The sequence below is a fragment of the Coffea arabica genome, chromosome 1e (genome assembly GCF_036785885.1).
Source record: "Coffea arabica cultivar ET-39 chromosome 1e, Coffea Arabica ET-39 HiFi, whole genome shotgun sequence".
In the NCBI taxonomy this organism is placed as follows: Eukaryota; Viridiplantae; Streptophyta; class Magnoliopsida; order Gentianales; family Rubiaceae; genus Coffea; species Coffea arabica.
In genome coordinates this window covers 30,145,921-30,218,009 of record NC_092311.1, presented here as the reverse complement: position 1 = coordinate 30,218,009, position 72,089 = coordinate 30,145,921, and the positions used below count along the sequence as shown (strand labels likewise).

Sequence of the window (72,089 nt, the reverse complement as noted above, 5' to 3'; positions counted from 1 at the left end):
AACATGAAAGTTTTAGGGAATGATATTTTATAGATGCCTGAAAAATTTCAGGCTAATCGGAGTAACGTAGCCTATGAAAAGACTGAAATACCCCTGCTGCCCTGTTTCTGTCCGAACCTGGTAATCAGCTTTGGTAATTGGTTAGTTTGACCAGGAATACTACTGATTTGGTTGTTGATGTCTTCTTAAGAAATATAGCCTGGTATCTTAGCTTTCGGATGGCTTTAGAATCACTTGAATTGGACTTTGGTAGCCTGAATTATGGTTATTTAACCAGAATGCAGTTCGTTAACCTGTTTATACGGTTCTGGTTTGGTACATTGAACTTTTGACCTAGTTTCACTACAAACTGGACTGAGTGGCCTTCTTCAACATTGTAGCCCTTTCTGTTAGCTTCTAAATGGTGTATATTGTACATCTATCCGATGATCGTAGTGCCGGTTGTGTCCAATACGCTTAATGACATCAAAACTGTTTTTAGGTCTTAGAGCTTAACTTTCATTTCCGGACTTTCCCTAACTTACTTTAGTACTCATACGTTCTAATAGAGCCTTATTTTTGGTAGTATGTGGAATTGGTTTATGACTTGTAATCAAGTCATATTGTGCTTGTTTGAACCTTTTAGGGCGTGACGGTGATTCAAGACGCTCTTTGGGCGGAAGTGCATGAAATTTCACTTGCTTGCTTGGTGAGTGTACTACTTACTTGCTTGTTACTATGTGGCTTTGTTACATTTGAACTTGATATCTTGAATGTTTATTTGCACCATTGAAACTGGTTAAAGTGAGGGTGTACTTGATCGCCCTCACCCCTTTTGTATTATATATGACTGTCTACTGTGGTACTTGAATGGTACATGAAATACTGGATTTGGTGTCGTTTGGACGAGTATCCAACGGCCATTACTGTCACTACTGAGCTCAACCCCATTGGTAGTCGATTGAATCGAACCAGCGAGGGCTTGGTCGTGAAAATTAACGAGCCATGGGGACTGTTATATGGAATCGTGTAGTATGAGACTTCTGATTCCGGTATACTCGAGTATTACCAAATTTATACTGTATGGAGTTCGGGCCCGGTAGGGGTATGTTGGGTGGAAGGAATGGAAATAAAGTGGAGCCTACGGTTGGTTACTTGTAAACATTGACGGAGGGTCAATGAAATCCGATCAAGAATACAAGCGAGGAAAGGGGCTCTTGAGAGCCGTCCGTATCCTTTTTTCAATTTTATTGATGTGTGCTCTTGTCTTACTTCCTCGTAGATAAATTGGAGTGAAAAGCTTTATGCTTATATGAACTTTGTTGCTTGAGTGATAGTATCTCACTGGGCGTAAGCTCACTCTATTCCTTTTGTTTTCCTCACAGGAATGTGAATACTTTTGGAATGGCTTTGATAGTTGGTTGACGAGTTGAACTAGTTGTAAATACATTTTGTATAGCTCCTCAACAAATGAAACCTTAAATGTATTTTGGATCCGTTCCCTCTTTTGGAATTTGAAAGAACTGAACATGTGTAAATTTGTTGGATGATTTTATGCGTTATTTTGGATTGTAAATGTTGAATTTCAAGTTGTCTATGCTTGGTTGTGAGTCGACTGGATTTTTTGACAGATTCGGATTCTGACGTGTCAGGCACTATTCCTGCCGGCTTCGATTTCCGTTTTTTTTATTTTGAGATTTTGATTTGTTTAAGCGCGCTTATATATTCCGAACCGTTTTAGACCGCATTAAACTGTCTCGTTAGTCCTGGCGAGAGCTGGACAGGCAGTCCGCTAGCCCCTTTGATTCGCCTTAGGGGAAGGTGGAGCTGTCACACATGGCCTCCACTTACTTTCTTTTTATTAATTTTTTGTTTTTCAAAACCAATTTAGGGTAAACACAAATGTTAATTCCTAATTGAGATTGCCTTACAAAAAATTCATTTTATTTGGAAGAAATTGAGTTTGAAAAGATTAAAAACAAATTTTTGTTGAGAGTTTTCTTTTTTTTTTTTTTCAGAAATTTAATGCAAAAATGTTCTAAAAAAGAGAAATGATGAATCTAATTTAATACAATAAATAAAATAAATACTAACTATCATTTTGCAAACTTAGTCAACTAAAATAAAATAAAAACAAGCATAAATAATAATAAAGCTAAAATTGAATTCAATAAAATTAAAATTTTGGTGTCTACACGTAGTTCAAGTTTTCGCGTGATTCACAAGGAATGCTTTGGTTGCTTTTGGCGGATTGCTTACTACTAGGTTGGATCGGACGTCAACTTGTGGAGGCACCATTTGTTACTATTGGACAATTTTTCCTTTTGTTTTCTTTGGCTCATAGGTATGCTATACTATGTTTTAGTAATCCTTCCTTGGTTGTTTAGTTAGGGAAGTGGATTCAATCTATATCAATTGGCCCTATTCCTAGGGCTAGTTCTTTCCAAAGTCCAAGGTAATTTCAAAGAGTGTAGGGCCAAAGGAAACATGGTAGAGAAATTCCTAATTCAAGTCTGAGAGGAATGGCAGCTACTAGAAGAGAGGGGATGCTACATCATTATCCTTGTCAGTTTTTCTACTTTGTAGTAGAGGACTGGGGACCGATGAAGAGGTAAGTGGGTTCTCCAAGGAACGGAACCTATCTCGTCGAAGCTATTACTGATCCATTGAGACTAAACATAGACCAAACTCACAAAGAGGGATATGGAAGAATGCGGCTTAGATTAAGGGGAGGTTTGAAAACGCTCGACCAACGAAAGAGGAAGGAAGCCCTCACAGATTGCATATACCTTTAGCAATCCCGTCACAATAGAAACAATGTTCATTGAGACCAGCCCACGATTGGGCCATGGATATACTTCGGTTAACCCCTATGGATAGGAGCTGTAGTTTGCTTCGCCTTATCTATTCAACTCTTTTTTTGAATGGATATTTGAAAGCCCAGATAGATGAGCAAGAAGTTTCAAACTTGAAGGCTTGTTTCATATGCACAACAACCTAGGCTATCTAGTTGTATTATAGCCCATGTAGTAACGTTCAAGGAGTAGTAATTGGTTAGTATAAATATGTGATATTTCATTCACAAGTGTGTTGACACGAGAAGGACAGTGAGCAGATGGATAATAGGTTCCAACACAAAAGCAGTAAAGTCTTTATATCTAATAATGGAAAAGATTAACTAAATGTAGCTATTTGTGCAAGTATTTTACAATTGAGAAGCAATTGTCTCTATTGCAGATCTTATATTAATCTACTATGGTGCTTGTTTTGCTCATGCTTTTCACAAAAACCTAGGCTAACGAAATTATTCACCCTCAAGGAACCAACTCCAACTTGAGACTTGAAGTTTTTTTCATAATCCTTAGGATACTCAGCTATGCATGTTGGCTTAGACTAGGGACTTCCTTTCTCACTACCTAACACCACACCACAAACGGGTTTTTTCAAAACTCCTTAGTAGTGCTATCGCTACTTGAAGTGAACAATAGACATTGAGGTTGGGGGGAGGAAAGGAAGGCAAAAAGAAGATTGGCCAACATTATTGAAAGAGCGTCTGACAATGTCGAAATAAAAGCTCTTCCCCGAGCTCAAAAAGTTGATTTTACTTCATTGAAAAACTAGGCTAAAAAAACATCATTCTAGAAGAGTTTTTCAAAAAGTGAGTAGAAAAAAACAATTCCCTTCTGGGGGTTTTCCAAAGGAGTAACCTAGGCAACAAAAAAGACTAGAGGAGCGACCAGTTGGTTCACCAAACCTTGGTAACGGATTGCCGCAAAATGTAGACAACATAGATTGATTGAAATGATGTAATTTAAGCTTCAATGCCAACATTAACGCCCTCTTTCTCGACGAATAAACAAAGGGTTCAAGCATGACTCTAATGCTTGACAAATGAAAGCAATGTTCCCTACTCAGGACTGGACGACTTGAGCACTGAATCCTATTTATATAATAGATTTTCCTTCTTGGGGAGAGGAAAGGGTAAATGAGAAGACGAAAGAAAGGATTCGGGAGGCATGGCTTTTCCCAAAAGATGAAAAGAGCTTAGCTATCTAGAAGCAATTCCAATACCTTTAAACCGTCAAGCAATAACACAAGGAGTGACTCCTCAACTTGGTCAGTGAGTGTACTGCCTCAGATCAATGACATAGAATAGAAAAAAATGCATATATTTATAATAGATCCCTGGTTCTCACTCTCACCGTCTAGATTCTGTCTTTTGATAGGCGATCCCTTTTCGGGATTTTGGTATAGAGGAGAGCAGCAAAGAAGATTCTTAGCCCCAAGACAAAGGGTGGGATCCACTTTTTGGGGAATATAAGTCGAAGTAATAACAAAAACATTTCTAGTGGAATATCTTTCACAATCCCTAGAGAGATAATTCACTAATTGACCAAGAGATAAGTAATTTGACTCATTCACATTCAGATCATGAATGTTTGGAATCCATCGGCCACAATGATCTGGAAGTCCAATGTGGAAGGACTCTTGCTCAATGGATCTAAGGTAGACTGGGAATAATAGATTGATAACTCCCAAGAGTTGGGGTGGGCACAGGTCAGGTACCCGTCCCGAACGACAAATGGTTGATCCGATCCTAATATATCGGATCACTATTTTTTGACCCTAATCCGCTCCACTTGTCCTCTTGTACCCGAAAAAAAGGGATGGGTCATAAGGTACCCTCCCTAACCTTGATAGCAGGATATGTTGAATCATCAAGAACTTGAATTACGATTCGATTAGTCGGCCATGATAAGCCGCAAGCAGTATCAATTGACACCTGATACACCTAAACGTAAAACAAATGATGCACCACTCAAGGATATGAGCATTAAAAACATGTCTGATAAATAACGCATCAAAATTGCTAATATAGCATTCACGAAGTCGTATAATAAGAAAAAGAGAAAAAGAGCAGTACCTCTTGCACTAAAACCATGTGGTAACCTAAATTTCCCATCTACAAATCTTTCTTCATTGGCTCCCATTTGTACTTCTTCTCAGGTTTCCACCTGAATATCTTTATCAAAACTATGACAATTCCCATATAAACTCTTTCCACGAATAACAGATAGCAATGAAAAAAATGATAGCTTACTAAGAAACATAGCATTAAATCTAAACATAACATTATTTTTCAAGCACAACAAAATTTCAAGAAAAGCTACAATCCCAAAACTGTTTCAACAACCTCAAAAGGATTTCAAGAACAAAATTTTCAACTGAAAACACAAATTAAAACATTTTATATCAATAGCAAAGGTTCATCCTTCCACAACACATTAAGGATCACAAGTAACTCTTCAAATTTTCAATCTTCAATATTAATAATAAAATGCCCATCTATCAAACCTAAAAAAAATTTCCAAAAACAAAAGCAACCAAGAAAGATATTAACACAAGTTGAAGCTCAAATGAATAAGAAAATTATCAATGCAATGATAACAGGATATGAAAAGTATTACCCATTTCCATTTCTTCAAGTTTAGCTATACTTTCTTCTAAATCAATTGGTTGATTACCCTTGCGAAGCCAATCTTGTCCAAAAATTATAGCCTCCACCATTCTTGGAGTTAAAGAGTTTTGAAAAGAATCTAACACACGGCCTCCAATACTAAAAGTAGACTCTGAGGCAACAATAGACACTGGAATAGCTAATACATCTCTAGCAATTGCAGCAAGAACTTGGAACCTATGAGCATTATCTCTCTACCAATCCAATATGTGAAAGTTTGGACTGTGAAGATCTTCCTTCATTTCCATCAAATAGATGTCCAATTCCATTTTATTATGAGTGCTATCCAATGTATCAGCTTTTTGAGAATATTTGGCATGCGTGTAATCTGATGCCCCTTTAACTGTAATTGTATCAATACCCATTTTATCCATTTCCCTATATTGAGTTTGACTTATTACATCCCTATGAGGTGATTTTCCAGCAGAATAAAAGTCAAATAGGGAATGTAACACCTTTTCCACCTTAACTTTTAACATTTCAGCATTCTTAGGATCATATGCCTCATCAATTGCCCATTGAACATAACTTAGTTTAGGCTGGGGATCTAGAACAACAGTAATTAGAATCAATATGTTAATCCTTTCAACATTACCCCAATATTTGTCACATTTTTTCTTCATATTCCCAGCCATAGTTGATAAACCAAAGTCATCACTTTCTTGAAATGAATTAAGAAGACCACCAATGCCAAAAATTTCATTCATATATACATTTGCGGTCACATAACGTGAGCCTGACATTTTCACAGTAGAATCATAAAAAATTTTAAGAAAAGGCAACAAATCTTTTGCATGCTTCCAATCCATTTCAATTGGCACATCCCTCACTTAGAACTCTTACGAGTATCATTCTCACTTTGTGGAGTTAACCCTTTCACATACTTGCTATCCCCAGTTTCTAACAACTCAAATGCCTTTTGAGTAGCCTCTACCATTAAAAAGGTGGAATTTCACTGACGAGCGCGGGGTATACATATGACATTTAGCTCATTCACAATCAAGTTTTACATTTAGAAATTCCAAACAAGCGATTTATCGCAAGTATACGAATCGTGAGCGAGTATAGGGTATTAAGGGTTGATCCCACAGGGAAGAGTGACAATTACTAGTGTTTTTCAAACTCCTTTATTATCTAGACTACCATAAAAATAAAATTAATGAAAATAACATTAGAAAACTCATAGAGATATGGAATTCCTTACTACTCTTGCAAATGAAATTACCGGTTAAGTGAATGCTATTATCTTGACTAGTTATGGCATAATTTTCTAATGTATGTGAAACCTACTCTCGTAGTAAATCAACTATACTTGTAGCTAAACCATACTTACTCTCGTGGTTATGAAATTAACTACAAGTTCATTTCTTCTATGAAATTACATGAAACAAGTCACTTAAGTCACAAAGGTGCACCTCTACTCTCGTGAGTATACTCCCTAGGTTTATCACTTCCTTGAACAAGTATTAAATTCCAATTCTCATTGCAAACTTAGCACCTTTAGAAAATCACAACTAATGGCCGGTTAATCATGATTAGAAAAGCAAAAGTGATAAATAACTTGCTCGAAATAATATCATCAAATAACCAAATAAATATCACTAACAAGATATAGCAAGTTCAACCATAACTCTAGGCATAAACTTTAGAAACACATATTGAAACACAAATGTAAAACTTGCATATTAACCATACTTAAGAATCCAATACAAAAGATAAAGAGTTGGAGAAGAGATAACCCTTATCAGATGAGCTTCAACCTCTCCTTCTTCATCTCCATCTTCATCCTAATCTAGCTAATATACAAGAGTGGATAAACTATACTACTCTATACTAAACTACTAAACTAATGAACTAAGAAAAACTAGTGAAGACTACATTTTTGGTGAGTTTCCCTAGCCTTCCAAAAATTTTAAAATATCCTCCAAAGGCTTCTATATATAGAGAAACTTCTTGCAAGAGACAAAGTGTTAAATCATGTCTTAAACCCATAAACAAGTGGAGGCGGGATTGGGGCAATACTGATGCAGGAAGGCCACCCTATAGTCTTTTTGAGCAAGGCATTGTCTCCTAAAAATCTGGGACTATCAGCCTATGAGAAGGAACTGCTGGCATTGGTTATGGCAGTAACTAAGTGGAGGCATTACCTGGTGGGATACCATTTTGTTATCAAGACTAATCACTAGTCATTGAAGTATTTGTTGTACCAGAAACTTACAACTGCATTACAACACAAATGGTTAACCAAGCTGTTGGGTCTCGACTACGAAATTCAGTACAAGAGAGGGGTGGAAAACAAGGTGGCAGATGCCTTGTCCAGATTGCATGAAGGGGGGGCAAGATGATTCTACTGTTACAGGATCATGTCTGGCACTGTTGATAGTCAAACCAAATTGGATGCAGGAACTTCAGGAGAGCTATTCATCAGATGACCAATGCAAGGTCATCATTGCACAGTTAGTACTGGACCCCACTTCTCAGCCAAGGTATGAGTGGAATAATGACCTACTCAAATATAATGGTAAAATCTATGTAGGATCAACTACTGGTCTAAGGGAAAAGGTCATCCAGGCCTTACACTCTTCTGCCGTGGGAGGACACTCAGGACAAAGCGGTTGTTGGCAAAGGATTAAATCCCTTTTCTATTGGCCTACCATGAGACAGGATGTTATCTAGTTCATACAGGCCTGTGACACCTGTCAAAGGTACAAAGCTGAGCATATACATGCTCCTGGTCTATTGCAACCATTGCCTGTCCCTCGTTTGGCATGGACACATCTGACCATGGATTTTATCGAGAGTTTGCCAAACTCACAAGGTTATAATACCATAATGGTGATCATTGACAGGCTCACCAAGGTTGGACACTTCATAGCCTTAGCTCACCCATTTACTGCCAGACAGGTGGCTCAACTTTTCTTAAACAATATTTTCAGACTGCATGGTCTACCAGAGTCCATTGTCACTGATAGAGACAGGATCTTCACCAGCACATTTTGGAAGGAATTGTTCAAATTAATGGGGACTGACTTGCATTATAGTTCAGCTTATCACCCTCAGTCTGACGAACAAAGTGAAAGATTGAATCAGTGTGTTGAATCCTACCTCAGATGTATGACTGGAGAATTCCCAAAGCTTTGAAGTAGGTGGCTGGCAATGCCTGAATGGTAGTACAATTCATCTTACCACTCGGGTCTGCAGTTAACCCCATTTGAGGCTTTATATGGCTACAAACCTATTCCCCTATGTCACGGCCCCACCTCCCCCTGAGGCGAACCAGAGGGTTCGGCGGGCCGCCTGCCCAACTCTCGCCGGGACTCAGTCGTTCACTACAATCCTCAAATGAATTACAATATAAATCTCAAATATACATCACATGGTCCACAAATATACATCCAAGTCTCCAATAATTACATGTCACAAAAGCAGCGGAAACAATTCTCAACTATACATAAAATGATTCCAAATCAAAACTGTACAAAACATAGGCCATCCAATCACGTGGATAAGCACTCCAAGTTTTCTTCGCCTGAGCCCTGGGGGGGAAATAAAACATTTTTTTGGGGTGAGCTAGAAGCTCAGCGAGTAACCAGCAAAATCATTAAACAAATATATTTCACAATAATGCATTTCGATGATGTCATGATTCCAAGATCAAATATACGTATTGTTGCTCTCGTGAGCCGGTGAAATCATAGCACTTGAACACCCAACGCTCAAATAGAGCATAACACACAAACAGAGAGAGGAAGCCCCTTTTTGAGCTCCAGATAACATGAACATGAACCACAAACAGAGTGGAGACGTTGGTGTCCAGCACAAGACTTTCCCAGAACTCATTGAAGCCAAAATCATATCATGAATTCACATGCAAGCACGCATGAGATGCAATCGAGTAAATAATGCAAGAAACATTTCATAAGAAGCTTTAACAATAGTTTGGGGTCACTCACCTCCACGGCTCAGAAACCATCCATCATGTATCATTGCCTTGCTCAACTCCAAGCCTTAGATCACAAACCCAATGCAAACAAGTCCCTTCAAAGTTCGGACAGCACTTCCCCTACATTTCTTACTTTTCCAGCCATTAAGGCTTCATTATTACTCCAGCCAGTCCCAAAGTCACACAAATAAGTTCATCTAATATCCATTCAGCAAGCTCCAAGTAGTACAAAGACAAGTCAAGCTAGGAAAAAGTCTGGAAATGAAAGTTAAGTTCAAAACCAGAAAAACAGGTTTTGACGTCATTTTGCGGTAATGGCACCAAAGGCGCTACGATTGTCGGATGAAGGTGTAAGATACACCGTTTCGAAGCTAAGAACCAGGGCTACAACAATGTAGAAGGTCACTCAGTCCAGTTCCTAGCACAACTAGGTCAAATATGCCAAAAATACCAAACCAGAACCACTAAAACAGTTTCACAAATCACACAATGCTGTAATTACTATAACTCAGCCTATACAGGTCCAAATGCCGAAATTCCAAAGGCATATGTTAGCTAAGACATCCAGCTACATTTCATCAGAAGACACCAACTTCAAAAACCAAACCAATTCCAGTGAAAACAAACGATTACAAGCGCAGATTTCACATTCTGAACAACCCAGACCAGCAACAGTAAAATCGACATAACTCACTCTACACAAATCCAAATGACCTGAAATTTTGCAGGAACTTCAAACTCATCAATACCTACAACTTTCATGTTTTGAGCCAAGGCCAATTCGGCCTCTATCTAGGACCAAAAATTTCGGACAGAATGAAGAACCAAGAACCCTAATTTTCCAGATTTCCTTCCAAATCCAAAATTGATTGCAATTTTCTATCATATGCACCTACTAGAGCCAAAGCCCCTTATTACCAACCATCAAAAACAATCACACCATCAAGATCATATGAAACCAGAAAATTCCTCAAAAAATAAAAAACTCAACCAAATCACTTCAAACCAAGAAATAATCCACAAATTTCAGCACTCTAATCACTACTAATCATATCTTAAGCATCAATAGGTGTAGGTGGAAGTTTAAGCTTCACTTACCAAGAAACAAGAGAGAGAGAGATGTTGGCCACCTTAGACCTTCAAACAAACTTCACTACAACACTTACTAGCACTAGAAGAAAGGTTTTTATGGAGTAGAATCTAATCTAGGCTTTTGTTTGTGGGAGATTGAAGCAAATGGAGCTCGAAAGTTGAAGAAATGCACTTCCTTCTTGAGATCCGGCCACCAAGAGAAGAAAATGGTGATTTTTGTGCATTTTTTTGATATTTAATCCTTTGGTCAAAAAAGTCAAGAAAGTGAATAGTAATTCTTAAAGTCCAACCAATGGGAATGTGACACTTGTCACCTCATTAAATGCATTCCTATCCTTTCTTTCTTCTCTCACATCAATCATTTCACACACTCTACTTGTCTATTAACACCCGATAAATTTTACACAGTATCCGGAATTTAACCTAATTGGCCGAATTTTTCCGAACTTTTCACACTAGTGGGTCCCACGTCCGTTATATATTCTTAATTTTCTAAAAACTCTCCAATACTAGGAAAATCATTTTAAAACTATTTTTGCTCATAAACTTTATCTGGGGAATTTTTCTAATCAAGAAAATGCAGAAAAGGCGGGCGATTTTAAAAAAAATATAAACCCTAGAAAATTAGAAAATTTCCGGGTTCTCAAACTCTTTTTTTTTTCGGGGCGTCACAATCTCCCCTCCTTAAAAGAATGTCGTCCTCGACATTCCCTCTTGTACCAATCAAGTCAAGACATCCCGCACAAATCTCTCAAGAGTCAAATCAAACCCACAGTCCGGCATCCTAAACTTCAAGCCTAGGATACACTACAGAGATCTGAAGCCTAATCTCTGATACCAACTGTCACGGCCCCACCTCCCCCTGAGGCGAACCAGAGGGTTCGGCGGGCCGCCTGCCCAGCTCTCGCCGGGACTCAGTCGTTCACTACAATCCTCAAATGAATTACAATATAAATCTCAAATATACATCACATGGTCCACAAATATACATCCAAGTCTCCAATAATTACATGTCACAAAAGCAGCGGAAACAATTCTCAACTATACATAAAATGATTCCAAATCAAAACTGTACAAAACATAGGCCATCCAATCACGTGGATAAGCACTCCAAGTTTTCTTCGCCTGAGCCCTGGGGGGGAAATAAAACATTTTTTTGGGGTGAGCTAGAAGCTCAGCGAGTAACCAGCAAAATCATTAAACAAATATATTTCACAATAATGCATTTCGATGATGTCATGATTCCAAGATCAAATATACGTATTGTTGCTCTCGTGAGCCGGTGAAATCATAGCACTTGAACACCCAACGCTCAAATAGAGCATAACACACAAACAGAGAGAGGAAGCCCCTTTTTGAGCTCCAGATAACATGAACATGAACCACAAACAGAGTGGAGACGTTGGTGTCCAGCACAAGACTTTCCCAGAACTCATTGAAGCCAAAATCATATCATGAATTCACATGCAAGCACGCATGAGATGCAATCGAGTAAATAATGCAAGAAACATTTCATAAGAAGCTTTAACAATAGTTTGGGGTCACTCACCTCCACGGCTCAGAAACCATCCATCATGTATCATTGCCTTGCTCAACTCCAAGCCTTAGATCACAAACCCAATGCAAACAAGTCCCTTCAAAGTTCGGACAGCACTTCCCCTACATTTCTTACTTTTCCAGCCATTAAGGCTTCATTATTACTCCAGCCAGTCCCAAAGTCACACAAATAAGTTCATCTAATATCCATTCAGCAAGCTCCAAGTAGTACAAAGACAAGTCAAGCTAGGAAAAAGTCTGGAAATGAAAGTTAAGTTCAAAACCAGAAAAACAGGTTTTGACGTCATTTTGCGGTAATGGCACCAAAGGCGCTACGATTGTCGGATGAAGGTGCAAGATACATCGTTTCGAAGCTAAGAACCAGGGCTACAACAATGTAGAAGGTCACTCAGTCCAGTTCCTAGCACAACTAGGTCAAATATGCCAAAAATACCAAACCAGAACCACTAAAACAGGTTCACAAATCACACAATGCTGTAATTACTATAACTCAGCCTATACAGGTCCAAATGCCGAAATTCCAAAGGCATATGTTAGCTAAGACATCCAGCTACATTTCATCAGAAGACACCAACTTCAAAAACCAAACCAATTCCAGTGAAAACAAACGATTACAAGCGCAGATTTCACATTCTGAACAACCCAGACCAGCAACAGTAAAATCGACATAACTCACTCTACACAAATCCAAATGACCTGAAATTTTGCAGGAACTTCAAACTCATCAATACCTACAACGTTCATGTTTTGAGCCAAGGCCAATTCGGCCTCTATCTAGGACCAAAAATTTCGGACAGAATGAAGAACCAAGAACCCTAATTTTCCAGATTTCCTTCCAAATCCAAAATTGATTGCAATTTTCTATCATATGCACCTACTAGAGCCAAAGCCCCTTATTACCAACCATCAAAAACAATCACACCATCAAGATCATATGAAACCAGAAAATTCCTCAAAAAATAAAAAACTCAACCAAATCACTTCAAACCAAGAAATAATCCACAAATTTCAGCACTCTAATCACTACTAATCATATCTTAAGCATCAATAGGTGTAGGTGGAAGTTTAAGCTTCACTTACCAAGAAACAAGAGAGAGAGAGATGTTGGCCACCTTAGACCTTCAAACAAACTTCACTACAACACTTACTAGTACTAGAAGAAAGGTTTTTATGGAGTAAAATCTAATCTAGGCTTTTGTTTGTGGGAGATTGAAGCAAATGGAGCTCGAAAGTTGAAGAAATGCACTTCCTTCTTGAGCTAGGGAGATCCGGCCACCAAGAGAAGAAAATGGTGATTTTTGTGCATTTTTTTGATATTTAATCCTTTGGTCAAAAAAGTCAAGAAAGTGAATAGTAATTCTTAAAGTCCAACCAATGAGAATGTGACACTTGTCACCTCATTAAATGCATTCCTATCCTTTCTTTCTTCTCTCACATCAATCATTTCACACACTCTACTTGTCTATTAACACCCGATAAATTTTACACAGTATCCGGAATTTAACCTAATTGGCCGAATTTTTCCGAACTTTTCACACTAGTGGGTCCCACGTCCGTTATATATTCTTAATTTTCTAAAAACTCTCCAATACTAGGAAAATCATTTTAAAACTATTTTTGCTCATAAACTTTATCTGGGGAATTTTTCTAATCAAGAAAATGCAGAAAAGGCGGGCGATTTTAAAAAAAATATAAACCCTAGAAAATTAGAAAATTTCCGGGTTCTCAAACTCTTTTTTTTTTCGGGGCGTCACACCCTACCACTTGGTCCCTACTTGGATACCATTATACCTGCAGCAGCTCAACTTCTTTAGGACAAGAAACGAATTTCTAGCAGTATTCGAGACCACCTGATTAAAGCTCAGCAAAGGATGAAGTTCTTTGCTGATCAACAGCGCACGAAACATTCTTTTGAAGTAGGTGACTGGGTTTTCCTCAAATTGCTGCCCTACAGGCAACAGTCAGTTGCTATCAGGAAATGCCTTAAATTGGCTGCCAGGCTCTATGGACCTTTTCAGGTGGAAACTAAGGTAGGACCAGTGGCATACCACCTCAAGTTACCTGCAGGGGCTAGAATTCACCTCATGTTCCATGTTTCATTGTTGAAGAAAAAGATTGGGCCAGTACAACAAGTGTCAAATACCTTGCCTGAGTTTGATAGTGCTGATCAATGTCCCTTACAACCAGAGACTATCTTGGAAAGGAGAGTTGTTATGCGCAATGGACAGCTAGTCATTCAGTTTTTAATCAAATGGTGCCAACTGGGAGCTGAGGAAGCAGCTTGGGAAGATAAGGATTTCATCCTATCTCAGTTCCCTCATTTCCAGTCTTGAGGACAAGACTTTCCTTTTGCTGGAGGCAATGTCAGGACAACAAGAATTAAGCCAAAAATAGTAGGGGAACTCCAGTATACAACGATGACATTTTGGGCAATGTAGTAGTGCACGGACATAAGTAGAACGGTGTCCTTTAGTCAATTGGGTTAGTTGGTGTAGGGGCACGTGATTTGTAATAGAATTAGTTAGTGGAGGTTAATTCATCGGACTAGGGGCCAGGACGGTTGTCAGTCAACTGTCCAGAAACTTTTCATGGCCAAGATGTGATGGGCCCATCATCAACGGCCAAAAATTTGGAGAACAAAATGGAGATGAGTGTAGAGGATTGTAGCTTTAATAGAAACTTGACTTTTAACTCCGTTTGGTTTGGCCGTTAAGGGTTTGAAAAATTCAAAATCAAAATTTGAAAATAAACTTTTGGTATGATCGGCGGGCTTTAAAACTCTTTCAACTTAAAAGAGGTGGGAAGAAAATGGCGGTAGTGGGTTTTTTCTAAACACAATACATTGTCACTGTAGCTCCTTCTGTTATTCTCGTTGCAACAAATTATTTCGCATAACATAGGCATAAATCTTTGTTTTCTTCTCTTCCAACTCTTAAATAAACCCTATCAAAACGGGCATCTTGTCTGAGTGTGCACAAGATAATTGTGAAGATCCGTTGCAGCAACAATACACGTCGATTTAACTTGTGGATGACTGAGATAGATATTCATTGAGTAACAAATGCATAGCCAAGACTTGTGAGCGGCCCATCTAAAATCCACTGCATGGTGAACTCTGTCCAAGGTAAATGCTAATATTATATGTAATTTGATTGTAATAAATGTGTTATCTAGTGAATCATGATTTGAAAATTATAAGAAGTATGTCATTATCCTTTTATAGAGAATGGTTAACTTGTACAATAAAGATCCCGTACAGAATTTCAAAATATAAATGAGGAGGTATACAAATAAAATAACATAAGCGTAAAAACAACTTAACAATGTGACCAACTTAAATAACTACACAAACGGTATAAATGACATTGTACAGATTTTGAGAACTCTGTCAAATCTTACACTATGTAAAATTGTATTTTACATACATGCATTTGTTATGTTACAAGTTGGTATAAAGGGTGTACACATTATTATAAAGTGTGTACATATGATTGTAAAGTATGTAAATACTGATATTATACACAAACTGGTTATAAATATTTGTTTGAAATGTATATATTATATAGTGAAATATGCTATGCAAATTATTAGAATTATGTGATTATCTATTACAGAGAAGATACATATCCAGAAAAATTATTTTACAAAATGTTGTAAAGTGTGTACACGTCGTTATAAAGTATGTACATATGTGAATACAAATAATTAAGTGCTTATGATGTGAATAAGGAAATAAAAAATAAATATAATAGTTTGTCTTGAAAAACAATAGCAAAAAATGCTTTTGTCGAATACAGCACAATGGAGAAAGCATTGTGTCCTAAGATCGGCATGAAGTTTCAGTTAGAAGATAAGACATACAACTTCTACAATAGATACGGATTAGTTGTTAGGTTCAGTGTTCGGAAAGATTACTTGAACAAGGATAAAGACGGTGTAGTTACATCGAGAAGGTACACATGTTGCAAAGAAGGTTTCAAACGACGGTACGAAGGAGATGTAAAACCAAAGAAAACTCGAGCTGAAACAAAAACCGGATGTGAAGCTAAAATGGGGATAATTTTGAACAGAGAAACAATGAAGTATCAGGTTCGAGATCTGGTAATCGAGCATAATCACACACTACACATTTCAGAATGTGCTCATATGATGCGTTCGCAAAGAAAAGTAAGTATTTCTCAAGGAACCCAAACTGAGATTGCAAATGATGCAGGAATATCCTTGAAACAATCTCATGAACTCATAGGAAAAGAGGCAGGTGGATTAGGCAATATTGGCTATACTCGTAATGACTTAAAACGCTATCTACAAACAAAAAGAGAGAGGGGATTAAAGTATGGTGAAGCTGGTACAATGCTACGATACTTTAAAGAACAAAAATTAGAAAATCCTTCATTTTTCCACGCAGAGCAGCTTGATTGTGAAGAACAAATTACAAATATATTTTGGGCTGATGCATTAATGCTAATGGATTATACCTATTTTGGAGATATGGTTACATTTGACACCACATATAAAGCTAACAAGGAGTACAGACCATTGGGCGTATTTGTGGGATTCAATCAATTTAGACAATTGGTTATTTTTGGAGCAACTCTATTGTATGATGAGACCGTTGAATCATTCAAGTGGGTGTTCAGTACATTTGTAGAGGCAGTTTGTGGAATGCACCCAAAAACCATCTTCATAGATCAGGATACAGCCATGGCCGCTGCAATTTCAGCTATTGTGCCTTTAACATACCATGGTCTGTGTACTTTTCATATTAGAGTCAATTTCATGAAATATCTTGGGAATTATTACAAGGATGGCAGTAATCTCTCATATAGATTTGCTGAATGTATGTATGAGATACAAGATGAGAATGAGTTTATCATGGCTTGGGATGCAATGCTAAAAGAACACAAGCTCGAAACAAATGAATGGTTGCGTGGCATTTATCCATATCGAAAGAAATGGGCAAAATGCTTCATGAAAGGCCCTTGGACTGTAGGTATACGTAGCACCCAACTAAGTGAGAGTCTAAATGCTTCCATAAAAAAATATCTGAAAATTGATCATGATCTGGTTCAATTCTTCAAACATTTTAACCGAGTTGTGGATGAAAAAAGATATAATGAACTAAGAACTGAGTATCACAGTCGACAGAAGCTGCCAATGTTGGGATTGCAACAGACTCCCATACTGATCCAGACAGCTTCTATATACTCTCTATGCATGTTTGTTGCATTCCAGAATGAATATGATGAATCCACTACAATGGTGATCTTGGACCAAAAGCATACTACAATGCATGTGGAATACAGTGTCAGTCAGTATGATGGAGGAAGGGAGAGAAGAGTGACATTGAACCCAATAACTAAAGACATTACTTGTAGTTGTAATCTTTTTGAGCAGGAAGGAATCCTATGCTCACATGCTTTAAAGATGTATGATATGGTTGGAACAAAGTTTATTCCTAATCAATATGTGACAAAGAGGTGGACAAAGAAGGCAAGGTCCGGAGGCAGCGTCGATTGCAAGGATAGAGAAATATCATCAAATCCGTCTCTTTCTATTTTCCATCGATATAGGCTATTAGCATCCGAAATGGTAAGACTTGCTACTAGGGCTGCCATGTCAGAAGCCGCTACAAAGTTAGACAGTAGTGTAATGTCTGAATTGTCAAAGAGAGTCAAAATGCTATTTTGTGGAGAAATAGATGAAATAACACAGAATAGTGCATCAATGGATCTATGTAAGGAAATACAGGTGCAGAATGTAGCTGGCCACTTTGTGACTCCAACGGGTTTGAAGAAATGAAGTGGCAAAAAAATTAAGAAAATATTGCGTAGTTGGGTGGACAGGTTTCTTAGGCAAAAGAAGAACTCTAGATTGTCTAAGGCAATCACTCCTGAGATGGTTAGTATTGAATCTTATTTTTGGACTTACATAACTATATCATTTCAATTGACTCTACTATCATAAGCCGACTTAGTTGTTGTATATTCTTCTCTTGTTAGTCATCAGAATCCTATCAACCTATCCAAAGCCAAACATCAAGCCAATGTTTGTCATCGAATAATTTTGTGGCAGTAAGTAGCTATTTTTATACTTTACATAATGTGCATTATAGTTCACTGTTAGTTATTTAGTTATTACAAATTAATGTTTTACTTGTACACATTGGTTATTAAGGTGTACATATTAGTGATAGGATGTTCGTCACATGCTATTTATTTTTGACATAGTAATATCACATTTTGTACATATTAGTTGGTACAAATTACGACGATCTCTTGATTTAATAGCATTTACATGTTGTTGTTTTATGTGTACAAACAGATATATATGTTGTACGCATTGATTGATACCATGTACCGCTGGTTATTTTGTTTTGAAATATCGTTATTGCATTTGGATACATGATTACACCTTTGGATAAATTTTTTTATAGATTATTAATTTATTTGCTCGCATTTATTTTTTAAATGGTATAAGTTACAATTATTTATCACCCATTGTTTAGTTTTGACATCATGTTATTATTCTGGTACACGGTGTATTTTAGTTAGTACACATTACGGCGATCTCTTGGTTTAATAGTATTTACATGTTGTTGTTTTAAGTGTACAAACTGATATATATGTTGTACGCATTGATTGATACCATGTACCACTGGTTACTTTGTTTTGAAATATCGTTATTGCATTTGGACACATGATTACACCTTTGGATAAAATTTTTTACAGATTATTAATTTATTTGCTCCCATTTATTTTTTAAATCGTACAAGTTACAATTATTTATCACCCGTTGTTTAGTTTTGATATCGTGTTATTATTCTGGTACACGGTGTATTTTAGTTGGTACACATTACGACGATCTCTTGATTTAATAGCATTTACCATGTACCGCTGGTTACTTTATTTTGAAATAACTATATCATTTGGATACATGATTACACTTTTGGACAAAATTTTTTACAGATTATTAATTTATTTGCTCACATTTACTTTATAAAATCGTACAAATTACAATTATTTATCACCCGTTATTTAGTTTTGACATCATGTTATTATTCTGGTACACGATATATTTTAGTTGGTACACATTACGGCGATCTCTTGATTTAATAGTATTTACATGTTGTTGTTTTATGTGTACAAACTGATATATATGTTGCACGCATTGATTGATACCATGTACCACTGGTTACTTTATTTTGAAATAACTATATCATTTTGACACATGATTACACCTTTGGACAAAATTTTTTACAGATTATTAATTTATTTACTCACATTTATTTTTTAAATCGCACAAGTTACAATTATTTATCACCCGTTGTTTAGTTTTGACATCATGTTATTATTCTGGTACACGGTGTAATTTAGTTGGTACACACTACAAAAAGACCTTTTCAAATCTGTTGCATAGTTTCTTCAATTTAATGCATTGGTTATGTGTTATATTCATAGTAACCCATAAGTTTGTAGTATAACTTTATAATGTATTCATTTATGGTCACGTATGTACTGAATTTTGATTTTTATTTAGATTACTTTCGGTTGATTTTTGTTTACATATTGTTAATTCAGTTGAACACGTTGTTATACATTATGTACACATTTGCATCATAATTTTCGTACATCATAGCATCTTAAATTTTGGACACAATGTGTATTTAATTTTTACAAATTAGTTATTTTGCTGTCATACACAGTATTAGCATGACTTTGCAACTAATGTAATGTGCTACTTGTAATAACAGTCATTCAGTTAATCAAATTTTGGATCATCCCCTGTTATTCACTGAGATATGCAGTCTTGTAGGATGGTAAGTGAGATATTGCACTTGTGTGGATAATCAAGATTTTGGACAAATTTACAGTATCTTATTCAGTACAATACTGAAATCTAGCCCAGTGAACCTGGAATCACTCCTCAAATACTGGCTGCTCATAATATCTGTATTCAAGATCATAACAATCTCTCATTTTTAATTCCTAATGATCCTGTGAGCAAGACAAAGTACAGCTCATTCACCGAATTCTTAATGGTTAGTAATTCTTTAAAAAAATTTATTTAAAGTTATTATTTAGAATTATTCATACCTTGTTACAAGACTATTGTAGGGCATGCTTTTATGAATACTGAATATTTGATTTAAATAATTTATTGCTTGTTTCAATGATTGTCAGACCCCTATTGTGGCTTCTGTAGAAAGGTCAAAGAGTAGTACTCCCATACATATAAGCGACGAAGAAGTGCAACTACCTATGATATAAATGGGTAGAAGCTAATTGCATTCCATGAATATGTATGCTAAGAAGTCAAATCTTGTGACCCTTTTGGAACTGGATTGGATCAATGTAATACTAAAATGATTGTTTTCTTTTTATTAGATAGTAGTTTGACAATTGCAATCAATGCAGAATAGTTTTAGACCATTTACATCTCTTTAATTGAGTACAAGAAGTTATATATTAATTGTGGTGTGCCAACCCTGTCTACCGCAAACAAAAAATTCTACATGTACCAACAGTAATGAACTTTGCTCCCAACAAAAAATTCTACATGTCCCACTAGTAGTAAAAACTTCATAACTAATGAACTTTACTCCCAATAGTAATCTCAAAAGGAGATAATTCTACATAACAGAAGTACAAAATTCTACGCAAGACAACTATAAATTACTATATATTTGTCAATCATTTATTACAACTGGTTTTTTCATCGGGGAGGGATATTTAACAACTCAAGGATGGATTCGACCCATTCGTTATGCTCAGTTGCAACCATCATAGACACATATTGCACTCGATACTTCCATTTGTTGTTCTATCCAAACATTGAAATAATCAGCACCACATGTTATACATAAGTCATCATAAAAATACTTGCTTCCAAAAAATTTCTATAAATCAAAATAATATATATACCTCCGTAATGCGTATGCCTAATCTTCCATTCTAGTGCTCCAAAAATTTCATTATGAACACACCACAATCATAGCTGAAACACGAGGTATACATTGTCGTGAGAACCAGATAATTGGACATACAAGTTTTACCTTACTATCCTAATAATATAACTTAGTATTTAGTTATATTCCAAAATAGAATATAAATAAACTCTTATTTACAGTATATATATACCTATTATGTGGAGACTGTTGAGGCATATCTGCGACTTGCAATACAAATTCCTTGAAATCCACCGACTTATCAAATTGTTTTGCTATTATTAATCCCAAGGTTCGCTTCTGCAACATACAAATATAATTTTACTGATTACACTTTCACACTAGTTATATAATTTAAAGCCATGGAACAGATGCATTAAAAATGCAAGTTATAAATAGTATTTTGTGACAGCCCCACCTTCCCCTAAGGCGTACCAAAGGGGTTAGCGGACTGCCTGCCCAACTCTCGTCAGGACTACTAAGACGGTTATATACAATCGAAAACGTTCCGGAAGATATTAGCGCTCTCAAACGATTCAAAACTCGCCAAACGGAAAACGAAAAATCGGAGCCGCACATGAATAATGCCGGCCACGTCACAATCCGGCCGGATTTTCGATCGGATTCTTGGCCGGATTGGAGGTAGTGACCAACTGCCCGGATTCAAAAATTTCCCCTGTGCCTTCCCGCCAAATTTTTTTTTTTCTTTTGTCGTTCAAAATCCGATCCTGTCTGAAATCCAACCGATTACTAACAAATCAGATAAACCTTGAAATTGAACCTTTACAAACCAAAATAACACATGAACATTACCAAACACGTTTATACATGTATAGTTGCAAATTTACAACTCAAAAGGAAGTGTTGAATCAAGATACACTTAAGGTTTTCCAACCATCGAGGAGCTATACAAAAGAATATTAATCTAGCTCAATTCGGCTTCAAAATCACAGTTTCCCAAAAGGTATTCATCCCCCTGTAAGGAAAACAAAAGCAATAGAGTGAGCTTTCGCCCAATGAGGTACCATCACCCACGTAACGAAGTTCATATAAGCACAAAGCTACTCAAAACCAATACATTCAATGAGTGAGTCAACTAACACCACATTTCAATAAAGATTGTTAAAAAGGATATGGATGGCTCTCAAGAGCCCTTTTTCTCGTTTGCCGTACTTGATCTTGCCCCGTTGACCCTCCGTCAACGCCTAAGAAGTAACCAATACCGTAGACTCCACTTTCTCCAATTTCCTTCCACCTCACATACCCCTACTGGGTTCGAACTCCAACCAGTTCGAAATGGTAATACTCAAGTATACCGGAATCAAGAGTCTCATACCCAATGATTCCATAGAAATAGTCCCCATGGCTTGTCAATCTCCTCGACCATGCCCTTGCTGGCTCGAGTCAATCGACCGCCGATGGGGTTGAGCTCAGAGTCAACAGTAGAAGTCGTTGGATACACGTCCAAACGACACCAGTTCAAGTATATTCAAGAGACATTCAATCGAAACAGTAAACAGTCACATAAGCCAAAGAGTGCGAGAGTGATAAAGTACACTCCCGTCTCAACCAAACTTAGTAGTATACACAAGCATTCAAATCATAGATTTCAAGTATAACAAAGCCCGAAAGTAACAATCATGTGAGTAGTACACTCACCAATCAAACAAAAGGGATTTCACAAATTTCTGTCCAACGAGCGCCTTGAGTCACCGGCACGCCCTAAAACATTCAAGGAAACACAATGAGACTCGAATACGAGTCATAAATCCAAACCACACATCACTAATGTAAAGTCAAAATAACTTGAAAGAATTATAAGGAACACTTGGTTCTAAAGGTTTAGATAACCCCAAAGTCACTAACTAACACTCCAAGCAACCCAATTCCAAGGAATCATATGGATCTAAAATTTGGACAGCATTTCCCCTTCAAATTTCAGATTTTCATCCTACAATTCATCCTTCATTTTCAACCAACACAAGTACAAGTTCTATGCCATTCAATACACCTTATTAGGGTTACAATACCCTTTAAACAAAGCCAATTCAAGAGTTCCATAATAACCCTAGAAAAGCCCCAATTCGAAACCCTAAATCTGAAATTTGCCACACAAAGCGGAAATTTTCCGCAATTAACTATAATTCACACACCAAAGCACCACTTTAGACCATACCAAGCCATCATTCATGGCTACCCAACACTTAACATATAAAATCAGAAAAATCATGAATAAAATAAAAAATTCATCAATCTCTACTAAAAGTCATGAAATCTTCCGCAAAACCACCTCTTTAACTATCACAAATCACTAATTTGACATTATCAAGAACAAAGGAAGAATTTATTGGCCACTCACCTTGTAAACTCAAGAAAAGAAGCAACTTAGCACCTCCTCTTTCCAAACCATTCCACCAGCTTCCTCAATCCTACCTAGCTAAGGGTTTTTATGGAGTAATTTCAAGTTTTGATGGTTGGATTACAAGATTTGTGCAAGAAATGGAAGATGAAAGTTGAAGCTCTCTTTCTTTTCTCCCCCTAAGAAAGTCAGCCAAGAAGATGGAAATGGAGATGAATTTTGAGTCAGTTTTCATATATGGTAAAGGTAAAGTTAAATGGTCAAAGTCCAAGATGGCATCACAAGGTGACACTTGTCACCTTTTTGGTTCAAAGCTATCATTTTGTCTCTCCAATGTTAATCTATCTATGTAACCTCTAATTACCTCATATCACCTAGTAAATTAATCCCTGTATACAAAACTTAACCTAATTGGCCGAATTTTATCGCACTTACCGCACTAGTGGGTCTCACGCCCGGTATACACTCCTAATTTCTCATGAACTAATTTATACAAAAAAATGATTTTAAAACTATATTTACTCATAAAAATTATCTAGAAATTTTTTCTAATAAAGAAAATATAGAAAAGGCGTGCAATTAAATAAAATAAAGCCTAGAAAATAAGAAAATTTGCGGGTTCTCACATATTTAGATTTCACCAGTAGTCGTAAGATGTTAGTCTCTCGAACCCGTGACGAATCAACTCGTGAGTCAAGGAGATGAACAATGCCTTGTGCAATATCAAATGAGTATACAAACCTGTGACATTTGTTCACCACTGGAACCAGTATCTGAAAATATAATGTGTTAGACTTTACAACTGCAACACATTTGATATAAAGTAAAAGATATTGATCCAGGAGTTATAAGAGATTGATCACGATATCGGCATTTGCTAGACTTGAAGCATTATCTGCTCTTATTTTGCACCACTTGTTCAATTGCGAATATAGGTCATCATCAGACATTTTCTCAAATCGATCTACACGTTGAATGGCAGCCTGCCCAACAAATCAATGAAATTGGATCGAAAGTCATAGGATAGTTAGAAATTGCACGAGTAATTCATACTATTTATTAAATATTGGAATCAAATTTTCTAACTAAACTAACAATGAGTGAAACTGTATATGCATGGTGTTAGTTGGTGGTAAAAAAAAAGTTGACCATTATACTTACAACAACACATGGCTCGACAATGTACCGCTTAACCTTCATCAGTCTTTTACTCATATCCATATTCAATAACCTTGCATACATATCAACGACCTAAAAGAGGAGTGAGTATAAGTGCAAAATTTTTTAGCATTCTAAAAGGTGAAACTATCTCCATAACTACAGTAAGTAAATTAGTCAAATAAAAATTTTTTGGTTTTTTTCGTGACTTACCCTATTTGATACCCAATCTTCTCCCGCAAGGATTGCATATCTTTCCGATTAAGGCTAAATTCGAATATAGACACTAATATCTCACTACATTGAACATTTGAGTCAATAATGTTAAGTTGAATTATCAATGAATATGAATAAAAATAGCATATAACTCCGAACATTATCACATAAAAATGATTTTACCTCTCATCTCCCTTGTCTTACCATGTGAAATTCGCAATCTTCCTTTGACATTGTGTCAAAGTAGCCTGGATTTGGAGCTGATAATCAGTAGACCTAATGAGAGTGTTGTGCCTTGTCGTCCGCAATGTCTTGTGCATTCGGTCATCTTCCGCATCTATATTAAGTCAAGAATAGCAAATTTTTTTTGTAATGATCAATTTTTATATCATTTACAAAGTGCAATAACAAATGAAAGCTGAATTTTAACTACAACATATATAACTTGCCTTCGCACTCTCTTTTTTTATATCTAGACCGACCCTTCCATTGTGTTGTAGCACATAGCAAATGTTGCTCTACTGCAGCTCCTGATGGGGAAGTTATACCTACATCCAAGCAATGAACTTCTGTAATTCTGTTATCCCAAGCATCTTTGTTGACACTGGGCTGCTGCAACTGATGTAATGCTGTCGCAATTGCCTTGGCATCATCTTTTCCTTCTATATCTTCGGGCTCATTTGCCTCATTTTCACCAAAATCATCATTCCTATCCCCAACACATGTCTCGTCTTGGTTGTTTTCATATTTAGATTTGTCCGTATCAGACTCTATAACAACCTTTGCCTTATCATCATGGATCATTCGCTTTTTTGCCTATTTTCTTGTGGATCTAACGGCTGGCTGGGAAGATGATGCCATGGCACTACGTTGCGAGTAAAGGATACTTGCTATATTCATTACACTATGTTGACACTCGATTCCTATCCACTCGACATTTGCAGCTTTGGTATATAGAGTGGCTAGATGAAGCTGAATATAAAAAATATAAATACAATTAATCCTCATATTGGTATAACTTGGGACATATTTGCATTCGTATTAAATTTAATTTGTTATCTTACAGCAATTTCTCCATATCCATTATTCACCATCTGGCTAATCACATCCGGTGAAAGCTCAATAGGTTCCTCTTTCTCATCTTCTTCTCTGTCCGTTTTGTTTGACCCTACCTTTGTGGACAAAAAAGTATATTGTAAGTTTGACAAAATAGTTAGCTGTATAATATAATGTCTTACTAACTCAAATTATAAAAATATCATTGTTTCAGCAATACTTACTAGTTTTTCCTTGCCAAATTTTCCAAGACCACCCAATTCTAGTGTTTCTCTTTCCATTATATTGGCATCAGTCCATGCTTTTGCTATAGGGCAGGTCCTACGAACACAATGATTGAGTATACTTACTCGATCATAATAATGTAGCTGCAAAATAATAACAACTTATCCTTGTTAGATATAATGAACAAATATAAGGTAAGATCATCCAATAGTTGAGATTTCTTAACTTACCAGCAAAAATAGGATGCAACCTCCAACATTTTTATGGGCATTGCTTTGCATATTCAACAATTTTTTGCATAAATCAGCTCTGACGAATTCAGCCCAATTAAATTTTGTTATTTCTGAAGTTGATTGTAAACTCTCCCATAAATTGGCTTTAATTTCAACTCGTGATGTTGGAGCAAGCAAGCACCCACATGCAAAAATAACAAATAATCTCTTGAATTCATCCCTGACCTCCATGGATATTAGCTCATCTTCTATATCATGCCAATTATACTTTTTCCTTCTTCTTCCTAGAATAATGTGGCTCACTATCAATTTCATCATCTCTAGTATCTTCAACCGACACTGGCCCCTCACCAGGAATTCCAAGAGCCTTTGCTATATCCTCTGATGTTACAGGTAGTACGCGTCCACCTACAAGTTGTATATATGAGTGAGTTTGATTGAAATTATTCACCAACCACATGCATATAATACTTGGAAGGATGTGGCATTGGATCTCCAGTAATCCACCAAAACCTATTTCTTTTATTGCAGCTATTTTTGCCCCATCAATACGACCCACAAACTTTAAAAATTTAGCTGGTGTGCACCTAAACTTGTATGCCTATAAAAATAATATAACAATGTTGATAAAAATTAACAAATAACAGTCCAATATTTGCACTTGCGCTTTGAAACTTCTAAATCATTTAATTTAAAAATAATAAAATTTGATGCTATGTCCTTACTTGTTTCGCGACATCACTCTTTATGCTTTCTCCCCTGTCCGCTATAGACTCATAGTAGATTTTCATCAGCTCCTTATATTTCTTCATATCTGTTTCATTCTTCCATACAAGCTTCTCCTCATCACTCAGTTTGCTCCATGCATTTCTAGCAGCTATGTTTAGCTCCTGAATTGTTAATGCCTTTCCCTTTGCTTTTTGCTTGCGTGCGAAGTCAATCCTACCATGATTTAATATGATTATATCCATCACATAGACTTTTGATTTTATCATGAGTTTTTTTAACTAATTCAAAGCCCCAAATGTAGACAATAATCCTTCTATAAAGCCATATATACCTGTATGCAATGAAATTAGTTGGTGGCCTCACCGGCTTTATTGGATTATTATCATGATGTTCCTCAACTTGCTTGCCTTTATCTTTTGTAAGATTTATCTTCTTGGTTCCCCGACGTCCCATAGTGTATTATTTCAAACTGCACCAAAATAAATGACATGACAAAAACATAAGGGATAATTTCAAAATCCTATCCCCTGAGATTTCTTCACAGAAGTGTATTATCACACTTCTATTGTTACAAATGTACAAGAGGTTTACATAAAGTTACAAAATGTTCAAAAATTGTTACACTATTTATGGACGGTTGATCTAACAACTGTTCCTACCTCACTCCCTAATATTAAACAGTCATGGAGTTTCCAATGATGTTAACAGCAACAATGTACATTATGCCATTGTCAAAATTGCAATTCCTAAGTAAACAATCAATTACCATCAATTGAATAATGAATATTATGCCATTACCTAATGAAAGGAACTCCTAAATAACCAGAAAATCAACAATTGAACAATCATACTTACAGTTTGTTCTTTACCATATACACTATACACAGGTGAAAGAACACTCTGTTTTTTTACCATGTTATGGGTTTGTAAACTATAATAAGTAATATGTACAAGAAAAATATCAATTCATACAAACAACATAACAATATGTCATGCCTACTTTATTTGACTAAACTCTCAATCCAAAATCATATAACAAATTAATAGCAATAACAGAAGAATTGCTGCTTAACTGTGAATATTGACAGTTATTGCATTCTTAGAATAGGTACAGAAAAAAAGCAAGCAACTAATAAAAACTCTTTTGTCACCTTTCACATGATATTCTTATACTCCCTACAACAATTTCTTTTATATGCATTGAAATTTCTATTGTCCAAACAAATCAACAAATTGTAAGTCCAATTGCACAAGTTGTAACTTAACCTTAACTATCAATCAATTTTGTGATTTCAAATAAGAGACTGTCGTGCCCCACTTTTCGAATGATGAGTGATGTGTGTGTAGTGTGGTGTGAGATGTGAGTGTGTAGTGTGTGTGAACGTGTGCAAAATGAAAATAAAGGCCATGGGACTTGATAATGCGACGGTTTGGCCATATAAAGTTCAAAAAGGGTTTTTTGTATAAAAAATGGAGTCGCCACTTGGTATAGAGTTAGGGTGTACCAAGTCACCCAAAAATGATTTTTGTTTTTGAATGAAAAAGTAAATAAACCCTTTTAGAGAACTTTTGGGTCTACGTAACCAAAAGAGGGATCGGGGGTCACATTTGACGAAGGGGAAGGCAAGGATAAAAATCCAAGGCACCCCCTCGACCTAGCCAAGGCTAGTTGCGTGACTTAAACCAATTTTTCCTAATTTTTCTACCCAAGGTATGTATAGCGTGTTGGATATGACTATATGAATGCAAGAACCTAGACCTAGGGGGACATGGGGGAAATTTCTCTTCAAAGGGTGAGTGGTGCCAATCACATTAATTGTGAAGCCCAATAATGATCCTTTGGAGAGGTCACACGTAATCCTAAATGACATAAAAATGAATGGAGTGCATGTCATGTGAAAATGTAAGTTTATGTGAAGTGAGAAAAATGATAAAATAATAGGATATAAGTGGAGGTGTGCAAATGTAAGTGTAAAGTGTGAGTAGTGAAGTGAAAACGTCCAAAAGTAGTGTGAAGTGAGAATGTAGAAAAAGAGATAGAATATAAAGTAAGTGTATGTGATAGTGAATGAAAAATGCATGAATCCTATAGGAATGCATCAAGATGGGAACGGGGAGTCCTAACTTTGTGACTTAATTTTCCCTTTGATTAGAAGGGGGAACTAGCGTGCTAAGGCTATCGAGTAGCCACACTCGCTCGTTTCCCTTATCGAAAGGGGACTCTTCAGGCAAATGTACCCTATAACTAGCATGAGATGCAAAAATCCTAAAATGAGGGGAAAAGGGGCTCGAGGAGCATGCCAAATGATAAAACTAAGAAAAATGCATGACATGTAGTGGACATGCAAATATGCACTAACAAAAAGGGATGGCCTATTGGGTCTAGCGTTGGACTAGCCCTTTCTATGAATTCCTAATGAAATAATGAGCCACAACTAGTATTGGACTAGTGTGGTGACGTACATTCATCCATCACATTCATTCATGGATATGGAAAGCGATTAGACATGCCAAACACCTATAAGCACATAGCACATAACAATTAGCATGCTCGACTATATGCAAGAACCTAATAAAGCAAATTAACACATAGCAACAAAAACAAGCAATCAAGCTAATAAACCTATTACATTTGCTAGCTAGGCACAATGTCTTCAATAGGTCTTCATCGAATACTCCTCCAAGCCCTATCTATTACAAGCCAAGAGGTGTACACATACCCCATAATGAAATACTTAAATAAAAGGCAAAAGTAAATAAAATAAATGCAAAGAATTGAGGAAAGGCAAGGAAAGCAACGTAGACATGCAATTCACACTTAGCACGTTGGATCACATAGGAGAAATGAAAATCAAGGAGATAGAGGTTACCTCCCTTGTAATCGGGCCCCAATGAAGTGAAATCACTTATTTATCCTCCAAAATAAAAGAAATGGTCAAGGTACCAATTTATTTGGGAAAATTAAAGGAAATAGGCAATGACAAGCTCACTTAATCGTCAAACCCCTAAAGTCATGACTTGAGCGCACTTGACAAAGCATGGTAGTTGATTGAAGTAAAGCAGGCAATGAAATTGCAAAAATTAAAGCTACTAAGGACCAAATTGAGGAGATCATTCAATTAATTGGGCCATAGTAGGACAAGGGGAGACTTGGGGGGTCAAAAATGTAATTTTCAGGAGCATTTACATGCATGCTACGTAGAAAAACAATTTCTGCAAAACTGAAGCTTTCTACAACAGAAAAGAACGTCTACTGCAATTTCCTCTTCACTTTCAAATACTAAAAAAATCAGATTTGATCTCACACTTTAAACCAAAACATGATCTTGGCATCCAAACAAACAGAATCATGAAAGAGAGATCATACAAATACTGAAACAAACTTCATGCAAAAAGTCTGGAGAAGCTTTTGATGACAAGAAAAACTGCTGCAACATTCCAGCCGCAGCCCTCTATTCATTTCAGCATGTCAAACAGGTTTATTCATACCAAGATTCAACCTATCCATCATCCACTAAACATACAAATTCATTGCATGATTGAATCAAAAAGATGGAGCTGACCATCAAGAAGAAAAAACTAAACAGCAAAAGAAGAAAGAGTGCCGCAAGATTTTCTGCAATTTGTTTCCTAAGCTTTGAAGCCTCGACAACCAAGAATAGATTAGAAAACTTCTTAATCAATCTTCCAAGCTTTGAACTAACTAACAACTGCACAACTACCATAATCCAAGCAAGCAAAATCATATAAGAAAACTATGTTAACTCATAAAGGAGTTCATGCAAGGCAACGAAGAAACATTCTGCAATCAAAGCTTGCTGCAATTTTCCAGGTTTGGTTCATTATCATGGCAGGAAATGCAATTCTCAACAGAAAAAATGTAACTTGCAGCTAACATGTCCAGGATGCACTTAGCCAAAGATCAAAGACATCATGAACTCCAAGCTTAAACCAGCGAAAGACAAAGACCACAGAAATTGACCCATGCCGCTGCAACAAACCAAAGGCTTTTAGCTTATTGCAGCCAGCTTCATGTAAGTTATGGAAGAGGTAAACTTTCTGCAATCAAATCTATCGACAAACTCCAGAAATTCCTGCAATTTCCGACTTTCAACCATGCGGAAAGACGCCGTGAAACATGAATTCAAATGAAAATGCAATCATACCCACTACTACTGCAGGAATCCAACCAAACAAATCATGCAATAAACACATTCGGCAAGCTAAAAAACACATTCTTTAGCCACTATTTCCCTTTTCTAATCTAACAATGGAATTCGGAGCCTAGCCAGCCCACAAACTCAGATTGTGCATAAAGACCACCAAAAGAAACAGCCATGAACATTAAGAACAAACACAGCTAAACGCAAATCCCTTCTCCTCCCAACTCAAACCAGATTCACGGATAGAAACTCGCATGGAGGACGCAATCAAGTGTAAAGACCAAGACTTTCAGCATTCAAACATGATTGAGCAACTTATAAACCAGTCCAAAGTAAAAAATGTTACCTTTGATGCTTGACCGAAGCTTGATGTATTCCGAAAGATGAAATCTTTGTCTCTCTGACTCTCTTGCAGCTGCACCTCCGGATTCTTTTCCTTTGCTCCAACGAACCAGAAGCCTTTTCTTTCTTCCTTGCTATTCAGATTCTTCCTGGAGCCCTCAGCCGTCAGCTCCCTCTCCCTCGGTTGTTCCTTCTCTCCACTTTCTTAGCTGCCACCCTCAAAGCTCTCCAGCCGTCCTTTATCTCTTTCTGTTCCAGCCGTTAAGTCCCTCTTGTTTCTCCAGTCTCCTTCCCCCTTAAACCTTCAACCTCTGTCGCTACCTCCTTTCTTTCCCTCACCGTAAGAAAAACTCTCCCTACTCTCTCTAGTTTAGCCCCCCCGTCAATTTCTCACTGTTTTTCTTTTGCCATCAATCTTCCCCGTCGGACTTTGGTTCAGATTTTTCTCCCTTCAAACTTTCGGCCGTCTCCCCCTTTGTATTTTTCGTCCTCTCTTAATCTCCCCCCCCCTTGCGGCTGTCCCTCCTTTTGCTATTTATATGGGAACTTCCAACCCTAAAACAACTCAGTCCTCTTTCCATATTGCAGCTAAGGGCTCCCTGAGTCCTTCCTTGCAAAGCTGCAAAAAAATGCAGCTTGCATGCGACTGTTTTACTTCAAAAATAATAGTAAAACTAAATAATAATAAAACAACAATTTTAATCAAAATAAACAAACTAAAAAAAATAATAAAGTTACCATTTTCAATCTTTTTCATTCATTTTTCATTTTTCATTTTTCTTTTCATTTTTTAAATAATGAAACTAAATCCAAAACAACTAAAACATATTTTTTGAACACTTTTCTTTTCCCTTTGAGAAATTCTACGCTAAAAATGGCTAAAAAACTAAAAAATGAAACTAATTGTGACAAAAATAGACCAAATAAAAACGAATAGTAAATAAATAAAAAAAAACCAAAAATTTGGTGTCTACAGTTTGCCCCTCTTTGTCTGAGTTTTGGAAAAACTTGAGACAAAGAAGTAGACACCAAATACTCACCTGTGTTATTCGGTTGCCACTATTCGGAGGACTGACCTAAACAAGGAATTTTAAACATGGGACTGGCCCGAACAGAAATGTAAACGGGATAGACCCGGACAGAAATTTAAACGGGATAGACCCGGACAGAAATTTAAACGGGACTGACCCGAACAAGAATTTAAACGGGACTGACCCGAACAGAAATTAAACGGGACTGACCCGAACAGAAATTTAAAACGGGACTGACCCGAACAGAATTTAAACGGGACTGACCCGAACAGAATTTAAACGGGACTGACCCGAACAGAATCTAAAACGGGACTGACCCGAACAGAAATTAAACGGGACTGACCCGAACAGAAATTAAACGGGACTGACCCGAACAGAATTTAAACGGGACTGACCCGAACAGGAATTTAAACGGGACTGACCCGAACAGGAATTTAAACGGGACTGACCCGAACAGAATTTAAACGGGACTGACCCGAACAGGAATTTAAACGGGACTGGCCCGAACAGGAATTTAAACGGGACTGACCCGAACAGGAATTTAAACGGGACTGACCCGAACATGAATTTAAACGGGACTGACCCGAACATGAATTTAAATCGTGGGACTGGCGCGAATAAAATTAAAAATCATGGGACTGGCGTGAATAAAATTAAAAATCATGGGACTGACCCGAATAAAATGAAAATCATGGGACTGGCCCGAATAAAATGTAAATCATGGGACTGGCCCGAATAAAATATAAATCATGGTGCACACTAGTGGGACTGACCCAACGGCTAGCGGCGAATGCAAATGAAAGGCACACTAGTGGGACAAACCCAACGGCTAGCGGCGAATGCAACTAAAAGGCACACTAGTGGGACAAACCCAACGGCTAGCGACGGATGCAAATGAAAGGCACACTAGTGGGACAAACCCAACGGCTAGCGGCAGATGCAAATGAAATGCACACTAGTGGGACTGACCCATGGCTAGCGGCAATGAAAATGAAATGCTCACTGGCGGGACTAACCTCACGCTCCAGTGGCTGTGAAAATGAAATGTCTTGACAATTGGACAGTGGGATCAAACCCGAGCCTGTCGTGATGAACTTGATTTGATTTTTGAATTTTTTGATTTTTTGATTTTTTGATTTTTTTTTTTTTGTTTTTTGTTTTTTGATTTTTTCCCTTTTTCTGATCTTTTGAGAGAATCTTTTCAAAAGTTGCCCCAGTATGATGAATTGGTCAGTGGGATAACACCCGAGTCTGCCTTGAGAATTGGTCAGGGGGATAACACCCGAGCCTACCGAGATTTGGCGGGATAAAACCCAGCTCCAACGTGAAAATGAGCGGTCAGCGGGATAGAACCCAGTTCTGCCGAGGTTGGCGGGATAAAACCCAGCTCCAACGTGAAAATGAGCGGTCAGCGGGATAGAACCCAGTTCTGCCGTTCAATTGGTCAAGAAATTGAATTTGATTTGTCAAAAAACCAGAAATTAAATTTGATTTTCCAAGAAACAAGAATTTGAACTTGATTTTTGATTTTTGACTTTTGAATTTTTCCGATTTTTCGAGAGAATCTTTTTTCAAAGATAATTTGCCCCAGTGTAGGGCCCTTTCTTTCTTCGGCATCGTCCTTCCACATCCCCAGATGCTCTTTCGTCGATTTCAACTTTGAATACCTGCACAGGGGGGCTTACATGCACTCAAATTTGCATGAAAAGGGCAGCGTGATTGATTTGAAAAATGCATTATTTGATTCTTAGACGAAATCCTCAATTGGACTACAAAAATATTTGCCCCTGTGTGGGCTTGTTTTGCGAAATCTTGCAAATAGAAATTTTGCCCCAGTATGGGCCCATTTGATTGCAAAAATTGGTTTGGATGCCTCTCCATTTATTTGAACCAAGAGAAATCGCACCTTCCAAAACTTAGAAAGTAATCATATATACAACGTGAAGAAATTTGAATGTTGAGTTCACGCAGAAATTTCATGATGAATCTCTCAGAATATCACCAAATTACAGAAGATTTCTTCCTCACCTTTAGCATCGGTGCTCAGGGTAACGGATCACCATTTCTTGTTGGCTCATCTGTCAGGACCAATCAAGTGACTTTATTTTTGATTTGGAAATGACTAAAGGAAAATGGGAGGTCAAGATTTGTCTCATTTTGTGCTCATTCGATATCACATCTTCATGAAAGCAAAATAGTTTGTCACCCTTATTTTCCAAGAAAACTTAGTCAACATACAAGCTTGATAGGCTTGCAACAAAATGGGTAGAAACGATAGCTAAACATGTGAAATCTGGTTATACCCTTATGATCATGAGTGATCGATGAATTTTTATGAGCATAATCCTCACTTTGGATTGTCATGAAGGAATAAGTCAACGATGGACTTTATTTAGCTTGTAATTTGGCTTGAAAGCGATAGTTAAAAGATAAATCCTTCAAGGACATTGCATTAAAGATCGCATTTTTCCCAAAATTGCCCCTATTTTGAACCCAAAGATCTCAGAATTTGTTGGTATTCTTCTCATTATTCAACAGGGACTTCAACGTCGAATTTTTTGCATTTTCTTGCATTTACTTTTCTTGCTTTGCTTTTTGCCTTTTCTTTTTCTAGTGGGTTTTCACATGATGAGTAGCGTCAATCCCATACCTAGGCAATTCAGAAATACAGCTAAAATTTTCGGCATCAGAAATTTTCTTGACAAGGCCATTGCAAAGAACAGAAGTCAGGACTTTCGGCTTTGTAATGGGGTTAGGTGGGGTGCTTAGAAAAGTTTAAGGCTTGAAGGCAGATTTCAAGAGTGGTTTGAAGAATCTGAGATTGCATTGTTGTTCCAACCCTATTTTAGGGTAAAATCAGAATTTGCCTCAGTTTATGCTCAATTGAGGCTTTTACTTTCATTTTCTTTTTTCTTTTGACTTTTCGGCCTTTTGCCATTCTTTTGAACTTTCACAAAATTTGCCCCAATTTATTTTTGAACTGAGGTTCTCTTTTCTTCCTTTGCCTTTTGATTTTGTGGCTTTTCACTTTTTCCACTTTCTTGAAATTTTCCTTTTTCAACTCAACTTGCCCCCAGTGTGGGGTTTGCGATTCTCAAAGGTTGCCAAACGAAATATTTCATTCTGAAGGCTCAAAAGGGATAACTAGGGATAGAATGTTTGATTGGAAAAGAAGAGGGCCTGACTTTCGTTCCGCCCTTACAATGACTCTGAAAGGAAACTTTCATTAATGCGAAATTTTTGGCATGTATTTGAATTAACTGACGGAGGAAAACCCTTGTTCATCCATATTTGTGAAACATAGGCAATCCAAGCGGACAAACCAAGTGGAATCAAATTTCTTCAATTTGCGGTTCTCTCCTTATTCTAGCATTTTTGCTTTTTCTCTTTATGGAAAATTCTCCAATCTTCCTCCCCAATGCGGGGTACGATCGTAAGTGCTTTGAAAGGAACCACCAATTTTAGCTCAAATGAGGAGACAAGGGATAATCAGTGTTTAGGTTGTAGAAATGACGGTCAAAGCATCATTCTTACACCTCATGACAACCAAAGTAACGAAATGCTCATTGAAAATCTATTCCCTTTTTGATATTTGAAAATCTCCCATGAAGGGTAGTGATCATCAAGGCGCTTGTTCGAAACGAAATTATTCTTTTAAAGGCTCAAATGGGAGAGCAAATGATAAAAATCTGTGTAGGTAGTGAAACGAGTGCTCGAAGTGTCATTCCAAATTTTCAAAACAAACAAGAATAACGCACATTTTTGCTTTCACTTAGAAGTGATTGAACCAGATTAGACACTTTGAACATTTACAAGCAAAAGTTGCCCCAATTCATCAATCAATGTGACTGACTTTATTTTTGGAGAAAAGGTATCTCATTGGGCCTTTTGAGTGATCGTTCACCCTTTTCTTTCTGAGCACTCTTATTGTATAGCTCGGATCACCAATCTAGTGTACGTAAGGATTTTAGAAAGCATACACTTATGAATTTTCAGGCTGGAGGTTGAGGAAAACTTGATTTGGTCTTATTTCTCAAAATTCATCATGAAATCTCTAATGAGTAAAAGAATGAAATGTACATGAATATACACAAAACAATAATTGTCCAAACTTTTATTGTTGAAAAAGTTTGAAACAAAATTTCTCGTTCAATTATGATACAAGTGAGAATAGAAAGCTTCTAAAGAGCTCCATATATATCCTTTTTGCCTCCTTTTCTTTTGACACAAAAATATATTAACAAGTCAAATATACAGAATTTTCCTTGAAAGCAATTATGAATTCTCTTAGAAGCTCCTAGCCTAGAGCTTTCAGATGGATTTTTCATGTCTCCATTGTTGGATCTGCCCAAGAATCAAATAATACTTTCCAAACTTTATCGGATCAAAAATTGTTATCCAATATAGGGAAATATTTTCATCTTATTGAAACACATTTTTTTTTTGTTTTTTTGAATGCAGGGGAGGGGGGAAACAAAAGAAAAATACCCTGAGTTAGTAATCAAGAATATAAAATCAATATGCATGTCTTATGGGGGGAACCCTTTTTGTGCCAAGGGTAGGCCTAGCATGAAAATGCAATCCTCCAGAGCATGCACTATACAATACCTGATGGATCCAATCAGCTTATGGAGTGAAAAATAATTTGAAAAATTTGGCCCATTGGAATGAGAAGAGACGTTTGCCAAAATGAGGACCTCGTCCGGAGGGATTGATCACTTTTGATCGATACAAGACCTTGCAAAAACGCACGGGTTTGACCTTGACGAACTTTCTATCGAAGAGATTGGAATTCGTTTTGACAACTTTTCTTAGTGAAGCACGGGTCAAAACTCCAACTGATCAAATGGCTGGATGCAATGGATGTTTTTCTCAAAATCGACTAGGTTTTCCATTTTGAAATTCGACATTGAAACCCTAATTGGTCAAATGAAATTGACAAATTATTAAAAATCGACCGGATTACCCTAGAAAGGGAAACAGATCAAATGAATTAAATGAAATTTAATTTATCCAAAATTAATCAGATCACCCTAAAAAGGGTAAATTGATCAAATAGATTGAACGAAACTTGATTTATTCAACATCGGCTCGGTTGCCCTAAAAATGGGTAAATTGGCCAAATGAATGAAATTGAATTAGTGATTTATTCATAAATCGGCCGAATGACCCTAAAAAGGGTAAATCGGTCAAATAAATTGATGATTTATTCAAAATCGACCAGGTGACCCTAAAAAGGGTACATTGGTCAAATGAATTGATGATTTATTCAAAATCGACCAGGTGACCCTCAAAGGGTAAATTGGTCAAATGAATTGATGATTTATTGAATGAATTGGTAAAATGGATTGGTTGAATTGTCTGGCCATTGGTTATTAGTCTATGACCTTCTAAAAATCAAATTTTGGCCTCAATTTATTTATCGTCTCAATAGGAGGAATCATTTGTGAATTTCTTCAAATTAATGTCCTTCACGCAAGGGATTTTTACCAATTTTTGATAAAATGGCCAAAAAGTGATTATTAGATGCTCATATTCCAAAGATCACTCTATGAAAATGATCGGATCCTACCTTACCTTGTGCACTACCCCTTTGGATGGTACAAAATGTAAACGTGCAAGTCTCTTTGGATTAAGTATCCGAGACACAAGGTGGCTTATTCCTAAACACAGGATTCCCTATGTGGCATTCCTTTTCTATGGTTTATGCATGATGCCAGTTATTAAAGCGATATAAATATATGACAAACATGGCCTAAAGGACATAAATAATGCAACGAGGGGAAAGGTTCTAAAAATGAAATGTACTTATTGAAAATTAAGTGTAATGACTGAAATTTAAACATGTGAGTTATCTAGTGGGTAAGTCACTAAAAGAGTGCCAAAGAGGCCTCTTATTGCTATGGCACATGAATGCAGGCCAAGAAAACAAAGAAATGGTTAGTGCAATTGATAGTACACATAACACATTGGGAGCAATTAAGAAAAGAAATACAATAAAAGCAAGTAAAAGGGGTGGAACCCCTTCCCTCGTGCCTAATGTGCTTAAAAGGGTGAGGTTGACTCTAACCTAGGCAAACTCTAACATGGATGCATGAGGCTGGGGCTCACTAATGCAACTAGACTCGATAAGTTTCGGCTCCCAAGCCTTCAGACCTAAAGGCGAAGGGTCATTACTCCCAGGGCCTTTGATCGGTGGCTCGAGTGATCCCTTAGGTAGCGCTATGGGCGCAGAGCACACCAGCCGCCTACCCAAGGCAATCGATCCTAATCCTACAAGGCGGTGTGGGAAACGCCCACGAAAAATAAAATAAAATGGGATAAAAGCAAGTAAACGTGCACGTATGAAGTGCTCCCCTATTTTGAGGGAAGGGGTTGAGAACCAACGTGAGGCTCTAAAGGTGACACGCCCCCTCCCAAATGCAATGCAAGCGCGAGATAAATAAGTAAACATACATCCAATCAACCAATCACACATACGAGAGTGAGGGAATAATTGGATACGCTCGTGAGGCAAAAGGTCCTAAAAAGGGAAAATGCAACCCTAATATCCACATGCTATACATAAAAAGGGTAGAAAAAGGAAAAGAATGGCTAAATCAAATGCTCGGACCCACTTAGGAAGTCCCCAGTGGAGTCGCCAACTGTCGCGCCCCACTTTTCGAATGATGAGTGATGTGTGTGTAGTGTGGTGTGAGATGTGAGTGTGTAGTGTGTGTGAACGTGTGCAAAATGAAAATAAAGGCCATGGGACTTGATAATGCGACGGTTTGGCCATATAAAGTTCAAAAAGGGTTTTTTGTATCAAAAATGGAGTCGCCACTTGGTATAGAGTTAGGGTGTACCAAGTCACCCAAAAATGATTTTTGTTTTTGAATGAAAAAGTAAATAAACCCTTTTAGAGAACTTTTGGGTCTACGTAACCAAAAGAGGGATCGGGGGTCACATTTGACGAAGGGGAAGGCAAGGATAAAAATCCAAGGCACCCCCTCGACCTAGCCAAGGCTAGTTGCGTGACTTAAACCAATTTTTCCTAATTTTTCTACCCAAGGTATGTATAGCGTGTTGGATATGACTATATGAATGCAAGAACCTAGACCTAGGGGGACATGGGGGAAATTTCTCTTCAAAGGGTGAGTGGTGCCAATCACATTAATTGTGAAGCCCAATAATGATCCTTTGGAGAGGTCACACGTAATCCTAAATGACATAAAAATGAATGGAGTGCATGTCATGTGAAAATGTAAGTTTATGTGAAGTGAGAAAAATGATAAAATAATAGGATATAAGTGGAGGTGTGCAAATGTAAGTGTAAAGTGTGAGTAGTGAAGTGAAAACGTCCAAAAGTAGTGTGAAGTGAGAATGTAGAAAAAGAGATAGAATATAAAGTAAGTGTATGTGATAGTGAATGAAAAATGCATGAATCCTATAGGAATGCATCAAGATGGGAACGGGGAGTCCTAACTTTGTGACTTAATTTTCCCTTTGATTAGAAGGGGGAACTAGCGTGCTAAGGCTATCGAGTAGCCACACTCGCTCGTTTCCCTTATCGAAAGGGGACTCTTCAGGCAAATGTACCCTATAACTAGCATGAGATGCAAAAATCCTAAAATGAGGGGAAAAGGGGCTCGAGGAGCATGCCAAATGATAAAACTAAGAAAAATGCATGACATGTAGTGGACATGCAAATATGCACTAACAAAAAGGGATGGCCTATTGGGTCTAGCGTTGGACTAGCCCTTTCTATGAATTCCTAATGAAATAATGAGCCACAACTAGCATTGGACTAGTGTGGTGACGTACATTCATCCATCACATTCATTCATGGCTATGGAAAGCGATTAGACATGCCAAACACCTATAAGCACATAGCACATAACAATTAGCATGCTCGACTATATGCAAGAACCTAACAAAGCAAATTAACACATAGCAACAAAAACAAGCAATCAAGCTAATAAACCTATTACATTTGCTAGCTAGGCACAATGTCTTCAATAGGTCTTCATCGAATACTCCTCCTGTGAGAACCCGTAAAAACCCTAATTATTTTCCTAGGGTTTCTTATTCCCTTAATTGTATGTTTTCTGCATTTTCTGGCTTAGAAATATTTTCCTGGTGAATTTTATGAGCAATTATGGTTTTTAGTTAATTTTTCTAGTATTGGAGAATTTTTAGAAAATTAAGAATATATATTGGACGTGGGACCCACTAGTGCGAAAGGTTCGGAAAAATTCGGCCAATAAGGTTAAGTTTCGGATACTGTGAAAAATTTATCGGGTGTTAAGAGATAAGTAGTGTGTGTGAAGTGATTGATGTGAGAGAGAAAAGAAAGATAAGAATGCATTTAATGAGGTGACAAGTGTCACCTTCTCATTGGGTGGACTTTAAGAATTACTATTCACATTTTTGACTTTTGACCAAAATTAGTTAATATCTCCAAAAAATTCACAAAATTCACCATTTTCTTCCTTGTGTTGGCCGGCCCTCTCTCTCTCAAAGAAGAAGGAAACTTCCCAACTTTCAAGCTTCCATAAACAAAAGCTTAGACTAGATTTCACTCCATAAAATCCTATCTTCTAGTGCTAGTAAGGGTTGTAGTGAAGTTTGTTTGAAGAGCTAAGTGTCCAACACCTCTCTACATCTCTTGTTTCTTGGTAAGTTATGCTTGAACACCCTACTACACCTAATGATGGTTATATTATGCTTAGAAGTGGCTTGAGTGTTGGAATATATGATTTATTTCTTGGTTTGGCTTGATTTGGTGAAGTTTTCCATTTTAAGATGAATTTTCTGGTTTCATATGATCTTGATGGTGTGGTTGTTTTTGATGGTTTGCAATAAGGGGCTTTGAATCTAGTGGGTGTGAATTGTTGTTAAATGCAATCAATTTTGGAATTTGAATGAAATGTGCAAAGTTAGGGTTCATGAACCCCTATTCTGTCCGAAATTTGAGGTCATAGATAGAGGCCGAATTGGACTTTACTCAAAACATGAAAGTTGTAGGTATTGATGAGTTTAGTGTTCCTGCAAAATTTCAGGGCAATTGGACTAGTGTAGAGTGAGTTATGCCGTTTTTACTGTTGCTGTTTTTGGTGCACAGAATGTCCGAACTGCGATAGTAATTACCTGTTTTGACTGGAATTGGTTTGGATTTTGAAGTTGGTGTCTTCTGAGGAAATGTATCGGGATGTCTTAGCTAACTTATCCCTTTGGAATTTCGGCATTTGGACCTGTGTAGGCTGAGATTGACGTATTACAGTTTTGTGTGTTTTGCAAACCTGTTTTGGTAATTCTGGTTTGGTATTTGGCACTTTTGACCTAGTTGTGCTAGGATTTGGACTGAGAGGCCTTCTACATTGTTGTAGCTCTGTTTTTTGGCTTCGAAATGGTGGGTCTTACACCCCCATCCGACATTTGTAGTGAGAGTTGTGCCATTACCGCATTATGAGGTCAAATCCGGTTTTCTTATCAAGGCTTAGGTTAAAGCCCTTTCTTAATTTCTGGTTTGCTTTCATGCTTGTATATGTTTATAAAACCCTATTGGGGTTGTGAATTGGTGTTGTTTATGGCTCGGTATGGTTTCTTGTTTTATGATATTGTGAGCCTATGGAACGGCCCTTGACATGAAATGCTTATATGTGTGTTGTTGGGTTGTGATGGAAGAAAAATAATGAAGCCTTATGGCTGGAAAATTTGGTAAACACAAAGGGCATGCTGCCCGAATTTTACTCGAGATTTAGAAAACTATATTCTCGACTTGAGTAAAGGTTAAGTATTTAACACTTGAATTTCCATGCATGAAACCCTTTTGGGCGATAATTGGTTTGACTTTATGACTCGTTATCGAGTCTTATAGTATTTGTTTACATGTTCTAGGGCGTGACGATAGCTCACGACGTCTTGGTGATCGTGGTGCATGAAATACCACTTTCTTGCTTGGTGAGTATACTACTCACTTACTTGTTATAATGTGGCTTTGTGCTATGTGTATTGATGCCTTGAAGGCTTAATTGGTTATTGGAAATGATTGAGGTGAGGGTGTACTTGACCGCCCTCACCCCTTGTGATTCCATGCATGGCTAGTGCTTGCATTACTGAATTACTGCACTTGATATATGAAATACTGAATTCCCTTCATGGAAACTGATTTGGTATCATTTGGGCGAATGTCCAATGGCTTTACTGTATCACTGAGCTCAACCCCGTTTGGTAGTCAATTGGATCGAGCCGGCGAGGGCTTGGTCGTGAAAATTGTCATGCCACGGGGACTGTACTGTGGAATCTTGTGGTAATGAGACCTTTGGTTCCGGTATACTCGAGTATTACCAAAATGACTGATTGGAGTGCGGGCCCGGTTGGGGTATGTATGGTGGAAGGAATGGAGTGAAGTGAGGTCTACGGTCGGGTATTCTTAAACATTGACGGAGGGTCAATGAGATTGGATCAAGAATGTAAGCGTGGAAATGGGCTCTTGAGAGCCATCCGTATCCTTTTACCGACTTGTTTTAATTCTTAATTGTGTACTCGAAATGAAAGATTATGCTTATATGATCCTTGTGCTTATGTGGTAGGAACTCACTGGGCTTAAGCTCATTCCGTTCCATTTGTTTTCCTTACAGGAAAATGACTATTTTGGGAAAGGTTGTGCTAGTTGGTTGCCAAGTTGAGCATGTAAATGTATTTTTGAATAGCTCCTTGCGAGTGAAAACCCTAAGTCTTTTGTTTCCCACCAATGGTTGGTTTGTAATTGGCTATTTGCACATGTATGGACTAGTTGAATATTTTGGTATGCCGTTTGGCTTGTAAACGTTGTATTTCAATGTACATATGTTTGGATGATGTTTGGTTGATGTTTGGTTGAATTTCGGATCAACTTGTATTTCAAACGGCAAAAGAAAATTTTGGCCACTCTCGGCCTAGTATCTGGATTCTGACGTGTCCAGCACTGTTCATCTTCGGCTTTGAATTTCATTTTTATTTATTTTGTGATTTTGACATATTTGTGCACGTTGGTATGTTCCGGAACATAATAGATCGACGTAAACTGATCCGTTAGTCCTGGCGAGAGCTGGGCAGGCAGTCCGCTAACCCCTTTGGTTCGCCTTAGGGGAAAGTGGGGCTGTTACACCTCCAAGCCCTATCTATTACAAGCCAAGAGGTGTACACATACCCCATAATGAAATACTTAAATAAAAGGCAAAAGTAAATAAAATAAATGCAAAGAATTGAGGAAAGGCAAGGAAAGCAACGTAGACATGCAATTCACACTTAGCACGTTGGATCACATAGGAGAAATGAAAATCAAGGAGATAGAGGTTACCTCCCTTGCAATCGGGCCCCAATGAAGTGAAATCACTTATTTATCCTCCAAAATAAAAGAAATGGTCAAGGTACCAATTTATTTGGGAAAATTAAAGGAAATAGGCAATGACAAGCTCACTTAATCGTCAAACCCCTAAAGTCATGACTTGAGCGCACTTGACAAAGCATGGTAGTTGATTGAAGTAAAGCAGGCAATGAAATTGCAAAAATTAAAGCTACTAAGGACCAAATTGAGGAGATCATTCAATTAATTGGGCCATAGTAGGACAAGGGGAGACTTGGGGGGTCAAAAATGCAATTTTCAGGAGCATTTACATGCATGCTACGTAGAAAAACAATTTCTGCAAAACTGAAGCTTTCTACAACAGAAAAGAACGTCTACTGCAATTTCCTCTTCACTTTCAAATACTAAAAAAATCAGATTTGATCTCACACTTTAAACCAAAACATGATCTTGGCATCCAAACAAACAGAATCATGAAAGAGAGATCATACAAATACTGAAACAAACTTCATGCAAAAAGTCTGGAGAAGCTTTTGATGACAAGAAAAACTGCTGCAACATTCCAGCCGCAGCCCTCTATTCATTTCAGCATGTCAAACAGGTTTATTCATACCAAGATTCAACCTATCCATCATCCACTAAACATACAAATTCATTGCATGATTGAATCAAAAAGATGGAGCTGACCATCAAGAAGAAAAAACTAAACAGCAAAAGAAGAAAGAGTGCCGCAAGATTTTCTGCAATTTGTTTCCTAAGCTTTGAAGCCTCGACAACCAAGGATAGATTAGAAAACTTCTTAATCAATCTTCCAAGCTTTGAACTAACTAACAACTGCACAACTACCATAATCCAAGCAAGCAAAATCATATAAGAAAACTATGTTAACTCATAAAGGAGTTCATGCAAGGCAACGAAGAAACATTCTGCAATCAAAGCTTGCTGCAATTTTCCAGGTTTGGTTCATTATCATGGCAGGAAATGCAATTCTCAACAGAAAAAATGTAACTTGCAGCTAACATGTCCAGGATGCACTTAGCCAAAGATCAAAGACATCATGAACTCCAAGCTTAAACCAGCGAAAGACAAAGACCACAGAAATTGACCCATGCCGCTGCAACAAACCAAAGGCTTTTAGCTTATTGCAGCCAGCTTCATGTAAGTTATGGAAGAGGTAAACTTTCTGCAATCAAATCTATCGACAAACTCCAGAAATTCCTGCAATTTCCGACTTTCAACCATGCGGAAAGACGCCGTGAAACATGAATTGAAATGAAAATGCAATCATACCCACTACTACTGCAGGAATCCAACCAAACAAATCATGCAATAAACACATTCGGCAAGCTAAAAAACACATTCTTTAGCCACTATTTCCCTTTTCTAATCTAACAATGGAATTCGGAGCCTAGCCAGCCCACAAACTCAGATTGTGCATAAAGACCACCAAAAGAAACAGCCATGAACATTAAGAACAAACACAGCTAAACGCAAATCCCTTCTCCTCCCAACTCAAACCAGATTCACGGATAGAAACTCGCATGGAGGACGCAATCAAGTGTAAAGACCAAGACTTTCAGCATTCAAACATGATTGAGCAACTTATAAACCAGTCCAAAGTAAAAAATGTTACCTTTGATGCTTGACCGAAGCTTGATGTATTCCGAAAGATGAAATCTTTGTCTCTCTGACTCTCTTGCAGCTGCACCTCCGGATTCTTTTCCTTTGCTCCAACGAACCAGAAGCCTTTTCTTTCTTCCTTGCTATTCAGATTCTTCCTGGAGCCCTCAGCCGTCAGCTCCCTCTCCCTCGGTTGTTCCTTCTCTCCACTTTCTTAGCTGCCACCCTCAAAGCTCTCCAGCCGTCCTTTATCTCTTTCTGTTCCAGCCGTTAAGTCCCTCTTGTTTCTCCAGTCTCCTTCCCCCTTAAACCTTCAACCTCTGTCGCTACCTCCTTTCTTTCCCTCACCGTAAGAAAAACTCTCCCTACTCTCTCTAGTTTAGCCCCCCCGTCAATTTCTCACTGTTTTTCTTTTGCCATCAATCTTCCCCGTCGGACTTTGGTTCAGATTTTTCTCCCTTCAAACTTTCGGCCGTCTCCCCTTTTGTATTTTTCGTCCTCTCTTAATCTCCCCCCCCTTGCGGCTGTCCCTCCTTTTGCTATTTATATGGGAACTTCCAACCCTAAAACAACTCAGTCCTCTTTCCATATTGCAGCTAAGGGCTCCCTGAGTCCTTCCTTGCAAAGCTGCAAAAAAATGCAGCTTGCATGCGACTGTTTTACTTCAAAAATAATAGTAAAACTAAATAATAATAAAACAACAATTTTAATCAAAATAAACAAACTAAAAAAAATAATAAAGTTACCATTTTCAATCTTTTTCATTCATTTTTCATTTTTCATTTTTCTTTTCATTTTTTAAATAATGAAACTAAATCCAAAACAACTAAAACATATTTTTTGAACACTTTTCTTTTCCCTTTGAGAAATTTTACGCTAAAAATGGCTAAAAAACTAAAAAATGAAACTAATTGTGACAAAAATAGACCAAATAAAAACGAATAGTAAATAAATAAAAAAAACCAAAAATTTGGTGTCTACAGAGACATTTATGGTCACCTATATTCCATTCATGCCCAATTAACTGAGTATTCCATCACGAAATTTTAACTTTCATGTGAACAAAATATGATAATGAGAAAATTGTGTAGGATGAAATTTTCAGGCAAATAAGAATATCTCACAAATAAGAATTTCTCACAATCGATCATGCTTTTAAAAATCATCAGGTAACTATGTTTAGTGCTCAAACACATGGACAATTTTATGGAATATTCAGCATCTTCAGTGGTTGGCCATTCCAAAATTGAATCACTGCAGCATATAAATCACCCCTTATGAGTTACTTATGCAGCTAATTATCACGTGAAATTATTTCCAATTAGAGTAAAACCATAAATTAAGATTGTTGCAATTAGTAAAGGAAAGTATATTTTAGTCATTTCAATCAAAGAAAAGCTTAAACAGTTTAAACAATTAGACATCAACAAATCGTAGCTTACCATTGATTGGGTCAGAAAGGACATTAAACAAATAGACATGCAGGTTTCAACATCATTTTGGGCTACTATGAGAATTCAGGAATGTGGGTAATAGGGTTTTGGGCATCTACTGCATCTGCCTTGGCAGCATTGGTACTCTTCCTCGTAGGCACCATAAGATACAGGCATTTCAGCCCCTATGGAAATCCTATTTCCAGGTTTACCCAAGTAATAGTAGCAGCAATAAGGAACTAGAGAGTGGAGGGGCCACAAAGTGATGATGAATTATTTGAAGTTGAAGGAAAGGAAAGTTCTGTAACTGGTTCGAGAAAGATGCTCCACACCTATGGTTTCAAGTAAGTTCTAAAAGCTTTTGATGCCCAATAGAAGCCAATCTAACTACAAGTCTGCTCCTAGCTTTATAGAATTTGTTTGATCAAATCATAAGTCAGGATTACCTTGTGTACCACAGGTTCTTGGATACAACTGCATTCATTGCTTCAAGAGATTTCAACGAGAAACAGGGATATTATAACTGGTGGCGTCTATGCCCTATTTCTCAAGTTGAAGAAGTTAAGTGCATACTGAGACTACTGCCAATTTGGCTATGCATTATAATTTATTCAGTGGTATTTACTCAGATGGCATCCATATTTGTTGAGCAAGGTGCAGCCATGAAGACAAAGATGTGGAACTTCGAGATCCCTCCTGCGAGCATGTCTAACTTTGACATATTGAGCATGGCAGTTGTCATATTTTTCTACAGGAGAGTCCTCGATCCAATAGTAATTAGGATTAAGAAGAGTGGTGCTAAAGACCTCACTGAGACAAAAGATTCCAAAGGGCTCATAGAGCTTCAAAGGATGGGGATTGGATTCGTAATAGCAGTAATGGCAATGCTTTCGGCAGGAACTGTGGAGAATTATAGGCGAAAATATGCTAGAATAGATTGCACAAACTGTGAAGGCTCAAGCTCATTGAGCATCGTCTGGCAGGTCCCTCAATATGCTTTAATAGGTGCTTCAGAAGTTTTCATGTACGTAGGCCAACTGGAGTTCTTTAACGATCAAGCTCCTGATGGACTTAAAAGCTTTGGCAATGCACTTTGCATGACCTCGATTTCCCTAGGAAACTATGTTAGCAGTATTTTCTATTGAGCATGGTCATGAGAATATCTGCCAAAGATGACATGCCTGGTTGGATCCCAATAAACCTTAACAACGGTCATTTAGACAGGTTTTACTTCCTCTTGGCTAGTCTAACCATAATAAATTTGGCAGTCTACATGGCCTGTGCTAAGTGGTACAAGAGTGTCAAGATTGAAGGGAAGTATGTGGAAGACACCGAGAAAGAGGACTGTGGAGTTTGATACCAGTGACAAATATAATGCCTTATAGGCATTCAATGGTAAAATTATCTATATAAGACTGTAAAATTGTGGTTGCAATAGAAGTTTTGTACAGATTTAAAATAAAACTGCCTGAATTTTATTCCTCCACTAGATTATGAGTTAAGAACTTTTAAAAATCACACACTTTTCATGACTCATGTACTGGCCTTAAGTTATGCAAGACCGCATGGTCCAATTGATTTTTTCATGATGCAAATTGCGAATAAAAACAAACTCTACATAGGCGAGGAGAGATGAGAAGCAGATGAACTGCAACTAACTCCAATTTGATGGCAAATACTATTCAGTCAAGACAAATGAAGATGAGATACAAACTTTGCTCTTGCAAAGATTGCAGAAGCACTTCACCAAAGTAAGAAATTCAACCTTAACAAAAAAATCACAAGCATAAGAGACCTATCTGTAAAACAGTCAGCGAGAAGCCAATGCCATAACCACCAGTATCATGTGATGCCTCAGGATTAGGGTTCCAATTGGAATCTCCAACTATGGATTTGGGTGTATTCAAGTCAACCCGCTGGGCAGCTTTTGTTTCAAGAAGCTCTCCAACAATAACATGGTTCTCTCCAATCATAATGATTTGTTCAGAAAGTAGTGAAGTAATTACAGGCATTAAATTAAAGAAAAGAGAGGTACTCATATCTAACCAAAAATCCTAACAACAGTTTCGACAATGGAATCAATAAGTTCTTTTGCAGAAGCCTGTGCTATTCCACTAGGAGACATTACAGAGAAATTACCAGTTCTTTTCTCTTGAAACAACGAACCTCCTCAAAAGGGTTATTTGCTCATATTTATTTTTTAAATCACACAAGTTACAATTATTTATCACCCGTTGTTTAGTTTTGACATCATGTTATTATTCTGGTACACGGTGTATTTTAGTTGGTACACATTATGGTGATCTCTTGATTTAATAGCATTTACATGTTGTTATTTTATGTGTACAAACTGATATATATGTTGTACGCAAACTAACTAAGCTTGCAACCTAAAGAAGAAAAATAAAAAAGATAACTTTTTTAGAAGCATAATTTCAACACTTTTAACTGCTCAGCTGAGCTACCCAGCTCGAAATAAACAAAGCTCCAAAATTTCTTCAATCCATCCCATGAAAACTAATGTGAAACTTCAAGACTCACTAAAATAAGAAATTAACTCGAAAATCCCAGAAAATTTTGATCCCAATGAATTAAAAAAAAATGTAAAGAAATAAAGAGTATCAATGTTGCGGATACACATTACAAGGGCAAATAGAGGAGACAAGGGCATAGGCAGCGCAGAGAGTGTAAAAGATCCCATCTTGCCATTCAACGGATTCGTTGATCTTGTGCCACTAGTTGGCCTCGATTAAATCTGAAATCTCCAACTATTGCAATAGCCCAGGGCCTTGGATTATGCAGTTTCTCCTCCTCCAAAAAACACCGTGGGTCTTCTTTAGGAGGAATTCAAGCAGTTGTTTTGGAAATTAGCTGACAACGGGGAGTGATTTTGTGGAGTGAAATAGCAGTTCTTTTGTGGAGTGATTTTTTGCATTAGCAGACAACGGGGAAAGGGGGAAAGTGAAATGGGGATTTTCTGATAAAAATGAACTTTTCATTAATAATTTCGGCGGGATAAATTTGTTGTATGCAAACGCGTTTGACGATGATGCTCCATCCGTTTCCAAAATTTTTATTTTTTAAATTGCCACTCAATAAAACGACGCCGTCTTCTTCGACTAATATAACTTTGCGACGTGACTTCGTTTTGGCCGTTGATGATGGGTCATCACATCTTGGCCATGAAAAGTTTCTGAAAGGTTGTCAGGCCCTAGTCCTAATTCATCCTATTTGCATAAAGTTCATTGGCGGGAGGAATCATTTAAGAAAGTTAATAACAGATTTCTTTTCCTTCTCTCTCGCTCTCGCTCTCTCTCTCTCTCTATTCTCTGCAATTCCCTTTCCTTCCTTCCTCATCTTCTCCCGCTCTTCCGAGCTCTATTTTTCCCCAATTTCGGATTATGCAATTAGGATCCTGAAACCCACAAAGTCACAACCGATGCTCATATGAATTTGATCCGCCGATACTCATCCGCTTGTCTCGACCCCTTACCATCAACATTATCATCTGCTTATACGGCATCAATCTTGTCACTTTTAAAATGGTTCAAGACCATCCGAAGCCTGGAGCAAGTGCATCCTCACATCATCCCCAAGGGCTGCGAGCAGGATCCCTTCTTGATTACCCAATTTCTCTCCCTCTGCATCGCTCTCTCTTCCGACCTCTCCTACCCTACCACTGTCTTCGAATGCGTCACTTAGCCCAATATTTATCTCTGGAACACCCTGCTCAAGGGCTACTGTAGACATTCCTCTTTGGTCAATTCATTTTCTCTTTTCAGTTGGATGAAAAAGTCTACAAATGCAAGCCCGGATGAGTATACTTTCCCGCCTTTGATCAACAAGTGTGCTAATGTTTGGGCGTTGAGGGAAGGGCGGGTTCTCCGCGGGTCAATAGTAAGGTGTGGTATTGAAACTGATGTATATGTGGGTTCCAGCTTAGTTGACTTCTATGGCAAGTGCAGGGAGATTGAGTGCTCCCGGAAGATGTTTGATATTATGCCCTTTAGAAACGAAGTTTCTTGGACGGCTATGCTTGTTGGCTATCTGAATGTCGGAGAGGCATTGGAGGCGAAGAACTTGTTTGATGAAATGACTAATAGGAATTTAGTATCCTGGAATGCGATGATTAGTGGCTTTGTTAGATTCGGTGATTTGAGGAGTGCTAGGGAATTATTTAATGAGATGCCCGAGAAGAATGCTATTTCCTATACCACTATGATTGATGGGTATGCCAAGGCCGGTGACATGATGTCTGCAAGGATGTTATTCGAGCAATCAGATGAAAAAGATATTGTATCCTGGTCTGCATTGATATCCGGGTATGCTCGGAATGGACAGCCCAGCGAGGCGATACAGATGTTTTGCAGGATGCAATGTAGGGGCATCAAACAGGATGAGTTCACTATGGTGAGCTTGATGTCTGCTTGTTCCCAATTGGGTTGTTTGGAATTGGCAAAAACAATTGATTCTTATATGCATCAAAGCTCATTTGATCTCAAGCGTGTTCAAGTCGCTGCAGCTCTCGTAGATATGAATGCCAAGTGTGGGAACATGGACAGAGCATCAACCTTGTTTGAGCAAATGCCTACGCGTGATGTGATCTCATACTGCTCAATGATACAGGGCCTATCCATTCATGGGAGTGGTCCACAGGCTATGGCACTGTTTGAAAGGATGCTAAAGGAAGGACTTGTGCCTGATACTACAGCCTTTACGGTAATTCTAACAGCTTGCAGTCATGCTGGTCTCATTGAGGAAGGTTGCTATTATTTTGACTCTATGGTTAATGAATTCTCTCTTGAGCCTTCTCCGGATCAGTATGCATGCCTCATTGACCTTCTTGGTCGATCAGGAAAGCTAAAAGATGCTTACGACATTCTTAAGTCAATGCCCGTAAAGCCCCATGCTGGTGCTTGGGGTGCACTTCTTGGTGCTTGCAAGCTTCATTGTGACCTTGAATTGGGGGAGGAGTAGGGATGCAAATGAGCCGAGCTCGAGTCGACTTTTGACTAATCGAGCCGAGCTCGAGTTAATTTTGTGAAGCTCGAACTCGAGCTCGAGCTCGACGAGCTCAAAATATCAAGCTCGAGCTCGAGCTCGAGTCAAATTCGAGTTGAGCTCGAGCTCGAGCTCGATCTTAAAAAATAAAAAAAAATTATTATTATTATTTTATTTTTAAAAAATAAAAATAATTTTTTTAAAAAAAATGAATAAAACAATAATTTTTTTAACAAATAATAAAATATTAGGGATATATATGTAATTTTACTATTAAAATAAAAAATAAAATATATAATTGAGCTCGCGAGCCAACGAGGTTAATGTTTTTGAGCTCGAGCTCGAGCTCGAGATCGACTTAATTAGCTCGAGCTCGATATTGACGAGCTCGAGTCGAGCTCGTATTCGAGCCACTCGCGATCGGCTCGCGAGCGGCTCGATTCGCGAAACACCCCTAGGGAGGAGGTAGCATGTAGACTTATTGAGCTTGAGCCCTTAAATGCCGGGAATTATGTATTGTTATCAGACATCTATGCTGCTGCAAATAAATGGATGGACGTTTCACTTTTGAGGCTCAAAATTAGGGAGAAAGGACTCAAGAAAATTCCCCGTTGTAGTTGGATATGAAGTAGAAAATCTTGGTTTATTGAAGTTACTTTTTCTACAAAGAAGACTGGGACTAAGGTCTTTAATCATCAGACACCGGCAGAAGCTCAATATTGAGGAAGAAAGCTAGTTGTAGTTGATTATGAAGCAGAAAATCTTGGTATAAAGACATTAGCTTTTCTAGAAAGAAGCTTGGGACTGAGTTCTTCATTCATCAGACGCCCTCAAAAGCTCAATACTGAGTTTAAAATTGCGGGCTGCTAGGATTCTTGAGGACACCTGAGGTTTGTTCTGCTGGGGTTTGGATATTAACACTCTGATCAGGAAGGGACATACAATTTGTGAATATTGACTAGGTTATGTTTTCTGACATGATTAATCTGAGCAGGCAATCTTGTCAATCTGTGAGGGTTGCTCATTTAGCTTTATGAAGTTGCAGATAATGTCAAATATGCAAAGTAAATGCAGCTGACTACCGTTATGGCTGCCATTGCATTTAGTGACCCAGAGTTAACATTCTTTACTATTGTTTCTTAATCATTTTTGCTTTAATTCATGGTGGCAAGCCTTGATACTCTGATGTTAATATGAAATTATGAGTTGATGGATGTAAAACCCAAGAAAGCATGGAATGCATAGTTAACAGATTTCTGGAAGGTAGACCACTTCCTCAGAAATGCATTCATCAAGGTTTTGATTTTGTTAATCTTGGAATTTCCATTTTCAAATGCTGCAGCCTCCTTTTGGGTTGAAGGAGAGGGGAGTTTTAGGACAGTAGAACAGCTAACCTATTTTGATCTTTTTACTGGAATGAAAAGTACAGACAATGATAGTGGTGAGTTGCATAGTTTTTGGCACACTTTGGAAGTTTCTAATTTCTTCAATCTTTATTAGAGATGATACATACTTGTGAACTTAATTAAGTGATAACATGTATAAGTCATAGTAGGCAAATTGAGCCTTCATATAAGTCACTCATAATATTTGGGCAATTTTAAGTTGCTATTTATACACCTGCTCACATATAGGTCTTACAGAATTCTACTGAAGAAAGGAGACAACAAATAAAAGAAAGTTTTTATTTTTTTAATTAAATTTTTTTTGTATGAGTCCACTAAACTATGAGTTGGTGCATATTTGATACTAGGTATCTGCTTAAAATTAAAGATTGTATGCTTTTTGTTTGACACTCTTTTTAAAATTAAAAATTGTATGCTTTCTGTTTGACACTCTTTTTAATTTTAATAGTCCACATACGCATTAATTGGGTAGAAGTATGAGTGTTGAAGCACTGCTATAAGTACTAGATTTGACTATCTGATGTATGATTAGTGTAAAGATTTTAGCAATTTATGTTGAGTTGGTGAAAAAACCAAGTATTCTGGCACTATTACTACTGCGTATAGACTATTCACTTCGAAAATCTTTAATCTGTATAATAATTTTCTTTTCCTATAATAGAGTTGTTTCCTACCTGCATTTCAGAATGTGCTGGAGTTGTGCCTCACGCTGAATCAATCAAAATTCTGTAGACAAGCTTCTGAGATTGCTCAAAATGCATTGACTGAAAACATGAGAGATGTGCTCCATCTGCAGAAACAAGAAATGAGAACTCCAAACTGGTACATCCATCTGATCATTTCTTTCACGAAGCATGAAGGACAGATCAATGATAGCAAATAATAGTTGTCACCTAAAGAAATTATTACTATCTTCTGCTTGTAGCTAGCTTTGTTGTTTTTGTGGAAAACTTTTTTGTTTCCTCTATGGATGAAAATGACAGGTATTAAGCTTGATAATAGGATGTCTGCCTTTGTTGCTGGTTGTAGACGCTTGGTCTGCAGGCTGTTATAAAACAAAATTTACTATAGGGTATTTAGTAAGTTTGGTGTCAGCGGGTTGGAGTATGCTGTAGTTATTTGTGTTTATGTGTGTAGCATGCGTCTTTGCTACTAGTTATGTCTATCCTTTGTGCCTTTGGGGTGTAAGGTGACTTGGTGAGTGCAGGTGGAATTTTGGTACCAATATAAAGCCAAAAGGGGCACTACCTGTGGTAAACTTGTGCTAAAGTATCAGGAATTTAGTACTTCCAGCTCTCGGACCGTCTTTCCTTACAAAAATATTTATGTGGAAAAAAATTAAAAAAAGCCATTTTAGATTAGAAATGGAACCATTCTGTGAAGCTCCAATTCCTAGTGTAGGTGCAGAATCTTGGAATGATCTTAACCATGTCCTACATCATTTAAAAGTGATTTCATTTTGTGACGCCCCGAAAGAATGAGTGTGAGAATCCAAAATTTTTTATATATTTTCGAGACATTATTTTGTTTCCTTGTCTATAATTTTATGCCTTTCTTCAATATATTAATTTCCTATACATTTTTATAAGTAAATATAGTTTTCAAATCATTTCTTTGATATAGGTTAGTCCACGTTAATTTTACAGTGTATTCTGGACGTGGGACCCGCTAGTGCGGTAAATGCAATATATTTTTGACAACTTGTTGGAGTTTTGTATTAAGTATTATTATTTTACAAGGTGCTAAGAGGTAATTAGATGTTGCCTATATGGATTAGTATTAGAGAGACAAAAAGATAAGTTTTAAAATCAAAAGGTGACATGTGTCACCTTCTTATTTAAAGTTGGACTTTTGACCATCTTACCTCAACTTTACTAAAACCAAAATTTGACAAAAAACCAAGCCATTTCTTCCTTCTCATGGCCGAAACTTGGAGAGCAAGAGAGAGAGAAAAACCTTCATCTTTCACTCCAATTTCTTACTCCAATCTTGAATTCTAACCGATAGAATTGCCAATTCCTCCATAAAAGTCACTTGCCTAGGAAGATTGAAGGTAGTGGTGGAGTGATTAGAGAAGGGAAAGGACTAAGCCATCACCTTTCTTGAGATTTCAAGGTATCATGTCTAGCAATCCTTTCTTTGTTCTTAGTAATGGTTTAGTAGTGACTTGTGTTGGCTTAAGAAGTGATTTTATGGAAGATTTCATGGATTAAAGTGAAGTTAGTTAAATTTCAGATTTTTTTTGGGATTTTTCTGTTTTCATATGATGATTATGGTTGGCTTTGGATTGATGGCTCTAAAGTGTGTTAAATGGATCCCTTGTGCATCAATTGCGGTTGTTTGCGGAAAATTTCAGTTTTGTGCGGAAATTTCAGGTTAGGGTTCCAAATCTGCCCTGTTCTGGCCGGATTTATTTGAGCATGTTAGAGGCCGAATCAGGCTTAGGCTAAAACATGAAAGTTGTAGAAAATGGTGGTAACTAGCTGCCTGTAAAATTTCAGCTCAATCGGAGCACTGTATCATGTAAAATGATCGAAATACCCTTGACTGTCCATGAACCCTGTTTCGCGCCCAGATTTCTGTTTTCGTGGAGTTTCCCATTTTTGACCATGAAATTTCATGATTTGGCTTTGGAGGTCTTCATAAGAAATGTAGGTTTATGTCTTGGCTTCGAAACGCCATAAGATTCGTTTCAATCCGATAAGTGTAGCTTCAGTTATGGATATTGTGCCGAAAGGTGTATTTGATAGTCTATGATGTGTATGTGATTGATTTGAGATGAAATGGTGTTGCTTGTAGGATGGAAAAGTAAGGAAATGTAGGGGAAATGCTGTCCGATCTTTGAAAGCATTTGATGGCTTTGACTTTGAGTTGAAGGCCTTGGACTTGATCGAGGAAATTGTCCATGATGGATGAGGTTCATGAGCCGTGGTTGGTGAGTGATCTCCAAAACTATTACAAAGTTACTTTTGAATGTTTTCTTGCATTGTTACTCAATTACATATCATGTGTGCGCGGATGTGAGTCCATAACATGATTTGACTCAAATGAGTTCTTGGGAATTCGTGTGCTTAGATCCAACGTCTCCACTATCTGTTTACTAGTTATTTGGAGCACGATGGCTCCTCATTCCTGTTTATCTGTTATCTGATCTATTTGAGCGTTGTAAGTGCAATGATTTCACTGGCTCACCAGAGCAAAAATACGTACATTTGATCTTGGAATCATGACATCATCAAAATGCATTATTGTTAAATATATTTGATTACTGATTTTATTGGTTACTCACTGAGCTTCTAGCTCACCCCAAAAATATTTTATTCCCCTCCACAGGGCTCGTGGCGAAGGAAGGCTTGTAGTACTTATTCACGTGGTTGGATGGCTTATATCTTGTACCGTTTGGATTTGGAATCATTTTATGTATAGTTTGGGGAATTGTTTCCGCTTCGCTTATGACATGTAATTATTGGAGAATTCGATGTACTATTTGAGATTTATATTGTAATTTATTTGAGGACTGTAGTGACTGACTGAGTCCCAGCGAGAGCTGGGCAGGCGGTCCGCCGAACCCTCTGGTTCGCCTTAGGGGGAGGTGGGGCCGTCACAGATTTGGTGTAAACAGGAGAATTTATGCTGATCATTATCGAACTCGAGAGCATATCGTAAGTGAATACATGCTTAACCTGGATAATCTGCATGACTTTGTCGGTTTGCTTATGTTAGTCTGCATATTCAGTTTATCAATGTAATATAATGCTTGTTTTTTCTTGCACTAGAAGAATTTGAAGTCTACCATCGTCATTAAGAGTTAAAACCAAAAAAAAGGGATACCTAGACCATTTTCCTATTCAGGAAGTGTTTCCACTTACTTCCTGTTCAATATCCCTGTTAGAGATCTTCAGTAATTTATAGGGATATTTAAAGACATCAAAAAAGTAGGGAAATGCCAATATCAGGCGAGGTTTTGTTAGCTTATACCTTTGGTGGAGAGATATCACTTACTGGGCCTCTCAATGCTGATTATGTGAGAGCCCGTAAATTTTCTTATTTTCTAGGCTTTACTTTATTTTGCACGCCTTTTATGCATTTTCTTTATTAGAAAAATTTTCTAGATAATTTTTATGAGCAAATAGAGTTTTCAAGTTATTTTTCTAGCATCAAATAGGTTTTGAGAAATTAAGAGCGTATACCGGACGTGGGACCCACTAGTGCGAAAAGTTCGAAAAAATTCGGTCAATTAGGTTAAGTTTTGGATACTGGATTTAATTTACCGGGTGTTAAGAGATAAGTAGAGGATGTTAAGTGGATTGGTATAAGAGAGACAAAAGTTAGGCAAGTCATAAATGAGGTGACAAGTGTCACCATGAGATTGGTTCTTACCTAAGACCACTATTCACCTTTTTCTAATTGACCAAATAAATCACAAAATTAACCAAAAATTCACCATTTTTCTCTCCTCTTTGGCCGGCTCTCTCTCTCAAAAAGAAAGAAAGAAACTCTTCAAGTTTTGCTTCCATTTAGCTCAAATCCATCCAACCAACCATTGAAACTTGCAATTTCTCCATAAAACCTCTTCAATTAGTGTTAGTGAGTTGATTTGTGGAGTTATTTGGAAAGCTAAGAGGACCTATTGCTCTCTCTCTCTTGTTTCTAAGGTGAGTTGTGAAGAACCACTCTCCTCCCTCTAATGATGCTTAATTTATGCTTAGTGGTGGAATAAGATGCAACTTTATGGATTATTTCTTGATTTGTGGTTGAATTGATGAAGTTTTATAATTTTTGGGGATTTTTCTGTTTTAATATGAACATGATTGTGTGGCAATATATGATGATTGGAAATGATGTTTAAGCACTCTATGAGGTGGAAAAAGTGGATAATAGCAATCAATTTCTGTTTTGGACCAAAAATTGAAAAGTTAGGGTTTGTGAAGTTAAATTCTGCCCGGTTTTGTAGCTCCTAGTTAGAGGCCGAATTAGCCTTGGATTAAAACATGAAAGTTGTAGGGAATGATATTTTAGAGGTTCCTACAAAATTTCAGGTCAATCGGAGTAGCGTAGCCTGAGAAAAGTTGAAATTACCCTTGCTGTTCTGGTTTTACCCGAATTGGAGAATTTCTTCTGTAATTGGTTATTTTGGTTAGGAATGTTTCCGAATTGGTTGTTGAGGCCTTCTGATGAAATGTATCCCTGTTTCTTAGCTTTCATCTGGTTTTGGAATTTCTGGATTTGGACTTGGATAGCCTGATTTATGATGTTTCCGCTAGAATGCATTCTGTGAATCTGTTTTTGTGATTCTGGTGTAGTATCTTGCATTTTTGACCTGGTTACACTCGAAACGGGATTGAGTGACCTTCTGAAATATTGTAACCCTATCTCATAGCTTCGAAACGGTGGGTCTTACACCTTCATCCGATAATCGTAGTGTCTTTGGTGCCATTACCGTAAAATGATGTCAAAAACTATTTTTCTGGTTTTGAGCTTAACTTGCATTTCCGGACTTTTCCCTAGCTTGAATTGTACTTGTACTACTTGGAGCTTACTGAATGGCTATTGAATGAACTTATTTTGTGTGTGCCTTTGGGAGTGATTGAGGAAAACAAAAGAAGCCTTGATGGCTGGAAAAGTAAAGAAAGACAAGGGGAAGTGCTGTCCAAATGTTTGTAGGAGCTTCGGTGCAGTCTCGGGAGATTTGCTATATCTTGATGTAGAAATGTCAGAATTGAGTTCCGTTTGTTGCGTTTTACACTAGATTCATAGGGCTATAAACCGTGTGAATTTCAGATCCTGTTTCTATTTGTCCAATTTATGGTGATTTTTCAAAGATGACTGAAATCTTGTACCTGTTCTATCCTCCATTGGACAAAGCAGCAACTTGCGACTTGAATTCGATTGACTTACATTCTGAATCTTACCATAGTGTTTTCTGGAAAGTTATATCCCTTTGAATTTATTTTTCAACGGTATAACTTTTATTAATTTTGGACTTACAAAACTTGAGATATGATTTTTCATATAAGGTTGCGCAGAACTGGAAAAATTTGTTTTCCTAGTATTGATCTTGCTTTCATTATCTACTTCAAATTTGGATTTGGTCAGTCATTGTAGGAAGGGCTTTGAGGTTGTTCATGCTTTTAAGACTAATTGTTACTTTTTCACTCCGAGGTCACCTCTTTGCTTTGCATTAATGGTTCTTTTGACTAGGCATATGGCTCGTAACCGAGTCTCACTTTCGAATTCCATACTCGGTCTTGGAGTCGAGTCTTAAGTGTTTGCCTTGATTTTTCTAGGAGGTAACGACGAGTGAAGCCACACTTGGGAAGGAAACTTTCGAAATTATCCTTGTTTGATCCGGTGAGTGTACCACTCCCCTGAGTTATTGCTAAACTGGTTTTCTGTACTTGCAACTTGCTATTTGAATATCTTCCCTGACTGTTTATCTTGTATGAGACGAGAGTGTACTTTATCACACTCGTTCTCTTGCCTGTACTGAACAAACTGGAATCTATTACTTGTACTTGTTATGTACTTGAACTTGTTACTTGCACTTGTGATGCGATCGTTTGGAAGTGAGTCCACGATCGTCCTGTTAAACCTGAGCTCAACCTCATAGGGAGTTAATTAAATCGATCCATGCAAGGGCTTGGTCAAGAAAATTGACAATCCGTGGGTGCCTGTTTTTATGGAATCTTTGAGTATTGAGACTCTTGATTTCGAGTATTACCATTCCTGTTTTATTTGGCGTTCGGGCCCGGTAAGGGGGTATGAATGGTGAACGGGATTCGGCGTTAAAGCGGTGTTCTACTGGACTGGTTTTCTTTAGTTGAAAGTTGACGGAGGGTCAACGTTGTCGGATCAAGTACTGCAACGGGAAATTGGCTCCTGAGAGCCATCTGTATCCTTTCTATCTAAGTTGTTTACATATCTCCTTATTTGGTACACCTATGTGATTAATTGAGCATGAAGTTCCTTGATCCTTGACTGTTATTATTATTTTTGGTATCTCATTGAGCTTATAGCTCACCCCGTTTTGTTATCCTTGTTTTCCTTACAGGAAAATCTTTTGGGAACAATGATGTTTGGAAGCATGAGTTGAGCTAGATATATATTCTTTTGTATAGCTCCTCAATAAATAGAAACCTTGAATGTATTTCGATCCAACAACTCTCTTTTGAATTGTAATTTTGTAATCATGTATTTATATATATATAAAAGTGTTTACTCATGTACATGTATTACCCCGCTCGAACGTGTTCATTCTTTATGGCTACCTGGAGTTTAATGAAATTACTGAGGTTTCGGACGAGTATAATATCCAGGTGTGAAAAGGAAAAAAAATTCGGCAAGGATTTCGACTATATTATGGGTCGGTAAGTTACTTTTCACTTGGAGGTTTCCCAATCGTTCGTTTTCTTTGGTTTCTATCATGCGTGCTATAGAAGTGGGAGTGATTTGACCCCGTAGTCCCGGCGAGAGCTGGGCAGGCGGTCCGCCGAACCCTTTGGTTCGCCTTAAGGGGAGGTGGGGCCGTCACAGATTATCTCACTTTACATGTTTGATAATGTAATTTTTAGCAGTGAAATGAATTGATAAGGAAACGCAAAATGAAATTACAGTGACACGGTGCAAATCAAGATAAGCTGTGAGTTGAAAGAAGCTAAGCACAAGACTTATTTGTTCTTTGACTAGAGAAAAAGCAAACTGAGAAAAGCATCTTCGATGACAGTATGAACCTCTGATGAGTTGAGAAAAATGTAACAGTAAATTAGCTCCTCCATTTCTCTCCAAGTTTGAATTTTTACCTTCTGGATCATCTCCAATATTGACTCTCTAATGTCTGAGAATGGCTTGTTAGAGTACTTCACTGCACAGATGCTTTCTGCAAAGATCCAACTAACATCATCTGGCAATCTGGCTGAAAAGCTAGTTCTCGTGTTCCGGTTCCGCATATATTTCTTGTTCCTCTTGTTTACTGCATTTTGAATCTCCATTTCTTTAGTAATGCTGCTGCTCTATGATTTAATTTGCTGCATCAAGAAATAATGTTGTAGTTTTTCTTTTTCTGTGGGAAGAAATATAGGCGTGTAGTTGCTTCTTGCTTGGCTGGAACCTTTAAAGCCAATGGGCCATTCCTACTACTTCGGGACTTGGTGGTAGGAAATGGGGAACAATAATCAGGAGAGCAAGAAGGGACGGAGTGGGTGTCATGTTACTGTGGACCTTAGAATTCAAGACGGCACGAGCAGGGATGGAATTCTGAGGACGAAGTGGGCATAGTAAAACAACTGGTATTGTTTGGATTTAGCCTAAAAGAAATATGAGGCTTTTCTTTGGTAGGACATGACGTGTGAACTGACTTACAAATACTTCTGGGAAATGATGGACATCTCAAAACCTGTAATTCTATAATTTGAATGTCAATAAAAATCAGTTTTTCATAATTATAGTGATAATAAAAGGATTGTAAAAATAGATTTTTTTTTAACAAAAAAGCAGGGACAGGGTGTAATTTAAGAGGGATAGAGGGATATTGAAATTCAGAACCTCTAATACCCAGTGTCTTAGTTTAAAGCAATCTTTTCTTTCTGTGCACAGGTAATAAAATTATTTTTAAATCCCTTCAGTGCATTAAAACAAAATTATACGTAATGCTAGTTGATAACGTCGTTGCCTTATCAGGAGCCAAGGTTGAAGGGTAGGAAATTAAAGTTAACTACCCAATAGGACTATCAAATTAGTAGGGGGATGTGTGTAGCATGTAGAGTTTACTAGGACGGAATTTTTACTTGTCTAGGATGAAAGACGGGAATTTTTTTTAAAAATGAAGATGCCTTGCTGCATGTTGTAGTGCACGCGGCAAAGCTTTTTCTTTAAGTGGATGCCACGATATGCAGCGAAGCTTTTTCTTTAAGTGGATTAGGCGATGACCAATTTTTTTTAAAATTTTTTTAACTAAATCCTGAACTCTAATTATCAACCATAAACCCTAAACCCTAATTTATAAACCCTAAATCCTATTGTATAAACCCTAAACCTTAATTCATAAACAGTAAACCCTAATTTATAAACCCTAATTTATCAATGCTAAATCCAAAAATAATTTTAGAATGTATTATGTTTTAAAGCAAAAATTATGCTAAAAACATGCTATTTTGTTTTCGCCATTAATCGATGATCAAATATCGATTAACTATCGATGAATGGGGAAAAGTGAGGTTTGGATTCCAAATTCAAATACAAAAATTAATTTAAATTTATGACGTTGCATCCTATTATGAAAGTTTTTTTGCTTTTACGAATAATTTAAGGTACAATAAATAATGTAGCATCAACCGTAAATATCTAATATAGTCAAGTAAAAAATATTGTCATTGTTTGAAACTACAACTTACCCATGAATGCTACAAATTGTAATCATCCATTAACACGCCTTTTGCCCTTGTCGTATGGGGTTGTAGAGCAACCGCATCTCCAATGCATTTTTCGGTATGGCAGATCTTGCTATAGCTGTAGTCGTTTGGATCTCCTAAGTAGTGTTTCAGACATTTGTTCGTTCTCATCATTATCGGAGGAGTCCATCACAGGAATCTGATCGCATCACGAATAGTAAAAATCTGTAGATGTAGTGGAAGGATTTTGATGAGGGACGGTGTTTGTGTTTATTTCGAAAACTGGTGACAAATCCATTGAGGACCCCAAAAAGTAGTAGATATGATTAAGAAATCACTGAATTCATTATTCATCCCAAATGACGTATGTGGCCTAACAGAGGACGATCCAACATCTGCCATATAGTCAAATTCAGGTAAGAGAGTAGGTGTCACATGAAAATGACCTTCGAAAGTAGGAACACATGGAGGTGTGGAGAACGCTCCAAAATGAGAAAATTGAATGACAACGGTAGGGTCGTATCCGACATGTGATGTGAGGACCCGTAAAATTCTTTATATTTTTCTTAAAAATGTCATTTTATTTGGAAATTATTACTTTATAATGGCCCTACTACTCAATCACCCCACAATAAGTGCAAATGAACATAGAAAGTAGGGTTTCACTTTTCGTTTTGAAGTTAGTGCGAATTAGGGTTTTCACGTTTTTTTTCGTAGTGTGATTATTTGGTGCGGAGTGAGGATCAAATTTGGTAGGTGAGAGTGACTTTTGGATGAGAAAATATTATATGATTAGAAGTGATAATAATAAGTTAGTGATTATAAGTTAAAAACCCTAGTATACGTGATTTAAGAAAAAACGGCTCGAACCGATGGGTATCGATCACTACCGATTGAACCCACCACTTCCCTACCACCACATACCTTTGATATTTTTGCAAAATATCTCCCTCATCCTCAGCCATATAGCAGAAATATGTGGGCCAAAATGCAAGGAAAAGAAAGTAAAATTTGGATGGTTTTGGTGGTGACAAGTGTTGGTCATCTATGGTCCCTTGACCAACCCTTTTGTCTTGCCTTCTTATCTCTCATTTCAGCTCATTTCCCTCATTTTCTTTCTGTTTTGGCCGAGAGCAAGGAAAGGCAAAAGAGTGAGGAGAGTTTTCAATCTTCTACCTTGAATCCAATCTTTTGAGTGCAACCAAGAAAAACTAAACCGATTAATCACTAGTTTGGAAGCTTGGGAAGCTTAAGGAACCAAAAATTTCAAGGAGAGGTGGAGGATCATTCTTGCAAGCTCTTGTCTTGAGGTATAATGGCTGATCAACCTTTCTTTCTCCATTAATCATGATTAAGTTGGGTATTAATGTTAGTATTGTGCTTGTGATGCTCGTTCCAACTGATTTTGATGATTAGATGGATGACTTTTGAGTTAGGGTTTCTTGTGGGTTAGGTGTTGTATGATGTATATATCTGGTATATAATCTTGTAAAGGAGATGGTAGTGGTAGTTTCAAGGTAAAAATGTGAATTATAGCTTGAATATAGCAAGATTCCAGATTTCTGGAAATTGTAGCTTCAGTTCTGCCTGATTCCATTTCATCATGTTAGAAGCCGAATTAGGCTTAGCACAAAACATGAAAGTTGTATAGAATGACATTTTATGGTTGTCTACAAAATTTCATCTCAATTGGAACAATGTAGCCTATGAAAAGATGAAAATACCCTGACTGCCCTAGGAGTAAAATCAGCGGACAATTTTGACAGTACACTAAGTTGGTTGTATTTGTTCACCTGGATACGTACTGAACTAGCTTTTAGCCAAAACATGAAAGTCTTAGTAATTTGTCTTAGCTTTTCAACGCCTCTGAGAACGTCTTAAACGGACTTTGGTAGCTTGAGATATGGCCATTTAAAGATAGTGCGGTTAACTGGTCTATTAGTAGGAGTTTGGTTCTGTGAATTGGGAATTTGACTGGATTACACTGGAAATTGGACTGAGTGATCTTCATCAAAATTGTAGCCCTTTGTCTTAGCTTCGAAACGGTATAAGTTGCACCTCAATCCGATAAGCGTAGCCTCGGTTGTGTCCGTTACACAAAATCACGTTAAATCTGTCTTTTGCTAGACTTCATTTCCGCACATGTCGTTAGCTTGATTTTTGTACTTGTATGACCTTGAGCCTATTGAACGGCTATTTGTGAGGACCCGTAATTTTCTTAATTTCTAGGTTTTATTTTCTTTTAATTGCACGTTTTTTTCCACATTTTTTTTATAAAAAAAATTTTATGAGTAAATATAATTTTAAAATGATTGTTCTAGTATCGGTTAGTTTTTGAGAAATTAAGAGTGTATACGGGACGTGGGACCAGCTAGTGCGGAAAGTTCGGTAAAATTCGGCCAATTAGGTTAAGTGTTGGATACCGAGTTTATTTTAGCAGGTGTTAAGAGATAATTAGAAGTTACCTAGATGGATTATTATTGGGGAGACAAAAGGATAGAGATGTATTAAATGAAGTGACACGTGTCACTTGAAGATTCATTCTTACCTTTTGACCTTTTGGACCACTATTCATGACTTTACCATTTAAACTAAAAATTGACCAAAATTACTTCAATTTTGCAAGCTTCTTGGCCGACTTTTATCAAGCAAAAAGGAAAGAAAAGCTCTCAATTTTCTAGTCTCCAATCTTGCCCAATCTTTCAATTCAACCGTTTAATCTTCAAATTTTCCCATAAAACCTCTTAGTTTGGTGATATTAAGGTTGGTTGTGAAGTTGTTTGGAAGGCTAAGGTGATTAGTTGCTCTCTCTCTTGTATTACTAAGGTAAGTAGTGAGGAACCCCTCTCCTCCATCTAATGATGTTTAATTCTTGGTTTGTGGTAGTTTAAGATGTAATTTTATGGATTATATCTTGATTTTGGTTGAATTGGTGAAGTTTTATAATTATTGGTGATTTTTCTGTTTTCATATGATTATTATTATGGGGTCATGTATGATGATTGGAAATGATATTTAAGGAAGCTAGAAGGTGGAAAAAGTGGTTAATTGCAGGAAATTTCTGTTTTGGAAGAAATTTGGAAAGTTAGGGTTTCATGTTCTTACATTCTGCCCGGCACTGTAGATCATAGTTAGAGGCCGAATTGGCCTTGGATTAAAACATCAAAGTTGTAGGGAATGATATTTTAGAGATTTCTGCAAAATTTCAGGTCAATTGAAGTAATGTACCTTGAGAAACGACTGAAATACCCCTGCTGCCCTGGTTCTACCCGAATTTGATAATTGCGTCTGTAATTGGGTAATTTGGTTGGGAATGCTTTTGATTTGGTTGTTTATTCCTTCTGATGAATTGTAACCTTGTATCTTATCTTTTGGATGGCTTTGGAATCACTTGATTTGGACTTAGGTAGCCTGACTTATGATGTTTGAACCAGAATGCGGTTTGTGAACCTATTTTTACGGTTCTGGTTTAGTATCTTGCATTTTTGACCTAGTTACACTCGAAACTGGGCAGAGTAGCCTTCTTAAACATTGTAACCCTATCTCTTAGCTTTGAAACGGTGTATCTTGCACCTCCATCCGATAATCGTAGTGCCAATGGTGCCAAAACCGTAAAATGATGTCAAAAACTATTTTTTTTGGGGTAGAGCTTAATTCCATTTCCGGATCTTCCTGGTTTACTCTAGTGCTTATACATTCTTATGGAGCCCTATTTTGGTGGTATTTGGAATTGGTTTATGACACATAATCGAGTCTTTGTGTGCTTATTTGAATGTTTTAAGACGTGCCGGTTCTGTCCAATATGCTAAACGACGTCAAAACTATTTTGGGGTTTTAGAGCTTAACTTTCATTTCCGGTCATTTTCCTAACTAAATTTTGTACTTGAATGACTTTGAGCCTATTGAATGGCTGTTGTGATGAATTTATATTTCGTATGACTTTGGGACTGGCTGAGGAAAATAATGAAGTCATGACGACTGGAAAAGTAAGCAAATTTAGGGGAAATGCTGTCCAATTTTCTAGGCCGTTTAGTCTCTTTAGGTTTGAGTTGCCTTTTGAAAGTCATATTTTATTCTTTTGTACTAGTACTTACCATGGAAAGGCATACGACGTGTAGTCGAGCCTCACTTGTGCATTCCGTTTACTCGATTTTGGATGTGAAACCTTCAATTGGTTTACTTTGATTATTTTAGGGTTTCTTGGCGATTAAAGCCAATCTGAAGTGAAAACTTTTGAAGTATCTGTACTGAAACCGGTGAGTGTACCACTCCCCTCACTTGTTGTTTAACTCGACTTCTGTACATGCAATCTGTGATATGAACGACTGAATTATCTATTTATTTTGTTGGAGACGAGGGTGTACTTTATCACACTCGTTCTCTTGTCTGTTCATATGCCAATTTTTGGTGTGAATCTGAATCTATTATCTGTATCTGTATCTGCATCTGTATCTGTTCTGACGTCGTTTGGAAGCTTGTATCCAACGACCTTTCTGTGACCTCTGAGCTCAACACCTGTGGCTAGTTACTCGAATCGGGTCGGCAATGGTCTGGTCGATTAGACAACGAACCACGGTAGTCTGTTTTGGGATCTTTGGGTATTGAGACCCTTGATTCCGGTATACTAGAGTATTACCATTTCTGAACTGATTGGAGTTCGGGCCCGGTAGGGGTATGTGAGGTGGAAGGAATCGGAGAAAGTGGAGTCTACGGTATTGGTTACTCCTTTAGCGTTGACGGAGTGTCAACTATTATTTCGATCAAGTTTCGGTGAAGCGAATGGGAATTTGGCTCCTGAGAGCCACCTGTATCCTTCCTATTTGAATCATTGGTTCTAACTACTTTACTTTACGTCTGGCATGTGTACCTGAATTGTTAAATGTGAAATGCCATGATTTTACTGCTTTATGTCTGGTACCTTATTGAGCGCAAGCTCACCCCTTTCTGTTACCTTTGTTTTTCCTTACAGGGTTCCATGTTTTGAAATCAAGATTTTTGGAAGAAAAGAGTTGAGCCAGTTGTAGGACTTCTTTTGTTTATGCTCTTCTGTAATTGAAACCCTAATTGTATTTTGTATAGCGTGAATACTCTGGCTTGTATGTTGGTTCATTGGTTCAAGACTCCGATGTAAATCTATGTCTAAGTATTTAATTGACGTCTCGTACTTCCGTATGGTTTGGTAAGCTCTGTTTAACCCTAGGTGGTCTCCAATTGTACGTTTTCGTTGAGTTCTCGCGCGTGCTATCTAGGGTTTGAGTGGTTCGACTCCGTTAGTCCTGGTGAGAGCTGGGCAAGCAGTCCGCTAACCCCTTTGGTTCGCCTTAGGGGAAGGTGGGGCTGTCACACTATTGAAATGAGTTTGTTTTGTGTGTAACTTTGGGTTTGATTGAGGAAAAGAATGAAGCCATAAATGGCTAGAAATAGGAAAATACAAAGGGCGTGCTGCCCAAATTTACGCTCGAGGGATAGGTAGACATTTTTGCAACTTGAGTAAGGGTTAAGAGTGACTACTGCTTGAACCATCTAGGATATTTGCGTCTTCTTTTACCGAGGTATATAGGTAAGGATTTGACCGAACTTGTATCCTTGAGAAATACAACCATGACTACTAGAAATACGTTTTTCTTGTACTTTAGACTCAAATGGCATTTCCAAGTATAAATGTTACAAAGTTATATAGTTTGAAAAGCGAGCGAGTGTTTCACGAATATTCTCCAAGTGAATTTCCATGTCTTGATTCTTATTGAACGAAACGTCTACGTTTCGAATCTTAATCAATTTTTAAAGTTCTGAAACAAAGTTTTATCGCAGATTTGAACTCCAAACCCGGAGTATAGCCCAGACGTGATTACTAGGGGCACTTCATTTTGGTGAGTGCTTCCAAATACCTGATTGAACTGAACACTTGTTTCCAATACTTGATCAATATGATTAAATGATATATGATTGGTTTGATCGGGCAAGAGTGTATTTTATCGCACTTGCCCTTATTTGATAAATACTTGTTTATTGTTGAAATTGATTTGATATACTTCTTTATGATGTGCGCACTTCCTGGAATTCCAGAAACCCTGCGGCAAGTTACTCGAGTCGAGCCGGCAAGGGCTTGGTCGATTGGGTAACGAACCCTGGGTCTCTTGTTTGTCGAGTGGAGTGATATCTCCTCGACTAATCGGTATACTCGAGTATTACCACTAGTGTTTATTGAGGATTTTGGGCCCAGTAGGGGGTTTGAATGGTGGACAGAGAGTAGTGTAAGTGGTGTTCTACTGGATTGGTTACTTACTTGAAAGTTGACGGAATGTCAACTATTACGTGATCAAGCTCCTGGTGATGCATTGGGAATTTGGCTCCTGAGAGCCATTCGTATCCTTATACTTTGAGATGATTGTTACTTGTAGTGTTATTGTTTCTTTTAAAACTTTAAACTCGCTCATTTTGAGATTGCTACTTGAAGTGTTATCGCTCACTTTTATGAACTCTTCATGCTCGTTACTTTGCTATATCGAAAACTTGTACTTATAAATAATGGTCAATTTGCTATTTGGAACCTCACTGGGCTTTTAGTTCATTTCACACCATTTCTTTTCCTTACAGGGGTACGAGCGAGGCGTGAGACGTGTACAGACTAGCGTAGCCTAGTTGTTTTGAATTTTGTAATTGTACTCGCACTAGTCGCTCGATTAGGATTGAATGTACTGAGAACTTAAATCTTTTGATGTATTTGGGACTGTATGGATGGTTGAGATAGAAATGAATGTATTCGTATGTTCCAAACTTGGGAACCGTTATTTCGTTTATTATTGAGGTTGCACCTTATTTTAATTGATGCGAGTAAGTGAGTCCTGGCGAGAGTTGGGCAGGCGGTCCGCTAAACCCTAGGGTACGCCCAGGGGGAGGTGGGGCCGTCACAGATGGTATCAGAGCTCCTATTGAGCTCGTGCCGGGAAAGGGTTCTCGGACTGTGGGGATTGACTTGTTAAGTGTGGAACAATTGTCTATTGTTAGGGACCTTAGATATGTATGTTGGGTAGGAATCTCTAATACGGGTGATTTGCTCTTGAGCCTGGCCAGCTTGAGTGGTGAATTATCATATTTTTGAATTCTTGTCCCCGAGTACCAAAGAGTGATACCTTTACGATAAGTTGAGATCTCGCGTAATATTAGGATAAGTTTGGATGGCGAAAGCAAAGGCACGGGGAATGCGAATAGTCTGGACTTGAAATATATTAAAGATATTCGTGGGATGTGGGATCCTTATTATTCACGTGCTTCGAGTTTTGATTAAGTGTAGTGCCTGAGCAATACCTAGGGTTAATGTCCTATAGGTTATGTGACTTGTTTTGATTGAATGTGTTGCATTACCCCTGTTTTATGATTTGGAAAGGTTTATGATTCGCATTATTCTGTTTTATGCTATTTATATTTATACAGTTACTTGTGGCTATATGCTATCATTGATTAGTTGGCTATATTGCTATAGTTGATTAGCCTTGAAGCATGGAAGGTAGAAGAAGCCAGGATCAGGGAGCTACTCGCGGGCGTGGCTCTACTCGTGGGCGTGGGGGTAGACAGACGCAGGGACCCACGCAAGAGCCCAGAGGGGAAAATGGTGAAACAAATGGACCACAACCTGGACCCCAAGTTATAGGGGGGATCAGGTGGCAACTGCGATCCAACAAATGACCAATATCCTTGCTCGTTTGGTGGAGCAACAGGGTCAAGTCCCTGTGAATCAACCTAGGGATGATATGGGGCAAGATAGGGCCCTAGAGCGATTCCAAAAGTTCTCTCCTCCTAAGTTCCTGAGAGGACCGGACCCTGAGGGAGCCGAGAGATGGCTAGAGGCCATGATCAACATCTTTGTCGCTTTAAACTATACAGAGGATAGGCAAGTACAATTTGCAATTTTCCAGTTTGAGGGACCGGCCAGGACTTGGTGGAATGTAGTGAGGGCTAAATGGGAAAGAGAGGGGACTGCATAGACTTGGGTGAACTTTGTGCGAGAGTTTAATGAAAAATACCTCCCACCTATCGTCCAGGAGAAGAGAGAGGACGATTTTATTAAGCTTCGACAAGGAACTTTAAGTGTATCTGAGTATGAAATCCAGTTTACGAAACTATCCAAATTTGCTCCTGAACTGATAGTTATGGAGCAAAGAAGAGTACGGAGGTTTGTGCAAGGGCTCAATGTGGAAATACAAGAGGCCTTGGTTGCGGCCCAGATTAATACGTTTACGGAGGTTTTGGAGAAGGCCCAACGAATAGAAATTGCTAGGGCACAAGTAAGAGTTTTTCATGCAAAAAGGAGAGGTGCGCCTGGTGGAAGTCAAAGGCAAGGACAAGGTGATTTAGATATGCCACCCTCTAAGATAGGTCGAGGAGATGGTGGTGAGAAAATTTCAGGGACATCTAAGGAAATTTCTCCAAGAGGAGCCTCGCGTGGCAGGGAGCAAGCACCCCGGTTTTGAAAATACAAAATTTCCAAGTCATGTGTTTAAACTATCTAAAGCTTTATATGGTCTAAAACAAGCTCCAAGAGCTTGGTATGAAAGACTAAGTGGTTTTTTGATTGAAAATGGTTTCAAAAGGGGTGTTGTGGACACCACACTTTTTACTAAGCAAGTGTTGAATGACCTTCTTATTGTGCAAATATATGTTGATGATATTATTTTTGGTGCTACTAATGAGTATCTATGCAAGGATTTTTCCACCACTATGCAAAGTGAATTTGAAATGAGTATGATGGGAGAATTAAATTTCTTCCTTGGACTTCAAATACATCAAGCTCTTGAGGGAATTTTTATAAATCAAGCAAAATATACCAAGGAGTTGCTGAAAAGGTTTGGCATGGAGGACTCAAAGCAAGTTGGAACTCCAATGTGCACTTCTACAAAGCTTGACAAAGATGAAGAAGGTAATCATGTGGATGAAAAGCAATATAGAGGTATGATCGGAAGCCTACTCTATTTAACCGCAAGTAGACCTGATATTATGTTTGCTGTTTGCTTGTGTGCTAGATTTCAATCTTGTCCAAAAGAATCACATTTGAATGCTGTAAAAAGAATTTTTAGGTATTTGAAAGGTACATTAGACTATGGTCTTTGGTATGCTAGATCTAATGAGTTTGCACTATACGGTTATTCGGATGCTGATTTTGGAGGTTGTCGTGTAGATAGAAAGAGTACTAGTGGAACTTGTCATTTTCTTGGAAATTGTTTAGTCTCTTGGTTTAGCAAAAAGCAAAATGCAATATCTTTGTCTACAACCGAAGCGGAATATATTGCCGCTAGTGCATGTTGTGCTCAACTTTTATGGATGAAGCACACTTTGAATGATTTTGGATTGATGTATGACTGCATGCCT

At 37.6% G+C, this 72,089-nt stretch overlaps 2 protein-coding genes and 2 pseudogenes across 2 annotated transcripts; all 4 read left to right on the top strand.

Moving 5' to 3' along the window:
- Positions 1–13,960: 13,960 nt before the first annotated feature.
- On the top strand, positions 13,961–14,422 carry LOC140016638 (uncharacterized). Its single transcript, XM_072070206.1, has one exon. It carries the CDS (start codon positions 13,961–13,963, stop codon positions 14,420–14,422), a length of 462 nt encoding a protein of 153 aa, XP_071926307.1.
- A 1,468-nt stretch (positions 14,423–15,890) lies between these two features.
- LOC113692959 (protein FAR1-RELATED SEQUENCE 5-like) lies at positions 15,891–17,891 on the top strand. The gene has a single exon (XM_027211559.1). It carries the CDS (start codon positions 15,891–15,893, stop codon positions 17,889–17,891), a length of 2,001 nt encoding a protein of 666 aa, XP_027067360.1.
- A 28,781-nt stretch (positions 17,892–46,672) lies between these two features.
- On the top strand, positions 46,673–48,287 carry LOC113728984 (protein NRT1/ PTR FAMILY 7.3-like; annotated as a pseudogene).
- A 2,076-nt stretch (positions 48,288–50,363) lies between these two features.
- On the top strand, positions 50,364–52,558 carry LOC113689429 (putative pentatricopeptide repeat-containing protein At5g37570; annotated as a pseudogene).
- Positions 52,559–72,089: the final 19,531 nt, after the last annotated feature.

Bases quoted from the DNA above. Each gene is read 5' to 3' on its own strand.
- LOC113692959 (XM_027211559.1), top strand. From the start codon at position 15,891: ATGGAGAAAGCATTGTGTCCTAAGATCGGCATGAAGTTTCAGTTAGAA.
- LOC140016638 (XM_072070206.1), top strand. From the start codon at position 13,961: ATGAAGTTCTTTGCTGATCAACAGCGCACGAAACATTCTTTTGAAGTA.